Here is a 68,562-nt window from a genome sequence, read left to right on the forward strand (position 1 = left end):
TTGATCGGGGGTGACACACGCATCCGAGCCTGCCAGGGACTTGCTTGAACTTCACCCCAGCGTCCGGGGTCCTCAGGGACTCCTGGGTCTCAAAGCCCCCAGCACTGAGGGGTGGGAGATTGCCGTGCCTCGGACTCTCAGGCTTCAGAACGACAGCGAGAGGATGTTAGGAGCAACTTCGGGCAGCAAATTTGAAAACTGACGTATAATGGACAAGTTCTTAGAAAAACACCACGACTCAAAATGTAACACAAAAAGAAAGAATCTGAACCTTCCTGAAACTTCTGACGGAACTGGGTCTAGAATCACAGCTCTTCCTGCCCAGGGCTCCTCTGCCCGTCGGCCAGCTTTGTCCACCTGCTCTGGTCCAGACCCTCAGAGAGTCCAGCTCTGAGTGTGGGTGAGTGGCTGGAAGGGGCTCAGGGAGAAGCTGGAAGTGGGCAGCGGCTCTGGTGGCAGCGAGCGGGGTGTCCGGGGCTCTGGGGCAGGGGGGCACCTTCAGGCCTCTTCCCATGTGAGTCCCGTCCCGAAGTGGCGCCTCGCCCGGGCCCCTCAGTTTCTGTTTGCAGCTGGAGGGCTGGAGGAGCCATCTCTCCTGCCATCTGTCTGGACGGCCTATCTGGGCACCTTTGGCGCCCGCCCGTCTGCTCGCCCAGGAGTAATTGCCTTGAGATCCCAATCACCGCCGTGCAGATGACAGGTGCTGGTGGGTGGGCTGTGCACACCTGCGAGGGCTCCCCATGGCTTTCAGATGACAGTGTCCTGTGGGCAACGGGAGCTGGGGGCAGCCTCGTGCGCCACACACCGCTGCCCGCTGCTGGATGTGGGCACCATCCTGTGTTTCTCCCTCAAACCAGCCTGTAGCCACAGCGGCTGCAACTCTCAAGTTCTGCTTTCCTGGACTCCCAAGGGGTGATAGGTTCCCCCTCCCAGTGAGGTGCTGCCTGCCTGGGGAATGGGGTGTGAGCTGCCCTCCCTCCCCTGGCCCCGCCCCTGCCTGGCCGCCGGCGCTCAGCACGTTGAGCGCTGGCCTCCCGGGAGCCGGGCAGACGGTCCCACCCAGGGCCGCTGTGTTTGCCTTGTGTGCCACCTGATCCAAACATCCTGCCGTTGCCCCTGCCCGTCCCGGGTGTGCACACATGACCCCACCGTGCGATCTAATCACCGGCGCAGCTCTGGGCAGTGACTTTCCTGGGGACCCGTCTGCTTGCCTGGGGCCGTGCCACCCACTACAGCATAGTTCTGAGCTTCTAGTCACTGGGTTAATAAACGGCTGAGTCAGCTGGTTCCCAGGGGTTCACTGGGATCCCCGGGGGTGAGGCAGGGTGGGGACGGGCTGGCTGTGGCGGCTGGAGCCAGGTGACGACGGGGGTCAGGGTGCGGGGCTCTTAAGGGGCTGCGATGACAGGGCTGGGCACCAGGCTGCAAGTCTGGAGTGAAGGGGGGGGCATCGGGGGTGACGCCCAGATGCTGTGGTTTTTGTCACCCAGGTGGGGGCCATAAAGGAAGACAGAACCAGGACTTCTGGGCCTCACAGAATAGACCCTGGGGCGGACCACACCCACAGCTGGGCCCACAGCTCTCCAGGAAGGCCCGCTGACTCCCACACTTTGCCACCAAGGCAGCAGTGAGCCAGACTGTTGGGGTGGGAGGTTCCTCCATCTCCCCCACCCCCAGTGTGCAGGCAGCAGGCCCAGGGCGCAGAGAGGAGGGCTGGCTGCCCGAGTTCACACAGCACAGATTGGGGGGCTGGGCCTAGGCTCAGGTCCCCAGCCTCCAGTTCAGACTCTCCCCAGGCTCTGTCCTATTGGAGTCTGCACGTGTGTGCACCTGTGTGTGTGGTCGTGTGTGTGCACCTGTGTGTGTGGTCGTGTGTGTGTGCACCTATGTGTGCTTGTGTGTCTGTGTGTGCACCTGTGTGTGGTCATGTGTGTCTGCACCTGTGTGTGTGCTCATGTGTGTGTGTGCACCTGTATGTGCTCGTGTGTGTGCACCTGTGTGTGCTCGTGTGTGTACCTGTGTGTGCTTGTGTGTGTGTGCACCGTGTGGTCGTGTGTGCACCTGTGTGTGTGGTTGTGTGTGTGTGCACCTGTGTGTGGTCATGTGTGTCTGCACCTGTGTGTGCTCGTGTGTGTGTGCACCTGTGTGTGTGCGCTCGTGTATGTATGCACCTGTGTGTGTGCTTGTGTGTCTGTGTGTGCACCTGTGTGTGGTTGTGTGTGTACCTGTGTGTGGTTGTGTGTGTGTGTGCACCTGTGTGTGCTTGTGTCTGTGTGTGCACTTGTGTGTGGTCATCTGTGTCTGCACCTGTGTGTGCTCCTGTGTGTGTGCACCTGTGTGTGGTCGTGTGTGTGCACCTGTGTGTGTGCTCGTGTGTGTATGCACCTGTGTGTGTGCTCGTGTGTCTGTGTGTGCACCTGTGTGTGGTTGTGTGTGTGTGCACCTGTGTGTGTGCACCTGTGTGTATGCTCGTGTGTGTGTGCATATGTGTGCATGTGTGCATGTGTGTGTGTATGTGTGCACGCACTTACTCTATGTCCACGCTGACCACGTGAGCATGTGGAAAGTACCCCTTGCAGCCGGGGAGGTGTGGTCCTTCTGTGCAGGGTCCCTTCCCTCCCAAGGGGCCTTCAGCCCCTGTGCCCAGGAGGGTGCTGGAGGGCGGCCACAGCACTGACCTTGATCACCGCGTCCAGCCCCAGCCGGGACTGCTTGGTGGAGTCCCCGTTGCCTGGTTCACTGGAGGCAGAACTCATCATGGGCTGGTGCACAGGACCCAAGAGAAAGCAGGGGCTCTGCGGCCCGAGACTCTCTTCTCAGGACCCTGGCCAGGCTGGGACCTGTGTTTGAGCACCAGCCCTACACCCCGGCAGCACCTGGCTCCTCTGTCCTGGACGCCCAGCTGCCCCTCTGAGTTGGCAGGACAGTGTGGCTGACTGAACCCATAGGCGTTGCTGCAGCAACCACGACGCAGAAGGCTTGGTTTCCCTGGAAACAGGAGGGCGGCTCTGTTGCCGTGGGGACCAAGGAACGCTGTTGTCCGGAAGCCGATTCCCCGGAGACCTGGAGACGCCCTGGGTGACGCTGTCTACCTGAGTGACCACGTGGGGGAGGGGATGGCCTCTCCCCCAGACCCCCACCCATGCAGGGAAGGGCCTTAGCCCTCCTCTGGGCAGTCACCTGGAAGGAGTTATGTGCTTGGGGGCCACAGCAGGTAGGGGAGGCGCACAGACCCCCGGTCCCTCCTGACTGAGGATCATAAACCATGACATTTTCCAAGCCTTTGCAAAGGGACTCGAGTTCAGTGGTGCGATGCCTGTAACGGGTGGGCAGACTGAGTCTGCATGGGGACCGGGGAGCCCTGGGTGAGCCTTCTGGAGGCTGGTCCCCTGGAGCCCGGCAGGGGGACCTGCCCCGGGGTCACGCGTGTCCCACTTGCCACGGGCAGGCCACCGCTCCCTCCCCCGCACCTTCCCGGGGCCACACGAGCACGGGCAGAAGCTGACCCGTCAGGAGTGGTGATGGGTGAGGTCAGGCGCGGGGGGCTCAGGCAGGGGGAGAACGGGGGCTGCAGAGGTGGGTGTGACCGTCTGTGCAGACTACTCGGACGAGTCCAGACCAGACTTCACAGTCAGAAATGAACCCAGCTGGTGAGCCTGGGGGGCTGGGGTGGTTAATGCCCATGCCCCGCCCTGCCCGACACCCACCCCGGCCTGTTCTGCCCCCTTGAAGCCTCGTGGCGGAGCAGAGCACCCAGGGGTCTGCGGTCCTTGCCCCCCTCAGCGTCCTCTCCTCGGAGACGCCTCTCTGGCCCCAGTGGCCATCCCTTCAGGGCTCACACGGGCCTGGTGGGCACCACCCAGGGCTTCCCTGCCCATCGTCCATGCTGTGGCTTCTACCTGGGGCCATCACTAGGCCAGCAGGGCCCTCGGGCGGGGCTTAGCCCAGGGCCTGGGTGCGGCCCCCAGGGAACACTCTGGACCGAGTGGAGGGTGTTGTGGAGGTGCTCAGCACATGGGCCCTGTGGCGGGGAGCATGGGGTCGGGGAGGACTGTGGCTGTCCTAACTCCCACCTGTGGACCGTGTGCCTTCCCCGGGCACTTGGAGGGAGTCCCTGGGCACTGAGGGCTGCGCTGTGGCCTTGGCCACCTCCCCTGGCCCAGCCGTGCCCCGGCCCTGTGCACTGTTCCCCCCCGGAAGCAGGGGCCTCGCTGCGTCCTCCTTGGCCTGCACTGCGTCCTCCTTGGCCCGCACTGCATCTACGGCGACAGGTCGCCCGCAGACTCCCCGGGGACAGTGAAGAGCCCAGGCCATGCTGGGCCCACGAGTGGACGGGGACCACAGGGTGAGGGGGAGGAAGTAGAAGCAGAGCTGGCTGGCCTTGCCTGGCCCCGGGGGCCCCAGCATTTGCCACCCTTGACCTAGACCCGCTCCAAGAAGACGGGACCTCAAACTCTCAGCGAAGCACTGACTTCCCCGTGCTCAGGCCACGGCAGCCCCTGAACGGCCACGGATACGACGCGTGGCCCTGACGTGTCCTCTGAAGGCGAGTCACAGGCAGCCCTGGGGAGGGCAGGCGTCCCTGTCCCACCCTCGCGGCCTCCAGGCTGGCCCCGCTGTGATCGGCCGGGATCTGACTGGCGAGGCTCCTCCGTGACCCCGGGCCCCCGGCCTCCTCACGCCCCTGGCAGGAGCGTACGGGACGGCCGGGGACTGCTCACGACAGGAGTAGCTCCCCTGGCGGCTGGGACTCCGCCGACCCAGGTCTGTGGCCTCCGGGGCTGTGTCCCCTGCAGGTGCTGGACAGAAGCTGGCCTGAGAACCCTGCTGTGGCACCGAAATACAGCCCAGTCCTGGACGCTGGGGCACAGGCTCGAGCACCGGCTGGAACCGCTGACCCTCCTGCTGCCCGCCGGCCCCAGCCACTCTGAGTTGGTGCCTCCAGCCAGCCCGGCCCTCCGTCCATGCTGTGTGTGACTCTCTGCGGGATTGGGGTGCTGGTGGGAGGCGCATGCTCAGGGGCATTGCCTGCCAGCCTCTCAGGGTCCCCCCGAGCAGGCCCCAGGCCTGTGCGCTGTGGGAGATGGGCCTCAACCCCTCCCGTCTCTGTGCAGCGTGGGGGCCTCCTGTGACATCCAGGCCACTGCCCAGAGACCACGGGGGACCACCAGCCCTGGTTTTCCAGGGGGCGTCCAGCCGGGGGGAGGCCCCAGGAGCAAAGCCCAGCTGTCCACTCAGAGGGCTGCCGGAGGGTGCTGCTGTGGGCGCGCTTGGGGGCTGGTCTTGGGGAAGGGGAGTAGGAGTGACTTGTGGCCCCGCCTTCCGACAGCCACACTTGTGAGCAGCTCAAGGACACAGTCAGCTTTCTGCTACCTTTTCGTCACAACAAAAACAACCCGTTCCTGCCTGCAGACCTGGAGGCAAATGCTTCCCTCGCCCCCGCCGCCCGGCACCTTCAGGAGAGAGCTGTTGGACTCTTGGGTCGGGCTGTGCAGTTGACGCCACGTCCTAGGGGAGGGCTTGGAGGAGGAAATGCCCACCCGCTCCAGCACTCTTGCCTGGAGAGTCCCACGGGTGGAGAAGCCTGGCGGGCCACGGTCCATGCGGTTGCAAAGAGTTGGGTGCGAGTGAGCGACTGACACGCAGGGGAGGGCTGCGGGCTGCGGGCTGGCCCTGGGCTGACTGACCGGCCTGGGCGGGAGCTGGGCTGCCCTGGGCTACCCCGATGGCGGTCTTCCGCTCCCTGGGCCTGAGAGGGCATCTGCCGGGGGCCCTGTCTCACCCGCTCCTCCCCGCACCGTGACGGGCCCTCGGAGCCCCTCCTCTTCCCGCAGGCCTTGCCCAGCCCCATCCATCTGTGCCTGCCCGGCTCCCTTCCTGCCTGGGACACCTTCATGGGTCAGCTGTCCACTGCCGCTTGGTGGGGCGGGGGTTACCTTCCTGGGGACCGTTCCTGGTCGCCCGCACGCCTGCTTCCTCTTAAGGGGTCCCAGTGTCCACAAGCACCCGGACAGCTCGCCCCCTCAGGGCTCCGCAGCCCCTGCTGGATGGACGGACAGAGCCTCACACCCCAGCCCCACCCCCGCACCCGCTCGCATGGGCCTCTTGAGGCTGCTTGCGGACATGACGGCCTCCCTGGCTTCTCCGTGAACCTCCAGGTCAATTGGCCCGGCACCCCCTTGCACATCCAGTCCTGCGTGTTCCCTCTTGCTCACACCAGGGCCAGGTAGCCTGGGAGGAGAGGCTTCAGCCAGGCGGCCGGCTGGCTCCTGGGGGCCGTTGGCCTCCCCTCCACCCGCCGTGCCCCTCCCGGCTGCCCGCAGAGCCTCCGAGGCTGACGGGTGGTCAGGGGGACAGTGCCCGGCCTGCGGGCACCAGGGGCAGTGGTAGATCCTGCCACAGTGTTGGGGGTGCATCCAGGAGCCAGGCTCAGCTGCACCCCTGCACGTGTCTACCGTCCAGTCAGGCGGTGGCTGGTGATACGGGCTGTGGCACAAATGGGCTAGCGCCATGGGCAGGCAGAGGAGGCAGGCCACACTGGGTGAGGACTGGGGCCAGAGCCCGGGTCTGACCCCGGCCAGTTGGAGGGTGTCCAGGGTGACTGCTAGCGGTGTCCTTCGGGGGGGCCTGGCCTCCCTTCCCTGCAAGCCCCTGGCCACTTGTGCTGAGCCCGTGTGGGGGCCGCCGTTCAGGAGCCTGTTCGGGTGGACGTCCTAGGGTCTGAGGCCTGCCGAGTGGGCGCCTGCTCCCCTCTGTCTCTCTCATCTCTCCCTGCAGGGAACTCACGTCCAGCTTCCCGGGACGTCCGCCCCACATGCCCACAATCCCTCTTGTTGCCCAAGTGCCTGCTGCATGAGCGCCTCTGGCCGCTGGCAGCCACCCTGGGTGGGGGAGCACACTGAGGATGCCTGGCAGGGGTGTTGTCAGGGACTGTCAGGGGACCAGCCTGCCTGATCCGCTCAAGGGGACACAGGAGTGGTTAGGGGTCGGGCAAGCAGGGGCTGAGGCTTGGCCAGAGATGAAGGAGAAGGTTCTTGGGAGTGTGGACACAGGGATGACACCAGAGAGGCTCCCAGTCAGGTTTGTCTCCTGGAAGGCTAGCCCTGACAGCTCAGGGCCAGGGACCAGAGGCCTGGGGAGAGGTGGGCTGGGGTGGACAGTCTGCGGGGAGTCGGGGGACAGATCCAGGACTCTCTGGGCAGAAGTGGGGCTCCCCTGAGACTGGAGCGGGGCGGGGAGAACCCTCTGCAGTTGGCGATGCACACTGAGTTTGTTGGGTCAGAGGGGTCTGCCAGACCCAGGGGCACATGGGCCTGCGGGGTGCCGGGAGCAGGGGCGCCAGCAAAGGGCAAGGATGGGCACGGGGAGGGTGGGAAGTGTGCACGGCCAGCCTCCAGCCCTTCAGGGTCACAGACCAGGAGCAGCGCTCCAAGGGACGGCAGGGGCTGGTGTCCCAGGTGGGGAGGGCCCCTGCCCCAGGGTCCTCAGAGCGCAGAACCCAAGGCAGCCTGTTGGGCATGGCATGGGCCTTCCCCATGGCTCAAAGCTCTTGGCACTTTGGGTAGACAGGTGTCGCCAGGTCTCCTGGGCGGATTCAGGAGAGCTGTGAGATTCGTGGGAGGGTGACGCTGGAGCGACGTGAAAATCCTTGAGTCACAGACAGTGGCTCCAGACACAGGCAGGGCCCCGTGCCAAGGGTCAGGTCAGGGCGGAAGGGCCCCAGCGCCTCTCCCTGCAGGTCAGCATTCTCCTGGCAGGTGGCGCGGGAAGCAGGCGGGATGAGCAGGGCACCAGAAGGGCTGCTAACAGCGTGGGCTTGAACCCCCAGAGCTGCCCTGAGGAGGGGCAGGCATGCGCTGGGCTAACTGGGCTAACCCTGAGGGCAGGACCAGCCAGGGCCGAGGACGTGAATCTATTTTCTCTTGACTCTCACGAGCTGCCTTGTGAGGTGGTGGGTTCCTCGTCCTGGGAGGTGTGGAAGCAGAGACACCCCCACAGGGGCTGCAGCTTCTTAGCAGGGTCTCCAAGCACCGGGAACAGAGTGCTTGATGCCGGTCCTGCCCACAGCGCTGAAATGGGCACAGCTCCCTGGGTGTCTTGGGTGGGGGCGGGGGCAGGGGCTCCCCTGGAGTGCTGCAGGGACAGCGTCTCCAGACGCCTGGCCAGGGGAGGGCCCCATACTCACTGTCTGCAGGCTGTGCAGTGGCTGAACGCAGATGCACGGCCAGCCGGGCGGGGCCCGGGGTCGGCAAGGCAGTTCCCGAGGCTGGTTGCGATTTGTGAAGTGGCAGGCGGGGCTGGACCATGCTGGAGGGGGTGGCAGGGCGAGGCTTCCCAGGCAGGCCCAGGGAGGCACCCTCTGGAACCAGGCTCGGTCCAGCACCAGGCCCCGGGGGTGAAGACTCCTCTCAGGCCGAAGGGCAGGTGGGTGGGAGGTGGGCCCCTCGGGGGTCCGAGGGCCTGGGGCTGGGTGCCGGGGCTGGACACATGCCCTGCAGGGGGAGGAGGCAGCGGGTTTGGGCTCCCTGCTTTATGCGGGCACAGGCGCCTGAGGGGGGTGGTGTCCGGGTTGCCATGGAAACACAGCCTCGCGGCCTGGCCCTCAGAAAGAGGCTGCTGGGAGGTGGCAGCTGCAGTGGACAGCTCCCACTGAGGGGTCTGGCACGGCTGTCGGCCTGCTCACCTCTCAGTCAAGCAGCGGGGATGGCCCACGTCCCACTCGGATGGCCCATGTCCCACCTGCGGCTACTGTGACGGGCATAAGGGTGGAAAAGGGGCACCCAGGACAGGAGAGCATGGGGTGGGGGGTGCCAGGCCCAGAGGGGCAAAGTCCCGAGCCTGGACGCCCTTGGGCCTGGGCCGTGGAGCTGCGGTGGCGGGAGGGAAGCCAGGCCCCGCCCGCCCGCGACGTTCCTAATCGCTGATGCCTGACTCACCCTCACTTCAAAGCCGGGGCCCCACTCAGCTATTTAGCCGCTGCACCCCGCCTGCCCGCCCGCCAGTCGCTGGTGGGAGCCAGCCCGCTTGCTGCCGGCGCCTTGCCCGTTCGCGCGGCGGTGCCCGCAGCCATGGCCGTGCAGGTGCCCCTGTGGCACCACTACCTGCAGGCCCTGCGCTCGCGGGCGGCGTCCCGGGCGCAGGAACACCAGCGCGCCGAGGACGTGGTGCTCACCCTGCTGGAGCGCGTGCACGCCCTGGACCCCCGCTTCCTTGTGGACTACTCCCGGGACCTGGAGGCCTTCCAGTTTGCCCTGCGCTCCTCGGAGGGCCCGCTGGACGTGGAGGTGCCCCTGTGGGTGGACGCCGAGGCTCTGGTGATGGAGGAGGTGGGGGCCGCCGAAGCAGGGGGCGGCCTGGGGTGCTGCCGCCTGGGCCTCCCCCAGGAAGCAGCCGGCCTGGAGCGCTGGAAGGCGGGCGATGTCTTCGAGGCCTCCCTGGAGGGCAGCGCCAGGAGCTGTGGCCACATCGTGCCCAGCAAGGTCCTGCGGGTCCTCAAGGACCTGCTGGTGGCGGCCGTCGTGTACTGCAAGCACCACCGCCTCATCGCGCCAGGTGCGGGTGATTGTGCTCCATGCGCGTGCGAGGACGTGTGACTGTTCAGGGTGTGTGTGTGTAACGTGGGACTGTGGGATCTGAGGGCACATGTGCGCACATCTGTGGGGGTGTGTGTGAGGGATGGCAGGCCCGCGAATGCATGTGTAAGCACATGTGTGAAAGAGTGGGATGACAGGGTGGTGAGTGCATGTGTGTGTGTAAGTGTGGGACAGCAAGACTGTGAGTGCGTGTGTGAACACGTGTGTGTGCACGCATGTGTGAACATGTGTGCAAGTGTGGGATAGCAGGATGGTGAGTACATGTGTGAACACGTGTGTGTAAGTGTGAAACTCTAGGATCGTGAGTGCATGTGTATGTGTGTGTAAGTGTGCACAAATGTGGGTGTGTAAGTGCATGCATGTGTGATCGTGTGTGTCTGTAAGTGTGGGACTGTGGGATCATAAGTGCATGTGTGTGCACATGTGAGGGGGGGTGTGTGCTGGTGTGCACAGCCCTGTTTCTATGTATGCTGGTGTCCTGGTCCTGGGCATGTTCTGTGGTGAGAAACTTTCCTCTGAGCGGGCTCTGGCCTCAGCATCTCCCTGGTTGCCCCGGTGATGTGATCTGATGGGTGGGGGCCATGGGCAGCACTTCTGACAAGCCCAGAAGTTGTGGGCCTCCTTCCAGCAGGGGCTGCCTGGACCTCAAGGGCGCTGGAAGGACAGATCCGCATGGCGTGGGCCCAGGGTGGTGCAGCGCCTCCTCCAGGGGGCAGGGCCGCGGGGCAGGGCCTGGGACCGTGACAAGGTGCGCGGCTCTCCCGGGAGGGGCAGGCACGGGGTGCCTGTGGCTGTCGCCTGGAGTCCTCTTGGCCCCACATCAGTGAGTGGGATGGCAGCCACCTGAGGGGTGCTGACCTGTCCCGGGCTGCCCAGCGTACGGAGCTCAGGTCTGACTGCATGTCCAGGCTCTGGTCCTGCGGGTTGCGGGGGAGCCAGGCATCTGTCTGCAAGCCGACATGAGGACTCCGAGCCCACAGGGGGAGACTGCCCACCTGGCCCTCACAGGCCTGCTGCAGGCTGATGGCAGACGCGCCCTGCTGGGTGGCCGCAGCCTGTCATGGGCGCTCCTTAGCTCAGCCCTGCCCGCATCTTGTCCGGTCCCCTCTGAGCTTCACAGTGACCGCCGGCAGCTGGGCAGGGCTCGTCCCTTCTTCCTCCATTCCACGGGGCCCTGCCGCCTGCAGGGCTCTCTCTGCCCAGTGGCCAGGCCCCTCCTCCCCACCCGTGCTTCCTGCTGCAGGAAATTCCAGGCGTTGCTTCTGACACTTGCCTTAAAAGGGAAGCGGCAGTCCAGGTGCGGGGGTTCAGGCCGCCCCAACCCTGGGAACCGGTGAGACCAGGCAGGCCGAGGCGGGGAGTGCCAGGGACGGTGGGTGCGGCTGGCTGCCTTCCAAGCCACCTTTCTGTGAACAAAGGCAGATAAGGAAGCGAAACCACCCAGGTGTCTGCATGACAGGGGCCTCCAACCACACTGAATGGGAGGGGCTGGAGGTCCCTGAGCCCTCTCCCCGCTCAGCTGGTGGGGAGACGGGCCCTGCAGGGGATGGAGTGGCCCCAGTGGTAGGGCCGGGACCTGCTCTGGGCAGGGTCACAGAAGGTGGCCCAAGAGCCGCCCTGCGGAGACTGTGGGGGAGGGGTCTTTGTACAGGGGTGGGGGCCACGCTGGCTCTTCCCCGAACCCTGGGGCCATGGGAAGCCCAGGGGCCATGGGAAGCCCAAGGCAGGCAGTGCAGCCCGGGCTCTCCAGCAGCGAGACAGCCCTCCAGAGCATGCGCTGGGGACTCCCTTTGGGACCTGATGACCCGCCCTCCGGGCCCCAGCTGGCCGGCCCCTGGCTCTGGCCTGGCACCCTCTCTGGGCAGCACTGGGAGGGCAGGGAAGACCCCTCCTCACCCAGGCTGCACACAGAGCCCCTCCCGCTGCTCTGAGAGCGCCTGCTCTCTCCAGGGTGTGTGTGTGTCTGGGGAAAGGGACATGGAGCATCCTCTCCTGGTGGTCTGGGGCGCTTTCCAGGGCTAGGCTGGGCCCCTTGAGGTCTGGGGAGGAGGCAGGGAGTGGGAAGCAGGTTGGCTAGAATGCAGCAGGAGCCAGGCTCCGGTGCCAGGCCTGCGTGTCTGGTGGGGTCCAGGGCCTCCTCCTGGACAAGGCTGTGCCCAGCCAGCTCCTCACCACCCAGGCTGCAGGGCCACTGGGCGCTCACCTGGGCCTGGCCCTTCCTGGAGGGGTGTCACAGGTGGAGCCTGGAGGGGGCTCTCGGTCACGTAGGGGCACAGGGGTGGAAAGTGGGGAGCAGGCGGGTCTGATCAGGGGACATCCAGCTACAGCCAGGCCCCCTCGGGCTCTGGAGCTGGAATGCCACAGAGGCTGCCCCCACCCTCTGGAGGACCCGCAGGGGCTACAGGCTGCGGGGAGGGAAGGACCTGACCTCCAGCAGCCCAGAGTGTCCCCAGCAGAGGGGCTGCTGTGACCCACCGGCCCGGGGTTAGGGGCCCACGGGTCCAGGAAAAGGGTGCTGAGGCAACCAGGGACTGAGGGGGCACTGGGTATCCCAGGGCATGGGGCACAGCCTTAAAATCAGCCTCTTCGAGCCAAGGGTTAGGAACCTCCTCCAGACCCCAGGGACCTGGCAGCGCAAACAACAGAAGTGCATTTCCTCCGTGCTCTGGAGGCTGAGGTCCCGGTGCCCAGGTCCCAGGTCCCAGGTCCCGGTGCCCACGGCCTGGCCTCCCTGGGTGCGCCCCTGGACTAGAGATCCCCACCCCCTCACCCCGGGTGCTCCTGTGGGCTTTCCCCTGAGCAGGCCCCGACGTCTGTTCCGTGAGCAGGTCTCACTGGCTCAGGGCCCCCCTCACGGCCTCAGTGTACCTTGTTAGAGGCACCTCCCAAGGCATGGAGGTTGGGGTTCGGAGGCCGGCCTGGGAGAGGGGCTGGCTTAGCGGGTGGCCCATTGCAGGCTCCCTGAGCGTGGACAGCCTGAGGGAGGAGCAGCTCGGCCTGTCCCTGCGGGTGTCCAGCGGCTGGAGGACACTCCACTTCAACGTGGTGCCTGTGGTGCGGAGGAGGCTCAGGGTGCCCGCCCTGGAAGGGGCCCGGCTTGTGCCAGGATTCCCTGAGGGCGCCCTGCGAGGGATCGCCCGCCAGGAGGCAGCCCTGGTGCCGGCCAGCGCTGAGCTCTGGAGGTAGGGCGCACTCCGGGTGTGCGGGGCCCCAGGGAGCCGGCGGGAGGGGTAGCCCATCACCCCTCTGCTCCCCACTGCGGGCAGGCGGGCCTGCAGAGTCCCCTGCCCACCTCTGCCCCAGGCTCCTGAACAGCACTGCTGTTTCTGGGGTCTCAGGGATCCCACCAGACTGCTTGCCCCCTGCTGCCAGCTCCTCGCCTCCCGGCGCTGGGGGATGGGGAGGCGCCCTCTGTCCCCCTGGGGAGAGGGTGCTGTCAGGCACCCAAGGGGGGACTCGGAACTCGGGGGCTGTCCTGGGTGGCCTCCTCTGTCACCCCACCTGGCGCCTTCCCTTCTGGTGGGACAGTGGCGAGGGTCGGGGGACTGACCTGGGGGCACAGGGCAGCGGGGAGGCCCCTAGGGGAGGGCGGTCAGTGTCTGAGGAGAGAGGCATGGACCCTGGACTCTGCCCTTCCCAGACGCGCATCCCCCACTGTGAGGGAGGGGGCAGCCCCCACCCGGCCCTGGAGCCCCCACAGCCCCGCCTCGGGTCCCAGGTCCCCCCCAGGAGCCTGTGCCTAGGAAGGGCAGCCCGTCCTGCAGGGGAGGGGAGCCCCCCTCAGTGTCTGTGAGGGGAGGTGGGGGCACGGGGCTGTGGCTGAGCTCCCCTCAAACCCAGGGCTGGGGACTGGGTCCCATCCTGACCCGACCTGGCCTGGAGTGGAGACGCCAGCCTGCCTGGCGGGGGGGCTTCACCCGGCGCCCCTGCCCGCCCACACAGAGCCACTGCTTCACCCCTGGTGGGTCATGGTGGCATCTTCCTGCCCACACGAAGAGGGCCGGACGTGCCTGGGGGCCCCCAGCCACCCCCCATGTCCTGGGCCTGAGCTTCTACCTGGAAATGGGACATTCCGCCTCTGAGGGCCCATCAGGGGTGGTTCCTGAATAGTGCGAGCGCCAGGCCAGCCCCCATGTGGCCCGGCCATCCTGCGGGGCTCAGAAGGCCGCAGAGGCGGGGGACCATCCTTTCTGAGCAGGCGCCTGGACAGCTGGGCGGCGCCAGTGCTGACCGCCCACGGTGTGTCTATCGGGCTACAGGGTCTCCACTGATTACCTGCTCACCAGGCTGCTGGGGGCGCTGGGCTCCCTTCGGGGCCACCGCCTGGACAGCCTCTCCATCCTCGACCGGGTCAACCATGAGAGCTGGCGGGACGGCGGCCGGAGCCCCGGCCTGACCTTCAGCCACTTGAAGGTTTGTGGTCCTGCACGGTCTCTCCCGGGCCCGTGTGCAGGGGGAGCGGCTGGGCTGAGGCCTGGGGGGTGTGCGGCAGGGCGCCAAGCGACAGGAAGGGCCCCTGGCTGGGGGCTCGGGTTGGGGAGCAGGAGGTGCTGGCGGGCAGATAAGTCTATTCTGGTGGTTTTCAGATGCATTCAGGCATCCTGGACTCACAGATGAGGGCAGGGGCGATGTCACCGGGCAGGGCATTTTGTGTAGGGCTGCGGGGCATCAGTAGGAGTTCGTGCAGGACGGGGCACATGGGAAAGGCCCAGAGGATGGTGGGAGTTTCAGAAGCCCTGAACTTGACCCCAGGGAGAAGACGGGCATCAGGATGGGGGCCTCTGGGACGCCCGGGGAGGTGCAGAGGCTGGGGCAGGCGCGGGCGGGTGGGGCCTCCCCGGGGTGGGCTGACCCGATGCCCTGCAGACGGTGCTGCTGTGGGCCGCCACGCTCTTCCCTGCGCCCGAGGACTGGGCGGAGCTTCAGGGCGCTGTGTACCGCCCCCTGGTGGTGCTGCTCTGCTGCCTGGCCACCAAGAACCTGCCGCACTTCCTACACCCCGAGTGGAACCTGCTGCAGGACGCGGGCCTGGACCTGGGCGCCCTCTACCAGCGTGTCGAGCACTTCGCCAGCCAGCCCGAGGCCGCCCTGCGCATCCACGCCACCCACCTGGGCCACAGCCCCCCGCCGCGTGTGGGCAGCGGGCTCCGGGCACTCCTGCAGCTGCCTGCTGGTGAGCCCGCCTACTGGGCAACTGCCTACTTCGACGTCCTGCTGGACAAGGTGGGCGCAGAGGCTGGGGGACCCGGCAGGTGTGGGTTCACGGTGGGTGGGGAGGGAGCCCTGCTGTGCAACCCCTGGTCAGGAGCTGAGGAAGGTGGAGCAGGTCAGTCCTCGATGGGGCAGTGCAGTGGGAGCGTCAAGCTGTGAATGCCCCCAGCCGCCAGGGACCTCAAGGGCCAAGGGCCCATCTCTGGGAACCAGGCCATCTGAGCCTGCCCCTGGTGCCCCCTGAACCACCCGCAAACCCATATTGGACAAATGTTCAGAGCCCCACCTGCCCCCCGGGCTCCGTTCCTCGTGATGAAGTGCGGCTGCCCCAGGCCTCCTGGGGACAGCTTCCTGCTGCTTCCCTGGACTCGGGGCTCCCTCGGCCATGCCCACATCCGGGTGTGTCTGCCAGCTGCCCCACCTTGAGCCCCCAGGCTCCACCGGCTTTGCTAGGTCTCCCCTGCCCCCCACAGAGCCCCTCCAGCTCCTGTCCAGTTCTCACCCCACCTTGAGAGCCCACACGGGCTCCTTCCAGGGTGCGTGGGGATGGGGGGGCGGCAGTACACCTGGGGGGGGGCCTTCCCTGTGTCAGACCCATCCAGGGAAGAGCCTGGGAGAGAGGACCCCAGGGGGGTCCACCCTCAGGGAGGGTTGCACAAGTGAAGACCCAGAGGGAGAGACCCAGGGAGCGCCCGACAGGCCCCGATGGCCCGTGACCCCGCTGTCCCGCCCTGCCTGCAGTTCCAGGCCTTCAACATCCGGGACGAGCAGCGGGTCTCGGCCATGCAGAGCGTCTTCCTGAAGACCAAAGCCCTGGGTGCTGAGGATCGCTGAGCTGGGCATCCGGCTCACTGCCCTCTGCCAGCGGCACCGCCCACGGAGGCTCTGGGAACGTTTGGAGGAGGGAACGGGCTTCGCCTGGAGTGGATTTGGGGGTGGAGGGCCTTGTCCCCAGGGCCCACCTGCGCCTGTCCAGGGGCAGCCCCGTGGGCATCTGAGTGTGCTGGACAGTGGGTCTCAGAGGTCCCAGGGTGAAGGTGCTGTGTGCTCTGCGTGCTGAGCCCTCCATGTGATGTCGTCAAGGCCGAAAGTTGAGAGCCCTCGGGGGACCAGGAGCTCGTCCGCACCTGCTGCTCCAGGTGGCGGGGCCTCTGAATCTGCCTTGAATCTGCTAGAGCACTGCTTGTGTCCAGGGGGCCGGGACCGCCTGCTTTCTGGACACCTGAAGTGGACAAGCTTGTGTGCAGACACCCTTCCCTGTCCCTGTGAACGACCCCTGCCCATCCCCAGTCCTCACCTGCTTGTTCATGAGGGAGCCACCCGCAGCCCCGGCCAGCGGCACCGTGGCAGAGGCACCCCTGCCGTGTGCAGGGGCTGCTCCCGGCAGGTGGCGCCCCCGTCCCTGCCCTCTCGGCCCTCCGCCGTTTCCGCCTCCGTTCTCCCATCGGCGCGCTGCCGGCGGCCTGTGACCCCCCCCTCCCCCCTCAGGGCTGCCCACCCTCCGGGCGCCTGGCCTGCAGGCATTCTGCAGTCTTCACTCCGCCTCCGAGGGACGTGGCTCCTAAGTTCTGAGCTGCAGCCCGCGCCCCAGGTCCTGAGAAGGAGGCTGCAAACCCCAGTCAGTTCGTGCGGCAGGCACCTCCCTGGACCTCCTCCGGAAAGTGGTCACACGCACGCTGCGGAGGGGACACTTGGGCCTCTCTGAAGGCTGAGGGACCCGGGGCCTGAGCTGGCACTAATGGGAAGGGACATGGAATGCCCCCAGGCCCACCCTGTGCCCTGCCTCGAGGCGGGCAGCTGCAGAAGGGCTTAGCTTGGTCCAACCTGATTCGCGAGGGGTGCAGTGTCCAGGCCCACCCTGTGTCCTTTCTCTGATGTTGGGGTGGACGCGGGGGGCTGTGCTTAGCAGGGGTAAGAGCTACAGCGGCAGGAAAGACCAAGGGGAAGACGTTATAACCACCGACTGCCATAGCCAAGGGTCCGGTAGAATGTCCCGAAGGCCAGTGTCAGGACTCAGCACCGCCGTCAGAGACACTGGCTCACAGGATGACCTCAGCACACAGGTCAAAATGAGGCTCTGAGAATGGGGGCCCCACACACCTGCGGGGCAGGGGTCGTTTGGGAAACCTCTGTACCTTCCTCTCGCTTTTGCTGTGAACCTAAAACTGCTCTAGAAAGAGGTCTAAAGATAAATTAGAAAATAAAAATCTCTGTTGGATCATGAATGGCAGGGTATCACATAAACAGAGCCAGGTCACATGCAGCAACCCAGGCGCTGCCCTGTGGCTCCCTTCAGCGGGGCAGATGGCACGGCCTCGGGGTCGCGGTGCCTGCTGAGCGGGGACTGCCCCCTTTTCAACCCCACAAGGGTGGGAGCTCACAGCAGCTTGCGGTCACGGGAGGCACCAGTGTTTCGTGGCATTGCCCTAGACCAGCGCTCACCCCCGCTTGTGTCCCAGCATAAGCCTGATGGAGCTTCATCGTCCGGACAACCTGTAGAAAGCCTCGAGGCTTCACTGTGTGGCGACGTCCCGCGAATGCCCCTGGGGACGTGGGCTGACAGTTCTGCGCGTGCCTGCTAGTCGGGTTCTCTCCAAAGGGCGGAGAAGTGACACTGAGCAAAATGCAGGCAAGGCCTCTACACTGAACACTGAGCATAATTTTTAGACACCTACACTAACCTTCATGAATGGGAATCTGAAGTTTCTTAATGGTTTCCATTCATCTTGGTACACTTTTTGTTGTTCAGTTGCGCAGTCCTGTCTGACTTTTTGTGACCCCATGGACTGCAGCACGCCAGGCCTCCCTGTCCATCACCAACTCCCAGAGTCCACCCAAACTCATGTCCATTGAGTCAGTGATGCCATCCAACCATCTCATCCTCTGTCATCCCCTTCTCCTCCTGCCCTCAATCTTTCCCTGCATCAGGGTCTTTTCCAATGAGTCAGCTCTTCACATCAGGTGGCCAAAGCATTGCAGCTTCAGCTTCAATAGATACATAGATATACTGCAATTCTTACCAAAATTCCAATAAGCTATTCCGAGGAAACAGACAAGCTGACTAAAATGTATATGATTCCAAGACTTCCGATAAAGCCGACGTACTGAGGACAGTGCAGTGTGGACACAGGAGAGATAAGCTCATTAATACACGGGCACAGAGGCAGACCTTCACCTCTGGCCAGTTGCCAAAGGGGCCACGCCAACCAGACAGGAAGGAAACTGTTCAACAAACATTGGAAGGACTGGGTGTCCTCCGGATAAAAGTGAACCTTGACCCCTTCCCCAATGCATGCACAGGGTCACAGAGGGGCTCACAACCTCAACAGAGAGCTGACACCACAGGGCTGCGGAAGAAAACCTGGGACGAGGTCGTCAGGACCACCAAGTGGACAGGACTTTCCCAGGGAGGAGCCGAGCAGCACAGACTGTGAGAAGCCCGGGAAGAAAGAGGACTTCAGCTCCGGGGTTTCAGGGCCTCTGCCTCTGAGCCCCTGTGCTGACCGCAGCCGCCCTGTGGCAGGGTCTAGATCACCCCGTTGGCGCCAGATCCCCTGGTAGCTGAGAGCGCCGCAGGCTGCAGGCCTCGGGTCAGCTCGGGGCCCTACCCAGGGCCCACAGCTGTGCCCAGCCCCCACCTGGTGAGCCACAGGGGCAGAGCCAAGCCCACACCAGCCCTCTCCAAGACTCAGGGCTGCCGGGGGGGCGGGTGCCCATCTCGACAAGAGTGGGACCCTGGAGCCTGCCTCCTGCAGGCTCTTAGGCCCAGTGAGGACCGGCACACATGGACGTGGCCGTGACCGCAGGCAACACACTCTGCTGGGGCCTGGCCAGACCCTTCTCAGGAAGGAGAGAGGAGGGAGCCGGACCCAGGCAGACTCCCAGGGAGGGGCCGGGGCTAGGGGCAGGGGGTCGGGGCGCCAGGCAGGGCTAGGGGCAGGGGGTCGGGGCGCCAGGCAGGGGCTAGGGGCAGGGGGTCGGGGCTCCAGGCAGGGGGTTGCAGTCCTGGGGGCCCCTCTGTTGCACACGTGAGCGCAGAGCAGCCCAGGGCTGGGCCCTCCCAGGCTCTCAGGGCCTGCGGGGTGCCGCGTGTGTGCCTGGGGCTCCTCAGGGCCTGAGTCCTGCTGTGTGCTCCTGAGCTCTTGGTGCCCTAGCCGTAACCCTGTGGCCGCAGGGCCTCTGTGGAGGTGGGGGGAGAGGAGGTGTTTGCAGGTTCAATATCTAGACTCAGACTGTGCAGTGACAGGAACCCCAGGCCGCTGACTGACTCACAAAACCCATCCTCCAGCCCGGATCCTTCTGGCAAGGTTCTGCTCCCTGAATCCAACCCCCAGCTCAGGTGCAGTCAGGGAGCAGGGATCCACAGTGGGAATGCTGAAGCCACGGCTTTACTGAACCTCCGTAGGAGGCCGGGGACCTATGGGGGCGACAGCTCAAGGGGAGGGGCTGCGGGGCCATGCGGCCGCACCAGGAGGCTCCACCGGGAGGGGACGGGCCGCCTGGGCAGGGCAGCCGCTGTCCGCTGCCCCCTGCAGAGTCTGTTCAACCAGGGGCCACCCGCCTGCTTCCACAGTGGACGAGGGACAGACAGCCCGCTCACAGCTTGCTGCGGGGGCAGCGCTGCAGGGCCTCCTGCAGGGCCCGGGTCACTCGGTCCACGTTCTCCCGCGTGGCGTTGCCGCCCATCAGGCCGATCCGCAGCACCTGGGGGCAGGGCGGGGGGAGGAGGTCACCTCGGGTCGGGGCCTGGCTGCCATGACTGAGGCTGGCGCAGAGCCGGCTGGCATCCCCCAGTGCGGGAGGAGGGGCAGAGGGTGCCCTCGTCTGAGGTCACTCCCGGCTTCAGAGAAAGGTGTCCCCTTCCTGCTGCCCTGGCCCTCCGTTGGCCACTGGCCTAGGCCTGGGCCTGGAGCACTCACGGCCGCAGGGCCCTTACCTTCCCCGCCGAGGGCCCAAGGCCGCCCGCAATCTCGATGTTGTGGTGGTCCATGATGTACTTGACGATGTCCCTCCAGTCATAGCCCGCGGGGACCACCACGCTGGTGATGGTGGGCAGCCGGAGTGCCTGCAGGATGCATGGGGCTCGGGCCCCTCATGACAGATGGCAGGCAGCCCCCCTGGCCGGCCTCCAGAGGGGCGGCGGGGAGAGTCGAGCATGGAGGCGGGAGAAAGGGCCCAGACAGCAGGGTCCCCACCCTCCCAGCAGCCACGGCCTCGGACTGGTGCTCAGGGCGGGGCTTCCAGCCTCCAGGGACCACCCTCCCAACCCTGCCCTGTGTCTGCTGTCTGGCAGGTCACACGCTGAAGCTCGGGGTGCCTGTCTCATCCAGCACACCCCACCCCAACCCCTTCCAGGCTGGTGTCTGGCCGGGGCTCTGCGGGTGAAGGGGCATCTTCCAGCTCACAGATCACCCACGACTCCAGGCAGGAGGCTTTGGGGGGGGGAGTAGGGGCACCCACATAAGTGTCCTGAGATCCAGAGGCCAGAAAACTGTGACCGTGACCGTGACTGCCCCCACCCCAGACCCACATATTCAGACGGGGCTGGAGAGGTGCTCTCCCTCTCCCCACCCCCTCCTGCTGCCCCTGCCCCCGCCCCCTGCCCTCTGACCCCTGCCCTCTGACCCCCTGTTCCCACCCTTGCCCTCTGCCGTCACTCCCTTTCCTTGCCCCCTGCCCCTGCCACCTGCCCCTTGCCCTCTGACCCCGCCCCCCGCCCCCTGCCCTCTGACCCCCTGCCCCTGCCCCCTGCCCCGCCCTCCGCCCTCCTCACCTGGTCCTTCACGAACAGCTGCAGGCCCAGCCCCTGCAGGCACGCGTGCAGGTACTCAGAGGCCTCGCGGTGCTGCCGCCAGCTGTCCTCCAGGCCCTGGAGGGATAGGTTGTAGGCTGAGGGGCGAGTGGGTTCCCTCCTTGGGGGCCAGAGTGGGAGAAGCTGGCTGGCATTCACAGCAGGGGCGCTCTGGCCTGGGGAGGGTCTCCCCTCCTGTCCTGGACACTGAGCCCCTTGGGAGCCCCCTTGAGCCGCAGGTTTAGGACCCTGACTCTGCCCAAGGGCTGGGCCTCGGCCTTTTGGGGGGTGTGGAAATGGTCTGGAGGCGGAATAGCCTGGGCCCCAGCCGGCGGTTGGGTCCTCCAGGCCCCTGGGAGGGGCGCGCACCTAGCCAGAGGTGGGGGGCTGGCCAGGTGTGGAAAGTGCCCTCCCAGCCCCTGACCCCACAGGCCCTGTTCCGGGGGCCCAGCCTCCCCTGCTTCCAGAGCTCACAGCTGGGGCCCTGCTCTGGAGACCACCCCCCAAGTGTGCAGCCCCAGCCTCTCTGGTGGCACAAGCCAGCCCGAGGCTGGGACAGCCCTGCCCGCCCGGCCCAGGGTGGTGATGAGGTGAGTGGACACAGGGCAGATGTGGTCAGCACAGCATGCAGCCTCACTGAGGCTGGCGGAGGCCCAGGCCTCTCCCTGGCCCCTGGGCTGGCCCCGGGCTGGCCCCTGGGGGCTGTCCCGGTGCGTTTCTGGGCCTCTTGGGTCCCGAGAGTGCCGACACTGCCCCGGTCATGGGCGCCGCCCTGGTGGCGTTACAGCCGCTGACCCGTGCGGCTCCTGCCCTCCTTGGGAGCAGCGGGCACGGCGGGGCTCCTGGAGGGGGTCTCACTCCCCAGCCCTCCCTCGGGCCCACCCTCTCTCCTTCCCACCTGGCCTCTCGGTTCACGGGCTGCCTCCCCTCTGGGCCCTTGTGTGCGCTTTATCGGGAGCCAGAGGGCAGAACGTGGTCACACCCGTCCCATCACTGTCTGCCCCCAGCCCTGCCCAGAGCCCCCCTGCCCCGGCCTAGTCTCCTCCAGCAAGGGCCCCCAGCCTGAGGGAACCCTGGGGAGGGGCTCTGGGGGCTCCCCAGCCTCACCCTGCGGGACCCAGCTCCAGGCTCCCTGACTGCCCGCCCCCACCCCACCCAGTACCTGCTCCGCCAGGTGGGCCAGGCTCTCCCTCAGGCTGTACAGGCTGATGACGGGGGTGGTGTGGTGGTACCTGGAGCACAGAGGGGGCCTGGGTCAGTGGGCGCGGTCGGGCAGTGCCTTGATCTCCCCCAGCCCTGGCTGATCGGGGTGGGGGCGGGGCTCTGGGGAGGGGCACCAGCTGGGTCATGGGGGCAGGTGGACGGCAGTGGAGGCCGGGCACTGGGTCCCGCCTGGAGCCCGGGCACTGGGTCCCGCCTGGAGCCCAGTGCCTTGCTGTGACCGCTGGGCAGGGCACAGTTTCTGGGGTCCCTGTCCCCGAGGGTCACGTAAGGGGCTCAGGTTAAGATAAAGTCCCCTCAGAGAGAAGCCTGGGGAGCCCTCCTTTTGAGAAGTGGGTGAAGCGGAGGCCCAGGACTGGGAAGCTGTCAGGCCAGGTGTGAAGTGTCTGCAGGAGTGTGAGGACTTCCTGGAGGAGAGGGCCTCATGGAGGGGGGCGGGGACCACGCCTGGGGCCTCGAGGACTGGGGGGACCCCTGAGGGCATTTCAGGCCTGGCACTGGAGAGCCCGTGGCTCCAGCCGGGGTGCAGGGGAATGAAGGCGGGGGCTCCCCCTCCCTGTCAGCCCCTGTCCCCCCCCGGCTTCCCCCACTCACGTCCTGGGCCTGTCATCACAGCCCCAGAAGTTGGCCAGCCACTGGATGTCCAGGTAGAAAGAGACGGGCTTGGTCTTGCGAGCATAGATCTTGTTTCTGTGGAGAAAGAACCAGCGACCGTGCCCTTGCTTCTCAGAGGTGAGCCGGGTTGAGGTGTTCAGGCCCCCGAGGGCCCAGCCCGCGCCTCTGCCTCGGGGCTGTGAGCCCGTCCCTCGGGGCCTGGGCTGGCGCCCCCCGTCTGCTCCCGCGGAGTCGCCCTGCTCTGTGCTCAGGTCAGAGAGACGGGTGGGAGGTCTGCTGCATGATGCGTTCAAGCGGGAAGGCTGCGGCGGGGGCCCAGTTCGAGGACAGCATCAGGGACACTTGTTTGGGAAACGGGAAATCTGAGGACTGCCCTAGCCATGCTGTCTCCAGACTGCCGTTCTGACCTACAGGCCCAGGACTCGGCGGCCACACTCCAAGCTCCGGGCAGTCCGCCCGTTGCGGGCTCGCCCCGCAGGCCCAGTCCGCAAGAGCCCCTTCATCGACGTCTATCCCTCGCTGCTACTGCTCCTCCTGAATGCAAGCGTCTTCGTGCAGGGATTGATGCTTTCCAGCTGTGGTGCTGGAGAAGACACTGAGAGTCCCTTGGACTGCAGGGAGATCAAACCAGTCCATCCTAAAGGAAATCAGTCCTTAATATTCATTGGAAGGAATGATGCTGAAGCTCCATTACTTTGGCCACCTGACGGGAAGAGCTGACTCACTGGAAAAGACCCTGATGCTGGGAAAGATGGAAGGCAAAAGGAGAAGAGGGCGACAGAGCATGAGATGGCTGGGTGGCATCACCAACTCGATGGACATGGGTTTGGGTGGACTCCGGGAGTTGGTGATGGACAGGGAGGCCTGGCGTGCTGCGGTTCATGGGGTCGCAAAGAGTCGGACAAATCTGAGCGACTGAACAGCACCAATACGTGAGTCAGACTCCTCTGTCTGTCTCAAGCCTGAAGTAAGGGAGACACTCTCTCAGCAGCCAAGGGCCTCTGCTCAGTGCTGAACGGGCTTTCTGCCCAGTTGCCTGGCCTTGTCCCTATGCTAAACGGATGCCAAATGCATAAGACACATAGGTGTACTGGCCCTGAGGTTTTCTCTGTTTGTTCAATACATTCTACAGCGTTTATTGCTCAGTTATCTGTCTGTCCATTTATGTGTTTCAGAAATCTGAACATAGGGTCACCACATGCTCTGTGTTTAATGGTGAAATTTGAATCTAAATCATTTAAAAGTATACCCACAAATAATGGCAGAGGGGAGACTGAGGCTAGAGGCCTGGGAAAGAGCCTCATCTCTCCTGAGGGCAAGTGAAGCTGGGGTTCACTGGAGGGGCCTGGGGACAGCCTGGGAAGAGCCCAGTGCCCCGGGCTGGGAGACCCCGGGCTCCCCAGCAGGCCTTTCCTTCCACTGGGCCTGTCCTCTCCCTCCTTGCCACCCCCAGGGGCGGCAGTCTGACCTTCGATGCCAGTCTGGTCCTGGGTGGGGCGGGCGGGGCTCACTTACTTGGCCTTGTCGCTGAAGGAGATGAGCGAGGTGCCCGGGGGCGCGTTCAGGACCTTCTGGGAGCCCGAGTACAGGACGTCAATGCCTGCGGGAGAGGGGCGCATGCTCAGGGGCCGTCCGGGGGGGCAGTCGTGGGGGCGGTTGTGGGGGCCGCCCAGCCCAGCAGACGTCGGGGGAACCTGGGACCCACCATCCAAGCGTGCTGTAGGACCAGACCCCTCTCCTGCAGGCCCAATACCGTTCCAGGCAGGCTGAGCTAACCAGAGGACCCCGTGAGTGTCTGCTCGGCGTGGCAGACCCACGCGGCTGGGGTCAAAGTGCAGGCAGAGAGGGTGCGGGTGGCCCAGGGGGGAGGAAAGGTGATGCTCTCACACCTTGACCTGCCCGCCCACAGGGCGCCCCCACCGCCAGGGCAGTTTACGATATGGGCAGCAGAAGGGGAGGGTGCTGGGCAAGCAGCCAGGGGAGGACGGAGGGCCAGGGCTGGGACCCGAGCCCCGCCTGCTGCCGCCTCCCAGAAGCTGGGGCCAATGGGAAACCGAGGCCCGGCTGGACGGGGCCCCAGGTCCCTGCCCTGGTTGGCACTGCCCGCACCTGCCCCGTCAGGGCTCTGGTCCTCTCCCACTGCTTGTCCTGCAGCGTCCCTTCCTCCCTCCCTCTCTCCCTGGGCTTGTCCCGGCCCGACGGCCCAGCGGGGACATGGGCTGTGGTCAGTATGGAGAGTGTCCGGCCCTGGGAGGAGCTGGCGCATGCCTGGGGGCCTGTGGAGACCCGGCCCCGTGTGGGGCTGACGGAAGTGCAGGCCCCGGCACAGGGCACGGGACACCAGCGAGGACTTCTGACCCTCAGGACCCAACGACAGGCTGGGGTGGGGGCACACACTCACCCTGCTGGTCCATGTAGATGGGGGCCCCACCCAGGGATGCCACTGAGTCCACCAGGAGCAGGCACTGGTGCCTGGGGGAGGGCAGCAGAGAGAAGCAGGGGCCTCAGACTCGGCAACCTGCCCTGAGCTGGGACCACGGTCAGCCCCCAGCAGAGCGGATGTCACACGGGGGGCTCAGGATGGCCAGGGCCCCCGGGCGCTAGACCCCGGCTTCCCACACAGGTACTTGACAGGGCCAGCCAGGCAGTCTGCATCCTGCGGGTCAGCTAGGTACCCTGAGCTCGCAGACCCCAGGGCCGTGTGGGGTCCAGGGAGCTGGGCAGCAGAAGGCTGGCCCTCCATCTGTCCGGCAGCCCACGGGGCAGACGTTCAGCGCGTGCGGAGGACAGAGTCCAGGAGCAGCCTGAGCTGAGCCTCTGACCCTCCTCCACCCTGCACTTTCCTAGGAGAAGGGCCCAAAGACCGCTCCCTGTGGGCCTCTGGGAATTGTAGCCCAGGTGATGCTGGTGAGCGTGGCCCCCTGGACAGGACTCCAGGGCGCAGGTGGTCCTGGTTGGGGCTGTGCCCAGTGGCCCCATGGCCCCCTTGGGGGACAGCAGGTCTGCCAGGATGATCCAGCCTGGAGGGGGAGTTTCTCTTCTTTCCCCCTGTGGTCAGCTGTCCAGAGCAGGGCTGCCGGTCCTGGAAAGGGACCCCCGTAGAGGGATGGGGGCCCTGAGGAAGCCAGTGGAGGGCGGGGCCTTCTCTGGGGCTCTGGGGTCAGGGCAAGGTGGGAGGCCCTGGGCCCAAGGCTGCAGGGTTGGCATTGAGCCATAACCAGCAGGGAGGGAGGTGGCACTCTGGGGACACCTGATCTTGCTCTCAGATGGGAGGGTACACATAGCCTTTGCCCAGGGCCAGGAGGACCCCAAGAAAACCTGAACCCCACTCCACATGAGAGAGGCGGGGGTGAGCCCAGCGGGAAAGGGAGCTGGAACTGCACTCTTACTTCCTATGGGGAGGGGCCTGCCAGCACCCCAGCACACCCCACCCTATCCCCAGGCTGGCTCTGAGCTGGGCTTGGATCTGCCCCCAGCACTGACACTCAGGGCCAGGCTCACCTGAGGGACAGGCTCACCTGAGGGACAGGCTCACATGAGGAGCAGGCTCACCTGAGGGACAGGCTCACCTGAGGGGCAGGCTCACCTGAGGGACAGGCTCACCTGAGGGACAGGCTCACATGAGGAGCAGGCTCACCTGAGGGACAGGCTCACCTGAGGGGCAGGCTCACCTGAGGGACAGGCTCACCTGAGGGACAGGCTCACATGAGGAGCAGGCTCACCTGAGGGACAGGCTCACATGAGGAGCAGGCTCACCTGAGGGACAGGCTCACCTGAGGGGCAGGCTCACCTGAGGTGTCAGGCTCACCTGAGGGCCAGGTTCACCTGAGGGTTCAGGCTCACCTGAGAGGACAGACTGACCTGAGGAGTCAGGCTCAACTGAGGGGCCAGCCTCACCTGTTGCCCAGGCTCACCTGAGGGGCCAACCTGACCTGAGGGCCAGGCTCACCTGAGGGGCCAACCTCACCTGAGGGGCAGGTTCACCTGAGGGCCAGGTTCACCTGAGATGCTAGGCTCAACTGAAGGACAGGCTCACCTGAGGGACAGACTCACTTGAGGTGCCAGGATCACCTGAGGGCCAGGTTGACCTGAGGGGACAGGCTCACCTGAAGGGTCAGGCTCAACTGAGGACCAGGCTCACCTGAGGGGACAGGCTCACCTGAGGGGTCAGGCTCACCTAGGGCCACGCTCAACTGAGGGCCAGGCTCACCTGAGGGGCAAGCTCCCCTGAGGGCCAGGCTCACCTGAGGGCCAGGCTCACCTGAGGCCCACGCTCACCTGAGGGGCAGGCTCCCCTGAGGAACAGGCTCACCTAAGGAGCCAACCTTACTGGAAAGACAGGCTCACCCGAGGAGCCAGCCTCACCTGAGGGGCAACCTTACCTGACGGCCAGGTTCACCTGAGTGATAAGGCTCACCTGAGGGCCAGGCTCACCTGAGGGCCAGGCTCACCTGAGGGGTCTGGCTTACCTGAGGGCCAGTCTCAACTGAGTGCCAGGTTCACTTGAGGGGACAGACTCACCTGAGGAGTCAGGCTTACCTGAGGCCAGGCTCACCTTAGGGGTCAGCCTCACCTAAGGGCCAGGCTCACCTGAGGGCAGGGTTCACCTGAGGGGTCAGGCTCACTTGAAGGCCAGGCTCACCTGAGGGGCTGGCTCAACTAAGAGGCCAACCTCACCTGAGGGACAGTCTCACCTGAGGGTCAGGCTCACCTGAGGGCCAGGCTCACCTGAGGCCCTAGCTCACCTGACGGACAGGCTCACCTGAGGGGTCAGGCTCACCTGAGGGACAGGCTCATCTGAGGGCCAGGCTCACGTGAGGGCCAGGATCGCCTGAGGGAACAGGCACACCTGAGGAGTCAGGCTCACCTGAGGACGAGGCTCACCTGAGGGGACCGGCTCACCTGAGGAGTCAGTCTTAACCTGAGGGCCAGGCTCAGCAGAGGGCCAGGCTCACCTGAGGGGACAGCCTCACCTGAGGGCCCGGATCACCTGAGGGGCCAGCCTCACCTGAGGGCCAGGCTCACCTGAGGGGTAGGCTAACCTGAGGGACCCACCTCAGCTGAGGGACAGGCTCATCTGAGGGCCAGGCTAACCTGAGGAGCCAACTAGAATGAGGGACAGGCTTACCTGTGGAGATAGTCTCATCTGAGGAGCCACTTGCACCTGAGGGACAGGCTCACCTGAGGGGACAGGCTCACCTGAGGGGCTGGGCACAGTGAGGGGTCCAGCACACCTGAGGGCCAGGCTCACCTGAGGTGCTGGCTCACCTGAGAGGCCAACCTCACCTGAGGGACAGGCTCTCCTGAAGTTCAGGCTCACCTGAGGGCCCAACTTCACCTGAGGGACAGGCTCATCTGAGGAGCCAGCCTCACCAGAGTGGCCAAAATCACCTGAGGGCCAGGCTCACCTGAGGGGAAAGGCTCACCTGAGGGGCCAGGCTCACCTGAGGGACAGGCTCACCTGAGGGCCAGGCTATCTTGAGAGGCCAACTCAAAAGAGGGACAGGTTCACCTGATGAGCCAGCCTCACCTGAGGGGCCAACATTAACTGAGGGCGAGGCTCATCTGAGGGACAGGTTCACCTGAGGGGACAAGCTCACCTGAGGTGTCAGGATCACCTGAGGAGAGCAGGCTCACCTGAGGGGACAGGCTCACCTGAGGGTCAGGCTCACCTGAGGGGACAGGCTCACGTGAGGGGACAGGCTCACCTGAGGGTCAGACTCACCTGAGGAGTCAGGCTCACCTGAGGGCCAGGCTGACCTCAGGGCCAGGATCAAATGAGGGACAGGATCACCTGAGGGGCAAGGCTCACCTGAGGGCCAGGTTCAAATCAGGGGTCAATCTCACCTGAGGTCCCGGGTCACCTGAGGGGTCAGGCTCACCTGAGTGGTCAACCTCACCTGAGGGCCCAGGTCACCTGAGGAGTCAGGCTCACCTGCGAGCTATTGTCACCTGAGGGGCCAGGCTCACGTGAGGGGCCAGGCTCACCTGAGGGGCCAGGCTCACCTGAAGGGCCAGGTTCACCTGAGGGCCAGGCTCACCTGAGGGGTCAACTTCACCTGAGGACCCGGGTCACCTGAAGAGTCAGGCTCACCTGGAGTCAGGCTCACCTGCGACCTGGCTCTCCTGAGGGCCAGCCTTACCTGAGGGCCAGGCTACCTGAGGGCAGGGCTCACCTGAAGGGTCAGGCTCATCTGAGCATCAGGCTCTCCTGATGGGACAGGCTCACCTGAGGGGTCAGGCTCATGTGAAAACCAGGCTCAGGTGAAGGGCAGGCTCACCTGAGGGGACAAGCTCACCTGAGGAGTCAGGCTCACCTGAGGAATCAGGCTCACCTGAGGGACAGGGTCACCTGATTCAAAGGCTCACCTGAGGGCCCAGCCTCACATGAGGGCCAGCCTCACCTGAGGGTTCCGGCTCACCTGAGGGGCCTTCTTCACCTTAGGGACAGGCTTTTCAGAGAGCCAGGCTTACCTGAGGGGCCAACCTCATCTGAGTGACAGGCTCACCTGAGGGCCAGGCTCAACTGAGGGGCCAACATTATGAGGTACAGGCTCACCATAGGAGCCAGCCTCATCTGAGGAGCCAACCTCACCTGAGGGCCAGAGTCACCTGCGCGGTCAGGATCACTTGAGTGCCACGCTAACCTGAGGGCCCTGGCTCACCTGAGGGGGCTTGCTCACCTGAGGAGTAAGGCTTACCTGAGGGGCCAGGCATACCTGTGGGGTCAGGCTCACCTGAGGGGCAGGCTCACCTGAGGGGACAACCTCACCTGAGGGACAGCCTCACCTGAGGGACAGGGTCACCTGATTCAAAGGCTCACCTGAGGGGCCAGCCTCACCTGAGGGTTCAGGCTCACCTGAGTTGCAGGCTCACCTGAGGGGCCAACCTCACCTGAGGGACAGGCTCGCCTGAGGGACAGGGTCACCTGATTCAAAGGCTCACCTGAGGGGCCAGCCTCACCTGAGGGCCAGATTCACCTGATTCAAAGGCTCACCTGAGGGGCCAGCCTCACCTGAGGGTTCAGGCTCACCTGAGTTGCAGGCTCACCTGAGGGGCCAACCTCACCTGAGGTCCAGGCTCACCTGAGGGACAGGGTCACCTGATTCAAAGGCTCACCTGAGGGGCCAGCCTCACCTGAGGGCCAGATTCACCATAGGGTTCAGGGTCACCTGAGTTGCAGGCTCACCTGAGGGACAGGCTCACCTAAGGACCAGGCTCACCTGAGGCGCCAACCTCACCTGAGGGACAGGCTCACCTGAGGAGCAAGCCTCACCTGAGGGGCCAACCTCAACAGAGGGACAGGGTCACCTGAGGGGCAGGGTCACCTGATTCAAAGGCTCACCTGAGGGTCCAGCCTCACCTGAGGGACAGCCTCACCTGAGGGACAGGGTCACCTGATTCAAAGGCTTACCTGAGGGGCCAGCCTCACCTGAGGGCCAGATTCACCAGAGGGTTCAGGCTCACCTGAGTTGCAGGCTCACCTGAGGGACAGGCTCACCTGAGGGACAGGCTCACCTGAGGCGTCAGGCTCACTTGAGGGATAGGCTCACCTTAAGTGTCAGGCTCACCTGAGAGGTCAGCCTCACCTGAGGGGCAGGCTCACCTGAGAAGCAGGCTCACCTGAGGAGCAAGCCTCACCTGAGGGCCAGTTCATCTGGGAGAGAGGCTCACTTGAACAGCCATCCTCACCTGAGGGGCCAGGTTCACCTGACTGGTCAGACTCAAATGAAGGCCAGGCTCACCTGAGAGGTCAAGCTCATCTGAGGACCAAGCTCAACAGAGGGGACAGGCTCACCTGAGGGGTCAGGCTCACGTAAGGGCCATGCTCACCTGAGGGGACAGGCTCACCTGAGGAGTCAGGCTTACCTGAGTGCCAGGCTGAACTGAGAGGCAGGCTCACCTGAGGGGCAAGGTCACCTGAGGACAAGGCTCACCTGAGGGGCTAACATCACCTGAGGGACAGGCTCACATGAGGGCCAGGCTTACCTGAGGGCCAGGCTTACCTGACGGGCCAACCTCTCCTGAAGGACAGACTCAACTGAGGAGGGAGCCTCAGCTGAATGGCCAACCTCACCTGAGGGACAGACTCAACTGAGGAGGCAGCCTCAGCTGAATGGCCAACCTCACCTGAGGGACAGACTCAACTGAGGAGGCAGCCTCAGCTGAATGGCTAACCTCACCTGAGGGACATGCTCATCTGAGGAGCAACCCTCACCTGAGGGGCCAACCTCAACTGAGGGCCAGACTCACCTTAGCGCCTGGCTCACCTGAGGTTTCAGGCTCATCTGAGGGGCAGGCTCACCTGAGGGGTCAACCTCACCTGAGGACCCAGGTCACCTGAAGAGTCCGGCTCACCTGAAGAGTCAGGCTCACCTGCGACCTGGCTCTCCTGAGGGGCCAGCCTTACCTGAGGGCCAGGCTCACCTGAGGGCCAGGCTACCTGAGGGCAGGGCTTACCTGAGGGGCCACGCTTACCTGTGGAGTCAGGCTTACCTCAGGGCCAGGCTCACCTGAAGGGTCAGGCTCATCTGAGCATCAGGCTCACCTGATGGGACAGGCTCACCTGAGGGGTCAGGCTTATCTGAAAACCAGGCTCAGGTGAAGGGCAGGCTCACCTGAGGGGACAAGCTCACCTGAGGAGTCAGGCTTACCTGAGGGCCAGGCTCACCTGAGAGGTCAGGCTCTCCTGAGGGGTCAGGCTCACCTGAAGGCCAGGCTCACCTGAGAGGTCAGGCTCTCCTGAGGGGTCAGGCTCACCTGAGGGCCAGGCACACCTGAAGGGCGAATCTAACCTGAGGGCCCAGGTCACCTGAGGGATCAGGCTCACCTGAGGGTCAAGCTCACTTGAGAGGACAGGCTCACCTGAGGGGTCTTGCTCACCTGAGGGGACAGGCTCACCTGAGGGGACAGGCTCAGCTGAGGGGACAGGCTCAGCTGAGGAGTCAGGCTCACCTGAGGTGTCAGACTCACCTGTGGGCCAGGCTCATCTGAGGGGCCAGCCTCACCTGAGGGGCTGGGCACAGTGAGGGGTCCGGCTCACCTGAGGGCCAGGCTCACCTGAGGGGTCTGGCTTACCTGAGGGCCAGTCTCAACTGAGTGCCAGGTTCACTTGAGGGGACAGGCTCACCTGAGGAGTCAGGCTTACCTGAGGAGTCAGGCTTACCTGAGGCCAGGCTCACCTGAGGGGTCAGGCTCACCTGAGGGCCAGGCTCACATCAGGGCCAGGCTCAAATGAGGGGCAGGCTCACCTGAGGGCCAGGATAAACTGTGGGGTCAGGCTCACCTGAGGGCCAGGCTCACCTGAGGGGACAGGCTCACCTGAGGAGTTAGGCTTACCTGAGGGGACAGGCTCACCTGAGGGCCAGGCTCATCTGAGGGCCAGACTCACCACAAGGCCAGGATCAAATGAGGGCCAGGCTCACCAGAGGGCAGAGCTCACCTGAGGGGTCAAGCTCACTTGAAGGCCAGGCTGACCTGAGCGCCAGGCTCACCTGAGGGCCAGGCTCACCTGAGGGGCCAACCTCATGTGAGGGACAGGTTCACCTGAGGGCCAGGCTCACCTGAGGGGCCAACCTCACCTGAGAGACAGGTTCACCTGAGTTCCAGGCTCACCTGAGCCAATCTCACCGGAGGAACAGGTTCACTTGAGGGGTCAGGCTTACCTGAGGGCCAGGCTCACCTGAGTTTACAGGCTCACCTGAGGAGTCAGGCTTACCTGAGAGCCAGGCTCACCTGAGTGCCAGTTTCACCTAAGGGAACAGGCTCACGTGAGGGGTTAGGCTCACATGAGGGACCAGGCTCATCTGAGGCGCCAGGCTCACCTGAGGAGTCAGGCTCACCTTAGGGCCAGGCTCACCTGAGGGACAGGCTCACTAGAGGGCCAGGCTCACCTGAGGGCCATGCTCACCTGAGGGGACAGGCTCACCTGAGGAGTCAGGCTTACCTGAGTGCCAGGCTGAACTGAGAGGCAGGCTCCCCTGAGGGGCAAGGTCACCTGAGGGCCTGGCTCACCTGAGGGGCTAACATCACCTGAGGGACAGGGTCACCTGAGGGCCAGGCTAACCTGAGGAGTCAGGCTCACCTTAGGGCCAGGCTCACCTGAGGGCCAGGCTCATATGAGGGGCAGCATCACCTGAGGGACAGCTCAACTGAGGGTCAGGCTCACCTGAGGGACAGGATCACCTGCTGGTTCAGGCTCACCTGAGGGCCAGGCTCACCTGGAGGGCCAGGCTCACCTGAGGAGTCAAGCTTACCTGAGGGCCAGGCTCACCTGAGGGCGAGGCTCACCTGAGGGGTCAGGCTCTCCTGAGGGGTCAGGCTCGCCTGAGGGGTCAGGCTCATCTGAAGAGCGAACATCACCTGAGGACCTGGTTCACCTGAGGGATCAGGCTCATCTGAGTTCCAGGCTCACTTGAGAGGACAGGCTCACCTGAGGAGCCAGCCTTACCTGAGGGGCCAACGTCACCTGAGGGCCAGGCTCCCCTGAGGGGCAGGCTCACCTCAGGGCCAGGCTCACCTTAAGTGTCAGGGTCACCTGAGGGGTCAGCCTCACCTGAGGGGCAGGCTCACCTGAGAGGCAGGCTCACCTGAGGGGCCAGGCGCACCTAAGGGGACAGGCTTACCTGAGGGACAGGCTCATCAGAGGGCCAGGCTCACCTGAGGGGCCCACCTCACCTGAGGGACAGGCTTACCTGAGGAGTCAGCCTCACCTGAGGGGCCAACCTCACCTGAGGGACAGGCTCACCTGAGAGATAGGCTCACTTGAGGGCCATGCTCCCCTGAGTGCCAGGCTCACCTGAGGCCCCAGGCTCACCTGAGGGGACTTGCTCACCTGAGGAGTAAGGCTTACCTGAGGGGCAGGCTCACCTGAGGGCCAACCTCACCTGAGGGACAGGCTCACCTGAGGGGCAGGCTCACCTGCGGGGCCAACCTCACCTGAGGGACAGGCTCACGTGAGGAGCCAGCCTCACCTGAGGGGCCAACCTCACCTGAGGTCCAGGCTCACCTGAGGGACAGGGTCACCTGATTCAAAGGCTCACCTGAGGGCCCAGCTTCACCTGAGGGACAGCCTCACCTGAGGGACAGGGTCACCTGATTCAAAGGCTCACCTGAGGGGCCAGCCTCACCTGAGGGTCAGGCTCACCTGAGGACCAGGCTCACGTGAGGCGCGAACCTCACCTGAGGGACAGGCTCACCTGAGGGACAGGTTCACCTGAGGGGCAGGCTCACCTGAGGGCCAGTTCATCTGGGAGAGAGGCTCACTTGAACAGCCATCCTCACCTGAGGGGCCAGGTTCACCTGACTGGTCAGACTCAAATGAAGGCCAGGCTCACCTGAGGGGTCAAGCTCATCTGAGGACCAAGCTCACCAGAGGGAACAGGCTCACCTGTGGGGTCAGGCTCACCTAAGGGCCATGCTCACCTTAGGGCCAGGCTCACCTGAGGAGTCAGGCTCACCTTAGGGCCAGGCTCACCTGAGGGACAGGCTCACCAGAGGGCCAGGCTCACCTGAGGGCCAGGCTCACATGAGGGGCAGCATCACCTGAGGGACAGCTCAACTGAGGGTCAGGCTCACCTGAGGGGACAGGATCACCTGTTGGTCAGGCTCACCTGAGGGCCAGGCTCACCTGGAGAGACAGGCTCACCTGAGGAGTCAAGCTTACCTGACGGCCAGGCTCACCTGAGGGCGAGGCTCACCTGAGGGGTCAGGCTCTGCTGAGGGGTCAGGCTCGCCTGAGAGGTCAGGCTCATCTGAAGAACGAACATCACCTGAGGGCCCGGTTCACCTGAGGGGCCAAGCTCACCTGAGGAGCGAACATCACCTGAGGGCCTGGTTCACCTGAGGGATCAGGCTCACCTGAGTTCCAGGCTCACTTGAGAGGACAGGCTCACCTGAGGAGCCAGCCTTACCTGAGGGGCCAACCTCACCTGAGGGCCAGGCTCCCCTGAGGGGCAGGCTCACCTGAAGGGTCAGGCTCACCTGAGTCCAGGCTCACCTGAGGGGCCTTCTTCACCTTAGGGACAGGCTTATCAGAGGGCCAGGCTTACCTGAGGGGCCAACCTCATCTGAGTGACAGGCTCACCTGAGGGCCAGGCTCACCTGAGGGTTCAGGCTCACCTGAGTTGCAGGCTCAACTGAGGGTCAGGCTCACCTGAAGGGTCAGGCTCACCTGAGTCCAGGCTCACCTGAGGGGCCTTCTTCACCTTAGGGACAGGCTTTTCAGAGGGCCAGGCTTACCTGAGGGGCCGACCTCATCTGAGTGACAGGCTCACCTGAGGGCCAGGCTCACCTGAGGGGCCAACATTATGAGGTACAGGGTCACCAAAGGAGCCAGCCTCATCTGAGGGGCCAACCTCACCTGAGGGCCAGAGTCACCTGCGCGGTCAGGATCACCTGAGTGCCACGCTCACCTGAGGGTCCAGGTATACCTGCGGGGTCAGGCTCACCTGAGGGGCAGGCTCACCTGCGGGGCCAGCCTCACCTGAGGGCCAGCCTCACCTGAGGGTTCAGGCTCACCTGAGTTGCAGGCTCACCTGAGTTGCAGGCTCACATGAGGTGTCAACCTCACCTGAGGGACAGCCTCACCTGAGGGACAGGGTCACCTGATTCAAAGGCTCACCTGAGGGGCCAGCGTCACCCGAGGGCCAGGCTCACCTGAGGGTTCAGGCTCACCTGAGTTGCAGGCTCACCTGAGTTGCAGGCTCAGGTGAGGTGCCAACCTCACCTGAGGGACAGGCTCACCTGAGGAGCAAGCCTCACCTGAGGGGCCCACCTCACCTGAGGGACAGGCTCACCTGAGGAGCCAGCCTCACCTGAGGGGCCAACCTCACCTGAGGGTAGGCTCACCTGAGAGATCGGCTCACTTGAGGGCCACGCTCACCTGAGGGCCAGGCTCACCTGAGGGGCCAGGCTCACCTGAGGGCCAGGCTCACCTGTGGTCCAGGCTCACCTGTGGGTATGAGATTACCTGTGACAGAGCTCCCCATAGCCGTCGAGGGGCTGTAGTACACCGGTGGACGACTCTCCATGGGCCAGGAACAGGAGCACTGGCTTGTGCCGGGCCAGGGCCTGAGGTCGGAAGTGACAGCCTGAGGCAGAGCCAGCAGGGCAGGGGCCTCCCCGGGTCTGAAGCCCTCAAATCAAGACTGTCCTTTCAGGGCAGGACGAGGCCTGCCCCAGACACTGCCGCCCCACAGGCGGCCCCATAGATGGCCAGATCTGGGCAGCGGGTCCAGATACTCCTCCAGCCCCACCTGTGCTGGCAAGGCTGGGCATCTTGGGTCTGGGAGGAGGGCTTGTTCCAGGACGACGTGGACTTTCCTGCTAAGGAGCCAGAGCCTCAGCCCCCAACCGCATCCTCCTGGGGCCAGCGTGAGGTCAGCCCAGTTCTGGGCTGGTTGGGCTGATCCTGCCCGACAGCGGGGGCTAGCACCCCGAGATTCAGGCATGGCCTGCTCCCCGCTCTCACTCCTGCCCCTGCATCCTGCCACGGCCTGGGTCCTGACCTAGCTTCCTTGGGGAGCAGAACCCTCCCGGTCAAATTCCCACCTGCCCCAGGTGTGGGAAATCTTTCAGGGCTGGGAAGCTGGCCTCAGAAGCCCCGGGGACCCGCCATGGCCCCCTCCCCACCCTGAGCCGGCCCAGCTGACTGGCCCCTCCCTGGGCCATTGCGTCCCCCGTACCTCCTCCACCTCCTGTAGAGTGAAGTGGCCTCCAGGCGCCTTGACCATCTGGCACACGTGGGCTCCTGGGGGCAATGTGAGTGGTGAGTGCCCCCGCACACAGGTGGGGACCAGCACTGGGGATATGGTGTGCTGAGCAGGTGGGCCCTGTGGGGGCCATCCACACCAGCCCAGCCGCTGCCCAGGGAGGAGCTTGGGGTGTGCTCGGTGAATCCAGGCGCTGCGGCACGTGGGTGGGAGCAGGTCCCTCAGCTCTCTGCCCCCTGCTCTGGCCTCCTTCCCTGAGCCCAGCCAAGCGGGGGCATCCCTGTCCCTTGCAGCCCTCCCCACAGACAAAGTGCGGATCTGTGCAGGGCTGAGCTTCACAGGGTGACATCAGACGATGACTTTGGAGTGTGACATCAGAGGTGACTTCAGAGCACAACATCAGAGGGTGACATCAGAGGTGACTTTAGAGGATGACATCAGAGGTGACTTCAGAGCATGACATCAGAGGGTGACTTCAGAGGGTCCACAGCGTTCGATGAAGGACTGAATGGATGAGGGAGGCCTGAGCGGGCTTTGCCCTCTTTGTGGCCTGGGGGGTCCAAGAAGGCAGGCCCTTGTCCTGCTCCCCACGCACAGCAGACCCCCAGTCTCATACGCAGGAGGCAGGGAGGCCCAAGACCACCCCAGAGCCCCAGCCTGGGGATGTGGGGTGAGGTGGGGAGCCCCAGGCCAGGAGGGTGCCTTGCCCAACCCAGGGTCCCTTCTTAAAGCCAGTGTGTAGACCGGAGGGGCCCTGGCGAGGGGTCAAGACCCCCTCGGGCTGTCAGGGGTTGTTCATTGACCTGGACCAAATGCAGCCGCGTGTGGAGCTGACCAGCCAGGAGCTCACGACATTTCCAAACCACGGTCAATCATTAAACCCAAAGCACACTCAGGCTCCGACTTTTGTCTGCCTCTCAAGAAAATATTACTCCAGACTGCAAACTCTGTCTCTACCTCAGCGTTTTGCAGCTCCAGAAGCTGCTTCTGAGATTTTACGGGAGATGCGGCTTCTGGAACTTTGTCCTGTGACAGAGGTGGGGCTGGCCCCTAAAGACCTCAGAGAGCTGGGGGGTGGTCCCCTGGGTTTGAGCTAAGATCAGAGGACACCCTGCAGTGCCGACCCCTCCGTGGGCTCCAGAAACTGCTGACCCCAAGTTCCAAGACAGCACGGGATGGGGCCCTGGAGCACCCTGGGAGGAGGCAGCAGGCCGGCAGGAGGTGGAGGCATGAAGCGTGGGGAGGGGGTAGCTTCCACCTGAGGAGGGCTTGAGGTTGGTAGCCGGACCTGGGTGCTTCCAGGCTTCATGCTGGGGCGGGAGGCCTTGGGGAAGGACGCAATGAGGGGGCACACCCCCCAGCCCCGTCTCTTACCGATGCGCTCCGCGATGTCCTGGGCCCGCTGCCCCCAGATGCCACTGACCCCGACCAGGAAGGAGTCACCCGGCTCCAGCAGGTTGAACAGGGCAGCCTCCAGGGCGCAGTGCCCGGAGCCGCTGATGGCCAGGCTGAGGGGGTTCCTGGTCTGGAACACGTACTGGATGCCTTGCTTGATCTCATCCATGATCTGGGGGTGGTGGACACATGGCTCACAGCCTCCCCGCTCCCACTCCCGGGGGGAGGCCGCCCCGGGGCCGGGACCGGTCCCCCGCCCCGGGACAGGGGCCGAGACCCCGGAGACTGACCTGGTGCACCTCCTGATGCATGTGTCCAAGCACCGGGAGCCCCCCGGCCGCCATGACGCGGGGGGGCAGGTTGGAGGGGCCGGGCCCCAGCAGAAGCCGGCTGGGGATGAACAGCGGTTTGCTCAGGGCCGCTGGGGGGGCCACCAGCAACGAGTGGGAGGCCATAGTCCTCACCCAGCCTGCCGTCCTGTGTCCCAGGGCTGCTCTGGCTGCGGCCAGTGCCCAGAGCATTTCCCAGCAGCCGCTGTGCTGGATGACCAGGCACCGCAGGGCACCGGCGTGTCCAGAAGGCGAGCCTGCGGGGGGGGTTTCCACTCCACCCCCTGCCTTTGCTGTTGCCGTTGTTCCCTGACCGTTATCAATGTCCGGCTTGCGTGTAAAGGCCTGGCAGCAGGGGTGTCTGGGGAGGAGCTGGCAAAGTCCAGTCAGCGAGAACAGGACAGAGCTGAGCAAGCTGGCCTCTGCCCTCCAGCCCTCCCCCGCTCTGTCCCCAGGGACTCCCAGCCCCGTGAGGCTGGCTGGCGCAGAGCACCCACCCCCATGTTTCACGGATAGGACCAGAGACCCAGCATTTCCGATTTGCTGGGCCTACTGGTTGTGTTAAAAGTTCTCAGCCCCGCTGTGGTGGTGAGGAACCTGTCCCAGGGTGTGGGCCTGTGCCAGTGACGCTTGAGCGACAGAAGGAGCCGTGGGCCAGACTCAGCCCAGGGCCAGAGCTCGCTGACTCTCACTCAGCTCTTGGAAAAACCCACTTCAGAAATACAGATGTCCTTTTGTGTGGTTTCTTTTTGATTCCGCACATAAGGGATGCCATACAACATTTCTCCTTCTGTCTCTTACGCCGCTCACTATGACAGTCTCCAGGTCCACCCACGGGGCTGCACACGGCACTCTTGCACGCTTTTCGACGGCTGCGTGATACCCACTGCGTGACCACCGTGTCTTCTGTGCCCACTCACCTGTTGGTGGGCGTTTAGGTTGCTTCTGTGTCCTGACTTCTGAGGACAAACTGCGATGAACATCGGGTGCGTGTATCCTTTCAGACCACGCTTTCCTTCGGGTGTAAGCCCAGGAGTGGGATTGCCGGGTCGCATCGTAGCTCTGTTTCTAGATTTTTAAGGCACCTCCATACTGTTTTCCATAGGGGTGCACCAATCAATACTCTGACCACAGACAGACTCACAGACTTAGAGAACAAAGTCACGGTTTCCGGAAAGGAAGGATGGGGGAGGGGTAGTTAGGGAGTTTGGGATTTACCTCTGTGTGCGCTCTCAGTCACTCAGTCGTGTCCAACTATTTGAGACCCCAGGGACTGTAGCCCGCCTGGCTCCTCTGTCCATGGGATTCTCTGGGCAAGAAAACGGGAGCGGGTGGTCATTCTCTTCTCCAGGGGATCTTCCATCGAATCCAGGTCTCCTACATTGCAGGCAGATTCTTTACCATCTGAGCCACCAGAGAAGCCTGGGATTTACACGCACACACTGCTGTAACCAACTAGGACCTCCGGCACAGCGCAGGGAACTCTGCTCAATGTTCCGAGGCAGCCTGGATGGGAGGGAAGTTGGGGAGAATGGGTACGTGTATACGTGTGGCTGAGTCCTTCGCTGGCCACCTGGAACTGTCACAACACTGTTAGTGGGCTAAACTCCAAGATAAATAAGAAGCTTTCTGAAAAGCAGCTAAGAAGGAAGTGTGTGTGCTCACGTGCACACGTGCACACGCGGGCTCTTGTCCTTCCCGACCCTCTGGAATAAGCATTTCCTCTGCGAGTCAGCACCAAGGGTCCTGTTGTGCAGTCTCCATGCGCATAAGCAAGGGGTGCTTGCTGAGGGTCTCCTCAGCCCCTGAGTCGGCAGGCGGGCAGAATAAGTGCAACCACAAGCGCTGCCGCAGGGGCCAGGCCCAGGTGAGGGCTGCCTGCCCAGCAGAGCCACCGCTGGGCCGTCGGAGGAGCCCTGCACTGTGGGTGCACAGGCCACGGAGGCACTGACCGGGCGTCCTGAGAGTAGACCATGCTCCGTCCAGACCTCAGGGGCCCGGGTTGGAGCCCGCTGGGGGCTTCCTGTTCTGGGTTCCGGGATCTGACGCCGGGGCCACAGCAACCAGGGAAGCAGTCCAGCTTCCGCGGAGGCTCCGCGGGGGACACGGAGGCAGCCACGTTCCCCGGGGCCTGCGCACGACCTTGCTCCACAGGGCCTCGCCTCCCAGCTCTGCGGAGCCCCTGCATTCAGCACTTCTGAACGTTTGTCTGGTGCCCTGGGGCAGAGGGACTCCACGAGCTTTAGCCAGGCTGGACAGTCAAGGCCTGAGCCCCTGGGGGACTTCACAGCCCTGCTGGGTGGGGGTACTCTGTCACTCTGATGGATGGACAGACCCAGGGGACAGGCCCTGAGTGGTGGGCAGACAGCAAATCGGGGCAGCTTCAAGGAAGGGGCCGGGCACCACTGCTTAGCCTGGTCCTGTCCTGCATAGGGGGGTCCAGTGGGCACGCCCTCCCTCTCCCGCTCACTCTCCTGATGCCTTCCCCCCTTCCTTACCTGCCCTCGCTCTGGACCGGGACCCAGTCTGGTTGCTCCAACCGAGGCGGCATCACAGAAAGAGAAGCAGGAGGCTCTGCTGGTGCCAGCGGCGCGTGAGGGGTGGGCAGAGGGCCCAGGCAGCCTCCTGGGAGCCGAGAGCAGAGGCCAAACAGGGCCGAGAGCCCGGAGGAGGTCGTGGGGGTTTCTGGGCTGGGTCTTGGCGGAGGGAAAGGCGGGCCCACCCCAGGGCCCGCCAGGAGGGGCGGGCCAGTCTGGGACCTGGTGCCAGTCTGGGCCTGCGGGGTCTCAGCTGGTCAGCCCTGCCCGGCTTGGTGCTGACCTGACCTGCCACAGGGGAGGAGGCTTCTGCCTTAGGGGGTCCCGGGTCACAGCTTGTCCACCCTGGGGGTCTCCGGCCTGCTGGAACCAGGGGGCCCCGGCCCACAGGGGAGGCCCCCGTGGCTGGGCTTATGCCCTGGCCTACTAGCCTGCAGCCCCTCAGGGCTCTGGACTCCCACTTGGCCACCGTCTGCCCACCGAGATCCAATCACTGGGCCTCCCCCACCGCTGCCACCTGAACCTGCCGCCCTCAATCCAGTCTAACAGGGCCATCTGTGCCTTGGCATGTACCGTCCCCTCCCTGACGCCTGTCCTGTGTTCACATGTTCCGTCCCCTCCCTGACGCCTGTCCTGTGTTCACATGTTCCGTCCCCTCCCTGACGCCTGTCCTGTGTTCACAGGTACCGCTCCCTCCCTGGGGGCCTGTCCCGTGTTCACATGTACCGCTCCCTCCCTGGGGGCCTGTCCTGTGTTCACATATACCGTTCCCTCCCTGGACGCCTGTTCTGTGTTCACATGTACTGTCCCCTCCCTGACGCCTGTCCTGTGTTCACATGTTCCGTTCCCTCCCTGACGCCTGTCCCGTGTTCACATGTACCGTCCCCTCCCTGACGCCTGTCCCGTGTTCACATGTGCCGCTCCCTCCCTGGGGGCCTGTCCCGTGTTCACATGTGCCGCTCCCTCCCTGGACGCCTGTCCCGTGTTCACATGTTCCGCTCCCTCCCTGACGCCTGTCCTGTGTTCACATGTACCGCTCCCTCCCTGGGGGCCTGTCCCGTGTTCACATGTGCCGCTCCCTCCCTGACGCCTGTCCTGTGTTCACATGTGCCGCTCCCTCCCTGACGCCTGTCCTGTGTTCACATGTTCCGCTCCCTCCCTGACGCCTGTCCTGTGTTCACATGTACCGCTCCCTCCCTGGGGGCCTGTCCTGTGTTCACATGTGCCGCTCCCTCCCTGGACGCCTGTCCCGTGTTCACATGTACCGTTCCCTCCCTGGGGGCCTGTCCCGTGTTCACATGTACCATTTCCTCCCTGGGGGCCTGTCCTGTGTTTGCATGTACTTGCCGGGGTCCAGCCCTGGTGGATCCAGGGTAATTCGAAGGGGAGACAGAGTAGGCGTCCTAGGAAAAAACTTATTTAATTACAGATATAGAGAGAGATTAGAAACGGATAGTGTAGTAGGAAAAATAGTGAGAAAAGGAGGCTGAATAACTTGGTTTACGTGGAATACCAATCACCACCTATGTAGGCCACAAGCGTCTTTCCATTCTCCCAAAGGAGAGGAGGCACTGAGGCCTCCCTGGTCCGATCTTAGAAGCCCAGGCAGAATTAGCAGGCTTGGTGAGTACCCACGTACCAGATGGGAATTCAGCCAGAAGGGGAGAGAAAGACATGGGGGAATCAGTCTTTCCAGAAACTGATCCGATTTCTTTATTTTTCAGGTTTGCTTATATACTTTTTGTTATACATAGGGATGAATACAGAGTCACCCAGGGGTCAGCAGACCTGACCCTTGTCACAATCAGGTGCTTCATATAAAATTATACAAAGGTCTTAGGGGTTTTACATCATCTTCTGGCCATGAGGCCTGCTGACATTTTATGGCCCTTTCTGATAACTGTCAGTCAACCAGAAAACTTATTTTTTTCCAGGGGTGATTTTTTCTTAAACCAAGTGCCACCTTCCAAATAAAGTTGCATTCCTATAGGGTGAGGGTGTAGTGGGTTACAATCAAGAAAGGAATTTACTTAGCCTAAGGTTTAACATGATTAATCTTAAAGGTTAATACTTATTTTTCCTATATGTTAGTTATATTCATTATAAGGGCAGGGAATATGGAGATTTAGCAGCAAATATTAGCTCAACAAATGAAAACCCTTCACCAATGTTCCCCTTAAGATCTATTTACTCTTAAGATAGTGATAAAGTTACATTTTTGCATAGCAAGGACACGGTGATTTATAACAAAGTACAGTGATCTATAACAGAAGAGAAAATTCATTAACTCAAAAAGTCTAGTATTGCTAACATCAAAAACTACTATATTTCCTTTTCTATATTCCAAATACATTGATTGATATATTCCCAAGTGCCTAAGGATATGGAGGCCTGGTGGCAATCATTGACTCAACAATGAGAAAAGTCCTATGCTAATTAAGACTTTCAAAATACTCCAAACTCTCTGTGCTGTTTATGGTTGAGAGGTAGTAAACAATCATGTTTTTGGCAGGAGTATGGATAATCCTGTCACACAAGCTAGTTTGCCAGCAGAGAGGTTTGACCTGAGACACCCTTGTCACACCTAGGGCAGGGAATTAGCAGTAATTATTGGCACAATAAATGAAAAACTCTTCAACAATATAATTCCTAATCAACCCACTATACTATACTAATAATTTTCTAACTTTTCAAAAGAGTCTGTATACAGAAAGTTTAAAGCATCTCGTGCCTCTCATGGTTGGGAGGCTGTAAACAATCACAGTGGCCGGACGAACCCGCTCAAGCAGGCTAGAAAACCTTCAGAGGAGTTTGTAAGTTGAAACACTCTTGTCACACCCAGGAATTTTTATTAACTGGAGCTGCAAGTTAACTCCTTCTCCGAGAGAAATGGTGATGGGGGAGTTTAGTTCAGTTCAGTTCAGTCGCTCAGTCATGCCCGACTCTTTGCGACCCCATGAATCACAGCACGCCAGGCCTCCCTGTCCATCACCATCTTCTGGAGTTCACTCAGATTCACGTCCATCGAGTCCGTGATGCCATCCAGCCATCTCATCCTCGGTCGTCCCCTTCTCCTCCTGCCCCCAATCCCTCCCAGCATCAGAGTCTTTTCCAATGAGCCAACTCTTCACATGAGGTGGCCAAAGTACTGGAGCTCAGCTTTAGCATCATTCCTTCCAAAGAAATCCCAGGGCTGATCTCCTTCAGAATGGACTGGTTGGATCTCCTTGCAGTCCGAGGGACCCTCAAGAGTCTTCTCCAACACCACAGTTCAAAAGCATCAATTCTTCGGTGCTCAGCCTTCTTCACAGTCCAACTCTCACATCCATGCATGACCACAGGACAAACCATAGCCTTGACTAGACGGACCTTTGGTGGCAAAGTAATGTCTCTGCTTTTGAATATGCTATCTAGGTTGGTCACAACTTTTCTTCCAAGGAGTAAGCGTCTTTTAATTTCATGACTGCAGTCACCATCTGCAGTGATTTTGGAGCCCAAAAAAATAAAGTCTGACACTGTTTCCACTGTTTCCTCATCTATTTCCCATGAAGTGATGGGACCGGATGCCATGATCTTCGTTTTCTGAATGTTGAGCTTTAGGCCAACTTTTCCACTCTCCTCTTTCACTTTCATCAAGAGGCTTTTTAGCTCCTCTTCACTTTCTGCCATAAGGGTGGTGCCATCTGCATATCTGAGGTTATTGATATCTCTCCCAGCAATCTTGATTCCAGCTTGCACTTCTTCCAGCCCAGCGTTTCTCATGATGTACTCTGCATATAAGTTAAATAAGCAGGGTGACAATATACAGCCTTGACGTACTCCTTTTCCTATTTGGAACCAGTCTGTTGGTCCATGTCCAGTTCTAACTGTTGCTTCCTGACCTGCATACAGATTTCTCAAGAGGCAGGTTAGGTGGTCTGGTATTCCCATCTCTTTCAGAATTTTCCACAGTTTATTGTGATCCACACAGTCAAAGGCTTGGGCGTAGTCAATAAAGCAGAAATAGATGTTTTTCTGGAACTCTCTTGCTTTTTCCATGATCCAGCGGATGTTGGCAATTTTATCTCTGGTTCCTCTGCCTTTTCTAAAACCAGCCTGAACATCAGGGAGTTCATGGTTCACGTATTGCTGAAGCCTGGCTTGGAGAATTTTGAACATTACTTTACTAGCATGTGAGATGAGTGCAATTGTGCGGTAGTTTGGGGGAGAGCCCCCTGTAAAGTCAGAGGTATAGGTGAGAGCATAAAACAGACTCTGGTTTTGGGGGTAGATGCTCGGGAACAGGGGCTTTCCTGAGGCTCGATCCTGCCTTTGCGTATGCCTAGCTTCCTTCCTCATGACCTTTGCCAAGGGCGGAGTTCCTCACCCTGGCTCTCGACATGTTCTCTTCCCTCCCTGGATTGCTTGTCCATGTGTTTGCTCAGCCCTCCTGCTCTTCTCTCCAAGCTGTGGCCAAGCCTCCCGTCCAGGGAGTCTGGAGTTCCTCAGAGGCCTGTCACCTGTCACAGGCCACGTGGGTCACCCTGTCTGTGTACGGCCTCAGGTGGGACCCCTCCATGCAGTGCTGCGGGTTCCCCTGTGGCACGTGGAAGCCTGGCCTGGAGTCCTGGCTGGCGGGTGGGTGGCATGGTGCAGCCTGGCCAGGTCACCCCCTGCGTGGCAGGGGTGGGTCTCTGCCAGGAGCAGGCCACTTGGAGCCTGTCCCGGGGAGCAGCCCTTTGGAGATGCCGTGTCCGCAGCTGTTTCTTCAGTCGTGCCCTGGGAGGCACCACAAGGCCTGGGCTCCGGACACCATCTGTCACCTGTCCCTGCCCCTCTCCTGGTCCAGCTGTGCAGCTTTCTTGTGGTCAGGGCACCGCGGGCGAGGATGCCAGGCCTCGAAGGGCCAGGAGCCCAGCGGAGGGCAGCCTTGGAAAGCCGGGCTGAGGGGCCCCGGGTGCTCCATGCCTACCGTGATGAAGGTGGCCAGGACCCCCGGGACCCCTGGTCTCGCCTGTCCTCCCTGCTCTCTGGGCGCCGGTAGGCAGCACGACAGCAGCCTCTGCCACAAGGTGACGGGGACACATCAGTCACAGTAGCAGGTGGGCTCACAGAAAAGCCCTGCGTCCCGGGGGCTCCCAGGGTGCCTGCTCTGTGGGCGTGAGTCTCGGCGCCTCAGAGGGGCTCAGCCCCTTCCCCTCTGGGTCCCCGGCACGCTGTGTCATTCGCAAGGTGACGGTGGTGATGGGCAGAGAGGACGTGGGCTGGGGCTCCTGCGCTGGGAGCCTCCACCTGCCCCGTGAGGCGGGGGCTTGGCCAGGCTGCATCCTGAGTGCCCGCTGCCTCCCAGCCTGCACCCCGGGGGCACAGCTGGGTGCTCACGGGCCGAGTTTACCAGGAAGTAAAGAGATACTTTGAGTAGCTCTCGTCATTCCATGTTTGGGGCTATTTCCTGCTAACATTTGGACTGAAAATGCTGCTTTTGAAGGTGGGTGTATGAATTCCATGGACAGAGGAGGCTGGCAGGCTACAGTCCTCAGCGTTGCAGAGTTGGACACGACTGGAGCCCCTTAGCGTGCACACGTATATGGATGGCTGAGAACGGACGCACGTGTACGGATGGCCGAGTCTCTGTGCTGTCCATCTGAAACTATCACGGCATTGTTAATCAGCTATACTCCAGTACAAAATAAAAAGCTTTTTTTAAAGCGTTGCTTTAAACACAGCAGAACCTTGATCCAGGATCTCCCAGGCACCCCACCTTCTCACACCCCAGAACCCAGGAAGAGGCTCTTTGTGCGCTGCCCCCGCAGACCTTGGGAGACGACACTTGCTGGCCTCACAATGTCAGACAAGTGGACCCAGGCTTTGTGGTGAGCTGGAGGGTAAATGCAGCACTGGCTCTAACTTCAGTTTAAAGTTCAGCATGAGAGGAGGACGTCAAAACCCAGGACTCAAGGTTTCCTGGAGAAGTGTGGCGAGTCCCCCGCTGACTGGACGTGCACGCCTGGCGCTTCCTCTCTTGAGTCACCATGGCGCTGGCAACAAGCCCTCTCTGACTGTTTCCCTTTTAACTGGAAGGTTCATTTTAGTTGTGAGGGAAGGGGAAAGGGCTTCCCAGGTGGTGCTAGTGGTAAAGAATCCACCTGCCTAACGCGGGAAATGTGAGAGACGAGGGTTCGATCCCTGAGTTGGGAAGATCCCCTGGAGAGGGGCATGGCAACCCACTCCAGCATTCTTGCCTGGAGAATCTCGTGGACAGAGGAGCCTGGCGGGCTACAGTCCATGGGGTTGCAAAGAGTCGGAGATAACTGAGCGACTCAGCACACACACACAAGGTGAAAGGTCACCCTGCCCCTCGTGCCAGGGAGTCCAGGGGCTCATGTGTCGTCAGGGACTGCACATCCTGTTCAGCGGGTCCTCTGGGGGCCGTGATCGAAGGTCCCCGATGGGGAGGGAGCTGCCCCAGGGCTGGTTTCCCTTGGCCCAGGCCTGCCGCCCCCTGGCCGTGGGCCCTGTGCCCTTCTGTGATCCTCCAGGCTGTGCACGGGCTGAGGGCATCTGCCCACTGAGGCTCGAGATGTGGAGGGGCGTCCAGGGCCCCAGGCTCTCCTGTCCAGGCTCCAATCCCGCCGAACACTGCCCACGCCCCTGCCCACCCCCTACGAAGCTGAGGAGGCGGGTGCTTGGAGATACCTCAGAGGGCAGCCTCCCCCAGAGTCTGGGGATGACCCTGCCCTCTGGAGGGCCTCAGAGGGCAGACTCTCTGGGACCTCCGGGGATGGGCACGGGTGCCCACCCCTGGCAGCAGGCCTGCAGCTGGTTGACGCGAGCTTTCCTCAGTGCTGGGGGAGGGGTAGCACCCAGCACTATCCTCCTGGAGTCCAGTCTGGGTTCCCAGAAGAGACAAGACCCCTGATCCCATCCTCGGGAACCTGGGGACCCTGGGGACCCTGGGGATCCCACACAGGGACTGTGAGCAGACTGAGAGGGCCCTGGAGAGGAGAGGCCTGGCCTCCTTGGGGCTTGGGGCAGGGCGCCTAGAGTCGCCTCCTCTGGGTGCCCTGAGCAGCTGCTGACCCTGCTTGGACCACGAATCAAGGATGCACTGGCATCAGGGGCCACGGTGAGCAGGGAGACCAGAGCTGCCCAGCACACAGGTGCCAAGTACCCCAAGGCCTCTGGGCCAAGTGAATCTCAGGGAGTCTTGAGGTCCCCACCAAGCCCTGGACCAGGACAGCCTCACGCTCCTCGCTGAGGCAACCGTGGGATCCAAGTGGGAAGGCTGTCCGCGAGGACCTGCTTCTCAGGGCAGGACCACATGTGGCTCTGGGGGCTGGTCCCACTCCCCCACCGTGTCTCCTCGGCAGCTGGCATCCGCAGTCCTGGGAACTCCGCCCTGGTGCCGGGAAACAGGCCTGGCCCACGCAGCTCCGTGCTCTCAGATGCTCTGGTTGGGTGGCACTCCTCCCCCAGAGACGTGTTTGGGTCCTAACACCGATGTCTGTGCCTCCAGCCTCCGACAGGTCACTGCAGAGGTGCCAGGTAAGACAGGGAGGCACTGAGATGGGCCCCCTCCAGGGAAGGGTGTCCTTACAAGGAGGGAGGTTCGGACACTCAGAGCTGGGGCCGTGTGACGACGGAGGCAGAGGCGCAATGAGGCGGCTGCAAGCTAGAGGGGTGGGGAGGCCTCAGAGGAGCGGCCTCGGCACAGGACACTCCAGGTTGTGGGGTCTGCCCCAGACGCTCAGGCGTCAGGAGCCCCCCTGTGCCTGGGGATTGCTTTCGGGATTTGCCGTCAACAGCTGCAGGGGCCACTTGCCAGGGCACCGCCGGCCGCGAAGCTCAGAGCCGGGCATCCCCGCTCCCCGCCACGGGCCGTCAGTGCAGCCACACCCCGGTCGCCCCTGGCCCTGGGCACAGCCCCTCCAAGGCTCACCGCGTCTCCTTCACGAACCCTCACCCAGCTGTACCGCCTCGCACCCTGGCTTAGCACACGCAGAAGTGGAGGCTGTTCTCTGGCCCCGGTGGGGTCTTAGCGGGCTGGCGAGACCCTCCCGTCAGGCCGCCAGTCTGAGCCAGCCCCGATCACGCCCCAGCTCTTACAGAAAGAGGTTGAGAAATGGCCCACGTGCCCTGGGACTCATGCCCACAGCTCCCCCCAAATCTGACCTCACCTAGAGCTCCCTAAAGTCAGCTATTTCTGGGGCCGGTTAACGTTGTGAGGGCAGCTGGGAGACCTCCACAAACTCCTGTCCTCCCAGGATCTAGCCTCATCAGTCACTTAACCTCCCCGACCTGGACTGTCTCTGTGGCAGGGCGTCCGAGCGCCTACGTCTTGGAGGTTAGTGAGGCTCAAAAGACGTCATACGTGGAAGTCACTTTACCAACTGTTGCCGCGAGTCAGCTTAGCCTGATGCGATGGAGAGCCTGGGGGACTTGTGCTCAGGAATTTTCCCGAGAAGGTGACTCCGCGCCCACCGGGCTCGCTTCTGTTTTAGATCGCTGGGTCTCCTTGCTTTGCGGAGGCGCCCCCTAGCTGCGGAGAGCGGGCCTGCTCTCCAGCCGCAGGGTTCAGGCTTCGCACGGAGGCGTCTCTTGCTGTTGAGCACGGGCTCTAGGCACGCAGGCTCTGTGGTGGCAGCCCGTGGGTCCCGCAGCATGGGGGATCTTCCCCGACCAGGGATCGAACCCGTGTCCCTGCATTGGCAGGCAGATTCTTTAACACTGAGCCAGCAAGCAAGCCCCCAGTCACCTTTTAAATTGAATTTTAAAACACAAAAGCATTATGTGCTCACTGTAAATAATTTTTTAAAAGGGTAAAATAAATTTAAAGCAAATGAAGCTCCCCTTTAAATGAAGGGAAGCCTGGCGTGCTGCAGTCCATGGGGTCGCTGAGTCAGACACGATGGAGGAGCGACTTAGCTGAACTGAAAGCAAATGAAATGCCATGGAAACGCTCCATTGACACTAGACCACTTTTATCCTCTCATGTTCATCTTGCCAGGCTTTTTTCTACATCACTGAGGTAATTTACTATACGTGGATATGTGAGTGGAGTTAACACGGACAGCTCGTGGGTCCCTGATGGAAGAGTACAGAGCAGGCCAAAACCGCCGCTGCCTCTCACTCCCGAAACCGTCTGGACGTTCAGAGTGTGTCAGTCTCTCTGGTCCCAAGTTTTTTCTTAATGAACAGGAGAAGAAACTTTCTTAAGTCATTTCATAGACATTGCAGGGGCAGACAGTGGATCCTCTAAATGAGTGTGTGTCCAGTGAGCAGGTGCGTGTGATTCGGCAGCTAGAATCACTTACGCGGTGTTTCTAGCGTGAAGTCTTTTCGCTTCTCTCCTTGACGGGAGCTGTTTTCCACCTGCTGTGCAGTAAAAGGTTAACAGGCCTGCCTGCATACCCCTCCACCACCGGGAGAGCCGCTAGCCTGCTCCCGAGGGCCACCTGTGAAGCTGGCCCGGGGCTGGAGTTCCCGAGGGTCCCAAGTGCCCTCGGGGAGGAGAGGGGCTTGCCGGCCTAAATGTCTTTGCCGAGTGAGGCTCCTGCCAGCCAAGCACCTCTTCCTCTGGGGGTCTGGAACATTCCCCAGGCACAGGTGCCCTTGAACCACCCTCCAGTAAAAACCCTGGGTGCTGCGTGTCTACTGGGCTCCCAGGAGACGGCACTGCTGGCTGGTGGCGGGGATGGGGTGTGTGGGTGTGGGGCGGGGCTCTGGAAGCTCACGCCTGGTCCCAGGCCTGTCCCCGCCTGCCTCTTCCTCTCACTGATGCTGCTTTGCATCCTTTCTCTGTCCTGAATCTCTGCTGAGTCCTGGGGGTCCCGAGTCAATGTGGGGGTGGTCTCGGGGGCCCTGACAGAGTCATGTTGGTTTCCTTAAGCTCAGGGAGTTGAGTGTTTATCGCTGACAACTCTGCGATTAGGTCCCCGTTTCTGTCCTCTGTTTGGCAAGCTTCAGCCTCAGTTCTTTCCCGTCCTGGGAGAGGCCCTCAATTCGTGTTTCTGTGTGTTCAACTGAGAGTCTTTTCTGTGTCAGCTGTATGAGAATAAACAACTGTGAATACGGTGGTGAGGAAAGCCCCGGGCTCACGACTGCCGCGTGCTGGCCCAGGGCAGGGGCAGGCTTGGCGATGGGCTGCCCAGGGGGCGGCAGGAAGCAGGTCCAAGGTGCAGACACAGGGGCGGGCAGCTCTCTGAACCTGACAAAGAGAAAAGTTAACCAGGGCGTGAAGATGGAGGCGGAGAGGGCCGCCCCAGGAGCTGGCACGGGCACCTTGGCGGTTTATCCTGAAAGCCCTGTGGACCCTCAGAAGTCACCTGCAGCTCTGGTTCTGCGGCGAAGAAGGTGCTCCGAGAGCCAGCCAGGGGAGAGGCTCTCCCCTGTGACCTGTGTGTAGAGGGCAGCGGGTCCCCGTGCGAGCGAGCTTCAGACCCCCAGACTGTCTGTGGCCGGACACCTGCATTTCTGGCTGGAGACGCTCTGTGGTGAGCCCAAGGGGGCCAGGAGTCCCAGAGGACCCGCAGGACAGGGAGGCTCAGAGCCGGTGGGCCGGGGTCAGAGGTCACCTGGCTGTGAAAGCCGGTGCTTGGGCCCACCCTGCGAGCCTCCAGCCGGGGGCTGGGACAGAGGAGGTGAGGTGGCAGGACTGGCCCCGCAGGGAACAGCGACACCAGGACCGAGGGGAGGGGACTGCAGGAAGGTCTAAAGAGGACAGGCCCCTTGCCCAAATCCCTCCCAGGGACGGGTCTGCTGGCGAGGGGGTGAGCCCTGCAGAGGGGCTGGACACCCGCCCTCCTGCACAGCTGCGTTTGTGCGGTCTGCGGGCAGTGCACAGGCTGCGATGGAGACTCGTGTGGGACATTCACAAATTTAAAATATCTCCAACCTGAGTCACGGTGGAAACCCGCCAAACTGACACCGAAATCGGGCTCCTGGAAACTGGCTCCCACGAGAGCCCTGGACACACTGCCGTCCACAGCTTCTCAGCCTCATTTATCTGATCTGGCCCCCCCGCCCCCACATTCTCTTGTCTAATTTTCCCTGTTTCAAAGGAAATCCCAGACCTTATGTGATTTCCCCCAAATCTTCCAATGTGCACTTAAAAAATGGACATTTTCCTACAGAGCTCGATGCCATGATTATATTTAATGTCACCTGCCTGGAGACAGATTTAACCTACTGTCCAAAAGACGACTTTTCAAAGGCGGTTTGTCTGAGCTGGGATTGAGACTGGGTCCCGGCGTCTCATGCTGCTGGTTCACGTCTGTTTTGATGGGTGAGCGTCTCTCAAGCCTCTGTGGAAAAGGCCTCAGTGGGAAGCTTGTCGACAAGCGGATCCTGACTCGGCGGGCCCGGGTGGGGCCCGAGACTCTGCATGTATGAGAACTTCCTGTGTGGGGAAGAGTTCTGCACCTCCAGGCCTTGGCTGGTTGCCCCCTGCCCCCTGGTGAGAGCTGGCCGGCCTCCTCTGCCTGAATCTCTCACTCACAGCCACCCCAGACCCCCAGGGCACAGACTTCTTGCCCCAGGAGCCTCTGGGCAGAGCGGAGGGACCAAGGGGGCCGAGCAGGAGGGTCACCTTTCCCCAGGGTCTGAGGTTTGACCCCATGAGGTGTGGAGTCACCTGGTTTCCTGGTGGGGAAGGTGACTGCCCTGTGCTCCAGGTCAGGAGTGGTCCCTTCCTTGGGTTCCTTCCCCGGGACCCCAGCTCAGACCTTTGTCCAGTCTTGGGGAAACACTGGGGTCCAGCTCCCAACCTGGACGCCCCCTTCCTCTGCCCAGCCCTGGGGCTTCTGGGAAGGTCAGCAATTCCCTTTGTGCTACCCAGCCCCAGACCGGGAGGGTGGGAGGAGGGAAGACTGGGGTACCGGCTTTCTGCTGACCTCCCCCTGTGCTCCTGCCTACCAGGAAGTGGGAGCGGGGTGGCCAAGCTCCCGGGACTCCCGCCCTGGCCCGAGAGGCTGCAGATCAGGCTGGGAGAGGGGTTGGGCGGCACTGGGACCCCGAGAGGCTGCCACACTCACGGTCCCTCCAGGAGCACCGTTGGGGGGTCCTGGGGTGATGGGGCCCCTCCTCTGCCAGGTCCATCCAAGAAGGGTTGAAACCTGAAGCCCAGGCATGGGGGGTGGGCTCTGGGGTGAGCTCTGGGGTTGCCTGTCCTCACTTTTCAGCACTTCACTCAGCCGAGCCTGGCACCCCTTGAGGAAAGCAGGCTCTCTATGGACTAGGATCCTGAGGTTCAGAGCAGGGACCTGACTCCCCAGGGCAGCTCCATTATAGTGGGGAGCGCGCAGGGACAGGGAGGCCGCCGGCCCGGAGGAGAAGCGTCCTCCCAGACGCCGGCCAGGTGGGCCTGCAGAGGCAAAAGCTGGGGCATTCTAGGCGGGGCTTGCCATCAGGGCCGCGGCCTGGATCTCCCCTGGAGGTGGGCAGGCCCTCTGGCACCCCCAGCTCTGCCAAGGCCCTGGTCCTCGTGTAGCGGGTGTGCTGGGCCCGGCCGGGGCAGCTCCCCCGCCGGCAGGTGGGACTGGTACAGGTGGCTCACGTGGACGGCTACCCCGGGGCGCTCTGCTGGCCTCCCTCTCGTTTCTAGGCGCGCTCTGCTTCTTCTCTCCCTGCCCCATGCCCAGAATGTGGCTCAGACCAGGAGGCCGCTGGCATCTCTCTCCTGTCTCCCTGTCCCAGGAAACACGCTGTCCTCCAGGGCTGCCAGGCTGCCTCCACTCACTGCTGCCCGAGACCCCTGCACAGGGCCCCCTCCAGGTCACCCACTTCCCTAGAGAGTGCCTCTCAGGTGAGGGGCGGCGGGGAGCCCACAGCCCTCCACGAGCAGACTCAGGGTGGAGGGACCCCAGCCGCAGGCTGCTCCTGGTGGGCGCTCAGCAAGCAGCAGCCTCACGGGGTGCGGGCTGGCCTCCGGCTCCCTCCCTTCTGCTCCTGAAAAACAGATGAGCAAGGGACTGATCCCCAAACTCCTTCCTCCAAGGTCAGCCTCTCCCCTGCCAAGATCTAAGAAAAGATCTCATTTCAGCCACTTTGCTGCCAATTTTGTTTCTGCGATGTCATCTTCTGACCTTCGGGCGGCGGGCGGGCGGAAACTCTCTGTGAGCCGCTTTCTCCGGCTGAAGCCCCTCTGCTGGAAACACCCACGCCCCGTCGACCATCCACAGGGTCATCTGCACCGAAGGGGTCCCGGATGATTGATGGATTCTCTAGAAAAATAACAAGCACATCTTCATACGGAGAGAAACACAAGGGAAAAAACAGACAGGAGGGTGCCGAGACCCAAAAGCGCGGGGATGAAGAGCCTCTGAGTGCAGAAAGTCTGGGCGCTTAACTGAAGGGGCCGGTAGAAGCGCCTGATTAGAGCAGGGCTCCCGGGAGCCCGTGGAGCGCGGACGGGCCACTGGACGCCACTGGCAGAAGGTCGTCTGCACAGGCTCGGGGACGTGCTGGCGGTGACCGCTGCGGCCACGGAGCCGACAGAGGAAGTGCTGTAGGATGGTATAAACCACACTTCAGCGGGACAGAAGCCGCTGCAGACGCAGCCGCCCAAAGCGGGGCTCTCAGCCTGGCTGCGCCTGGGAGTTGGCTGGGCGAGCCTGTCAACTGGCCTGGGGTGGACGCCTTCACAGCCACCCTGATTCAGTTGGCTCTGCTCCGAGTCTCGGGCCAGCTCCTGGGGGCTCTAAAAGCAGGCATGGGTGAGGTCCTCGATTACAGAGTGTTGCAACAAAGTGTCAGATGTCACCGGAGCCACACCCTGTGGGTCACACCAGCCGGGGCTCAGTGAGAACTCACTGCGGCTGGCTTGAGCAGAAAGGGGTGTATCGTGGGGTGCTGGTCACCATTCCTGACCATCAGGGCCTTCTCAAATTTCCAGGAATGACCCAAAGCCATGTTGCTGACCTGGGCCACCAGGAAAGGGTACCAACCATGTCAGTCTCTGCTTTCAAAGCCCTCGGGAGCTCACAGGGTTGGCAGAACTTATATCACAGCAAGGGTTACACTGCTGGGCTCCCTGGGTGCCTCAAACGGTAAAGAATCTGCCTGCAACGCAGGAGATGAGGGTTCGATCCCTGAGTCAGGAAGATCCCCTGGAGAAGAAAACGGCAACCCATTCCTGTATTCTTGCCTGGAAAATTCCATGAACAGAGGGGTCCGGTGGGCTACAGTCCTTGGGGTCGCAGAGTCGGACACGATTTAGCGACTGAACAGCAACATTATGGATACAGATACACAATCTTTGGTGTGTTATAAGCATTTTCTCCTGGTTGAATCTTTTTTTTTTTTTTTTAATTTAACTCTGACCATGGCTAACTTTGTGACCTTCAAGCTCTGGATTTTGAGCTGGCCCATCTGTCAGGTCTGCCTTCTATGGGCTGTGGACTGCTTATGTTCTGGAAAGGTCTTCCATGGCCCACGGAAATGAAAAATAGCATTTGTATTTTTCTGTGGGACAAAAATAACCAGAAGTTGTCGTTCTCATTTTAGGATTTGAGTCCATCTGGGATTTTGTGTGTATGTAAAGGGAGGAAGACACCCTATTTTTTTCTCCCCCAAATAGATCCTTTTACTCAACAAACATGGTTCAGAAAATAGACTGACTTTTCCCTACTTGTTTGAAGTGTGACCTTATCACAAACTAAATTCATTTATATCTGTTTTGCTTCATTTATCTGTTTGTCAGTTGTTTGATTTATCTTTTGCCAGTATTGAATTATTATCATTATTATAGCTTTGAAGTTGAGTTCCTATAAGGTAGATCAATTTCCCTTAGCATTTTTTTTTTTTTGCTCCTTTCAATTTTTTCTTGCTATTCACTCTTATTGACTTTGCCTAGATTAACTTGAGGATGAATTTACCTTCCTAAAATACTCATATGATTTTTATAAAAATTACATTAAATTTACAATACTCAGTCTTTCCTTTCGGGAAAGTATTCTTTCTTTCAATCACATATAAATTCAACATCTTCAATAACCTTTTTTTTTTTAATAAAGAACTTGTCCATTTATTTTATTCTTAGGAACTGATAAGCTTTTGTTGCTGTTGTGACTGGAACCTGTCTTCCACTACATGTTTATGTTTTTAAATGTTTTGAGAGGCTTCAAAACCCTTGTGCCCACCACTAGATTTAACAAATGTTAACATTTCCCTCCTTTTGCTTCAGATCCTGTTTTTTTAAAACAATAAAGTATACCGATGCCTTCAGTAATCGAGAAAGTGTGGTACTGGAAAAAGGAAAAGACCAATTAATCAGTGCGGCACAACAGAGTGTCCAATAACGGGCCCAAAACACACGGCCAGCGGCTTCTGTCGAGGGCCAGTGTGGCTGGCCAGGGGGAGGAAGGCTCAGTGAGTGCTGCTTGGACCACTGGATACCATTTCAAGCTGCATCACGAGCCTGAAGATAAAGGCAGAGACAGCAAATAGGTAAAAGCTAGAAGCGAGCACAGGAGCACAGGAGGAAACGCTCACAGACTTCGCAGACTGAAGGCAGAGGGAGCTCCATAGAGGCGAAATGCTTCTCCGCATCAACACACCATCGAGAAAAGAAGCAGGCCAATCACAAACCGGCAGAGAGCGGTCGAGGCGCACACGGCTTTCCAGCGAGTTGCATCCGTGTTACGTAAAGAATCCTGCAACTTAATAATAGAGAAATATCCAACTGTTTTTTAATGGGTAAAGACTTGAACCAACTTCTCACATACACACACGAACATACACAAGTGGCCAATAAACACATGAAAAGTGCTTATCATTCGTCATCAAAGAACTATCAAGGAAGATAGGATGGCTAAAATTAAAAAGGCTGACACTACCAAATGTTGGCAAGGCTGTGAGGTAAGTGGAACCTCCTACACTACCGGTGAAAGTGAAAAAGTTTACTGCAGTTTCTTGGAGAGCACACACACACACACACACACACACACACACATTTTTTCCTATGACTCAGCATTTCCCCTTTAGTTTCAAGAGAAACTAAAAATATATGTCCTCTCCAAAGCCTTGTATAAGAATGTTCAAGCTTTATTAATATTAGTCAGAGTCTAGAAACCCAGATGTTCGTCAGCAGGAGTCAGGCAAACAAACTTCCGCATAGCTACAGAAGGGATCCCTACTCAACAGTGACAAGAGAGAGCCTGCTGATACCTCAACAGCGTGGGCGAAGCTCAGAAATACTGTGCTGGAACCATCCAGACATGGAAGAGCATGATTCCATTTACTGAGATTCTCGAATCAGCAAAGGAACCTCTGACACTAGATATCAGCTCCGAGGTCGCGTCTGGGGCGGGAATGGGCTGGGGAGGGACACGTGAGAACCTTTGGGAGCGGCGGGAAGGGGCCTGGCTTGCTGAGTATTTGTGAAAACCGACTGGCACACATCTGAGCATTTGCTGTGCGTAAAATTCACAGCTCATTAATGACCAAAGCCATGACTATCTCACAGACAGCCGAAGCTTCCCCTTCCCTGATCCCATTCTCCTTCCTCCCTCCCCCAGAGAAACTCGGCTCCAAGGTCAGTAGAACTGAACGCGTGCCTCCATCATTTGACTCTGCCCGTGTGGACGGTAAACCATGGGTAAGCGTCTCGTGTAGACGCATGCGCTTGGTGAACACTGGCCGTTTGCCTCTTTGACGCAGCATGTTTGGGGGTTGATCCGTGCAACTGTGCGCAGGTCTGGCCCATTCACCCTGCCTGGGAGCACTTCCTGCGGGAGCACAGCACACGTCATTTACCCACTCGTCTGCGGGTGCACTCAGGGGCTTCTCATTCCGGGGTGTCGAGCAGTCCCGTGATGACTGTCCTTGTGGTGTCCTCTCGGTGACACCCCGAGTGTCATCACTCACCTTCTGAACCACAGCCCCTGAGCAGGGCAGCGGGCGGCCGCCCCTGGGGCTGCGCAGACTGGGTGCTCGTAGTCTGAAGGCCGTGCGTGCTGTCATTACTGTCGTAACTGTGACTTCTGGTTGAGCACCTTTTCTAGCGCTTGCTGTGTCTGCTGGTCATCTGCCTTTCTCCCAGAGAATCCTTCTCACCACTGCGTTCGCTCACATTTACAGCGGGAGCTTTTTCTGGTTGACTTGCCACTTGGCCACCTTACTAAATTCCTTGTTTGTTTTCTTAAATTTTCTAAGTCGTGAAAATATCTCATCTGAACAGCGTGACTGTCTTGTTTTCCACACACAGATCTGGCATTTGCTTTCTCTCGACTTCACGTGGAATAGAAGAATCGTAATCATACTGAACTTGAGCAGCAATACCATCCATCCTTGTTTGATTTTTAACCTTCCTGGAAATATGTGGAGTTGTTCCTCCCAATATTTATTTATTCATTTATTCAGCCATTCATCAAATACTTTTCGGCCTGTGCTTCATGCCAGGCACTGTTCTTGATTCTGGGTGCACAACCACGAACAAGGCAAACGAAATCCTCAACCACGGAAGAGATGAAGTAAACAAGAAAATAAATAAAATGAACAGTTGCGATATAGAGCAGAACGATACGTGACTTTGTTCTGTGTTTTCCAAGTCTCCTGTCAACGTCTTATCATATTTTCATAATTTAAAAGAGAAAAAATAACACAACTAAAACAAGCTCAGGGACACGTAAATATCACATTGAAAACAGAGCAGGGTACCATGTTTGAGGCGCTTCCCAGGCGGCCCATCGGTAGAGAATCCGTCTCCTAATGCTGGAGATGCAAGAGACATGGGTTCAGTCCCTGGGTTGGGGAGACCCCCGGGAGCAGGGAATGGCAGCCCACTCCAGTGTTCTTGCCCGGGACTCCTGTGGACCGAGGAGCCCGGTGGGCTAATAGGCCATGGGGTCACAGAGAGCTGGGCACGGCTGAGTGAGCACGCACGCACCATGTTTGAGAGTTGTGGAGGCAGTGTTTGATGTTAAGATTTGATTGATTTATTTCTGAGGTTAGGAAGATTCATGCTATTCTGAGTTTAAGAATGCACATCAGGAGTAACTTGAATTTTATCAAATGTATTTTTAGCATTGATCAATATACCATGATTTTTCCTATTTTATACTATTAATGCAGTGAATTTCACTGTAAGATTTCCGAATATTGAACCGTCCTTTCATTCTTGGAACAAATTCCACATGGTCAAGACAGCGGTACTATTCAGCGCCACCTGGGATCTCGGCATTTCCGTTAGAAAGCAATGTTCGTCCTTAGTCTTCCTTTCGTGCTGCTGTTCAGGCCTGTGTTACCTTCAGAGAACAAACCAGGGATGGGCCCTGTTTGTTTCTGCTTTAGATCGTTATAAATAACACGCCTGACATTCCTGGAGGAGCTGGGAGGACTTGCCCCCGAGCCTGTGTGAGGGAAGTCGGGTCGTCTGCCGCGTCTGCCCTCCCCCCGCGTGCCTGGACCGTTCAGGGCTTCTCTCCCTGCGTCTCAGGCCGCTCCGGCTGCGGTGATGGGGCACCGCAGGCCGCAGGCTTGTAAACAGCAGGCACTTACTTCTCATGGTTCTGGAGGCTCGAAGTCCACGGCCAAAGTGCCAGCAGATCTGGTGTCTGGCGAGGTCTGTCTGCAGCTCACAGACGCCCGACGGCTCTGCGTCCTCACGTGCTGGGAGGTGGGGGGCCCCCGGGGGTCTCTCTTCTAGGCACTAACCCCCTTCGTGAGGGCTCCACCCTCTGGCCACAGTCACCTGCCCAAGGCCCCACCTCCTAACACCACTTTATGCCATGGTTATAGTTTCAGCATATAAATTTGTTGGGGCATAAGCATCCAGTCTATAATGCCTTATGAGAAAGTCTTGGTGGGGTAATATTTTCTTACTAAGCTATGGATTTCATTTAGATTTTCACTTTTTATATAAATGGTGCATTTTAAATATTTTTTCCGTAGTTATATTTTCTTCTCATTTTCAAAGAACCAATCATCTTTTTTCTTTCTAAAAATTGTGTACTTTCTGTTTCGTAATATCAGGTTTCACCTTAACCTCTTTCTTGTACTCTCCGTTGCATCTTGTTATTGTTACTCATTATCTGGGCTTCCCCAGCGACTCAGTGGTAAGCAAATTCACCTGCAATGCAGGAGACGCAGCTTTGATCCCTGGGTTGGGATGATCTCCTGGAGAAGGAAACGGTAACCCATGTAGTATTCTTGCCTGGAGAACTCCATGAACAGAGGGCCCTGGCGGGCTACAGTCCGTGGGGCACAGAGTCGGCACAGCTGAGCCACTAAGCACACCACAGCCTGGGTTGGTGAGGGTTCCAGCAGGAAACTCTCTGAGGCAGCCGTAGCGGACAGTTCATGAAGAGATGTTTATTCTGGTGGGGGACAGGGCTAAGCACCCCCTGAGGGAGGGAGTCCCAGGAGGCAGTGGCGTTGGGCGTCTTTGCCAGTCCTGGGGGGCACAGGGAGGTTCCACACCAGAACCTGGCGAGGGAATCAGAGTCCTCGGCACGGGTGGCAGCCCATGTCCCACGTGGGCATTCTGAAAAGGAGACGCTAGGGAAACCTGCCGCCGTTCAGCCCACCCTCTCCTCCTGCCCTTTCACCTCCTGCAGGACCCTCCCACTGGCTGGAACTAAAGCAGAGCCCAGAGCCGTCAGCCTCCAGGGACAGAGTGGAGAAGCAGGGGTTCAGGGTGCCCTGTACACCCCTGGACACTGCCGCGGCAGCCCTTCCCACTTGGCAGAAAGTTCCTGAGGACGGCCCTGTCTTCTCTAAGGCTGCAAAGTTGCCCTGGGCAGGACAGTGTCTCCCCACCCCCGCCAGCAACTAGCAGCAGGCAGGACACCCTCACCTGAGGCCCAGAGCACCTGCTCTAGCCCCTGCCCCTGGCAGAATCCCTGCTGCTCCATTGGGGAGTCCCAGCCTTCTCACCCCGACCTGCGGTGGGCAGCAGGAGGCACTGATGAGCAGCCCTCCCAAGGAGTTAACATGCTCAGGACACAGAGAGGGATCCCCTTCCTGTGCCCTTGCCCCCAAAGCCCAGACATAGCTCAGAGCCTGTGGGGTCTTTGCAGGTGCACAGAGGAGGGGAAACAGTGGAGGGGCCGGAGTGGGGTGCTGGGGGTTTTGATCGACCTTTAAAAGGTCAGCATTTCCTCCTACTCTGGGTCACGGAGGGAGCGGCCAGCAGCAGCTGGCCTGTGGACGTGGTCCCCCACAATGGGCTCTGGCCTGGCCCAGCCCAGCCTCCTGGCTGCCAGCTGCTGCAGGCCAGACACTGAGTCAGCAGCTTGCCGCCAGCGCCCCACACACAGCGCCCACAGAGCTGTCCACACGCAGGGCAGGTCCCCCCAGGCCTCTCAAGCCTGAAGCCCGGGGGCCTCGCCTGCCTCCTCTCCCACGGGCTGTGGGTCCCCCAGCTCTGCTCTAGTTTCAAGGTCTGGGACTCAGCACTGCCTCTATATTGCAGGTCGGTTCCCTTCTTCATAAAGTCTGACGACACTGAGCCTTCCTCCCCGTCATCTGTAGCAACATGGAGTTGAGGATGCGGGGTGCAGGTGCGTTCCTGCAGATTCAGACTCCTGGGCTGCACCCTAGCCCTGCCCCAGTTCCCGGGGAGGCGCTCGTGGGTCCAGCTGAGCAGAGCCTCCATTAACAATGCCAGGCGTAGGCGGTCACCCTATGAGCCTGCTTCCTCCCACCCCCTCAGGGGCTGCCTGGCCCCGGAGAAGCTACTGGAGTCGTGGAAAGAGTGCTCAGTCAGGGGTCTGGCTCAGGCTGACCACAGGCACCTGGAACCCCCAGGGCCTTTCCAAGTCTCTCAACCTCAGTTTCTTCATCTGCAAAGTGGGGTTGACAATTGTGCCTCCCTGTGCAAAGGGGCCTGTGTGTAAGGAGCTCAGACATTCACAGATATTCACAAAGACGCACTTTGCAAGTTCTGCATCGTGACACAAAGGTTGGCTGGGCCCAGGTCACTTGTGCCTGGAGTGGTGTCGGAACATGGGCCCGAGACTCTGCCTGGCTGCCACTCTGTGTCCGCGCATGCTCAGCCTCGGGCCGCCCTGGGCTCAGCCTGCTGCAGAGTCCAGCCCTGGGACTGCAGTCTCCTGCCAGTTCTGGACTCCAGCCCCTGCCTGTGCTGAGTGTGTGACGGGTCTCTGCCGGGCCTCTCCCGGCACTCAGGCCAGTGGCCGGTGTCTGGTCTCTGCCCCATCCCAGCAGCCCCGCGGGTCAGGCAGGAGTCCTGTCTGCACCATCGCTGAGGTCCCTGGGTGCTGGCACGGGTGTTGCCACCAGCCTGGGGGGTCCGTCGTGTTCTCCTGCGTGGGATGCACCAGACAGCCTGGTTCTCAGACAGTTTACACACCTGAGTGTGGACACACTGGCTTTGCTCTTCCCTGAACCCCAAGGAGGGCAATGGGTCCACTTTAAACACAACCACACGAGACCCTCTGAGGATGAAGCAAGTGAGAGCTCGGAGCAGGGAGAGGTTTCATCCCAGGGTGGGGTGGGGGAAGGCAGAAGGCTGCATGGAGGGGCTTCCGGATAGGACTCCGGAGGATGGGAAGGCTGCAGAAACTGGAGAGAGAGCGTGACTTCGGGTGGGGTGTGGTGGAGCGGGGCAGAGGCTTCCAGCGGATCAACAGGGGCCAGGTGGGCTTCCACCAGACAGGAGCGCTCTGTGGACACAGGATGCGCTAGATCGGGGAAACGGACGCACAGGTCACCTTGGGGCCTGGACACGCTGCAGCCAGTGTTGGAAAGAAAACGGTCCTGGCTGGACTGGCAGGATCCTGCCTGGACACCAGCATTTTGACTTGGAGCAAGTCTTTCCCTTTCTGGCCTCAGTTTCCACTCACTGACTCCATGGACATGAGTTTGAGCAAGCTCTGGGAGTTGGTGATGGACAGGGAGGCCTGGAGTGCTGCAGTCCGTGGAGTCACAAAGGTTCGACACGACTGAGCGACTGAACTGAACTGAAAGTGCCGCCAAGGGCCTTGAGGTGTTGGATCTGGAACCCCACCGCGAGGCAGCTGGAGCCCACAGAGCCCCCCCGAGAACTGGCCTCACTTCCGCGTCTGGCTCGGTGCCTCAAGGGCCCTCTCGTCTCAGGAGCAACAGCATCCGCGTCTGCGGGATGAACGCTCCGCTCCGGGTGCCTGGCCGGACACGCCCCACCGTTGCTGTGGCAACCGCGTTCCCCTGCGGCACGCCAAGCCCGGAACACGGCCGCGGGGGGGTTGCCAAGGCAACCAGACTGCACCTCCAATGGGCAGGCCTCCAATGAGCAGGGCCTCCAGTGGGGCGGGGTCTCGAGGGCCTGGACCGTAAGAAAAGCAGATGCTCTGTGGTCCTCGCGCCGCAGAGGGCTTGGGTGGACGAGGCCCGGATTAAGACAGTGCAGCAGTTCAAATTCCACGTGTCCCCTCAAACGCCTCCAGGGCTCCCACCTAGCTCCGCAGCCGCGCATCTGCCCTCTCCCAACCCCTGACTGTGGCTTCTTTCCAGGTAACTTGTCTTTTGACTCCATCATTCATTCAGTCATTGTCTCTGGTTTCTGCAGATTTGGTCTTTTTCCTACTTGGGATCATACTGATTCCTCACTAAGCACTTCTGTCTACAATTCTGGAAAATTCTAAGCTAGTACTTCTGCAAATATTGTTTCAATACTCTGTTCCTCCTTCTGAAATTTCAGGGATCCTTCTTAAGCACAGGTCACAGGCTCCACCTGTGTACCGACCAACCCAAGTACCGACCCATGGCTTTTCTGATGAGCCATGACCTCGCCTAGATTTTGGTTGCCGGCCAGGCAGGAGACCCAGCCCAACCCTTTTCTTCCCAACTTGGCTCAGAGGACTCAAGTAGGTTCAGGCCTCAAGGATGACCCGTGTCGGACAGTTGTTTTCCTGGCCTTCCATCCTGCCCACAGAGCTCCTTCAGCTGGACCCCTTAGCCACCTGACTCCTCTGGTCCCCTCTGCGCCCGCCTGGCTGCTGTCCAGACATTGCCATCCCCACCCACTGTAGCAGCTCACCTTGGTGCAGCCACCACCAAAGTTTGTAGTTCCCTTTTGGTTTGTGACACCTGGGTTGTTTCTTTCCTCTTTGCAAGGACTTGGTTTGTGTCTTTTGAATTTTGTGATATATTTTTTTCTACAACATTCTTATAAGGCTAAACCATTTTAAATTACTATTTTTCATGGTCAAAACTAGTTGAGCACCAGCAATTTTATATAACTTAATGAGTTATATAAAACTTGTTACATATAACAAGATGAGCTGGAAGTCTTTCTATGTTTCTCAGCCTTATGGAAGTCTACAGCTTTGATAAGATTTTTAAAACCTAAACAATTTAATGTAATATTCATTAGTATTGCGAATGGTATCCCAAAAAGTGAAAAATGAAAATGAGTCTTAATGTCTACTCTTAGGTAGTGCCATTGACCTACAAAAATATACTTAAATATGATGAGAGCATTCAATCTACATCTATGAGAATACACATATGAATGTATCCTTGGCTTCCCTCCCCAACAGCAGCCTCCACCACGGCAAACACTGCTAACAGTTTCTTATGATTGGTGGGGTATATTATGCCCACTCTCCTGTGCTCCTTTTAAATAATTTAACAAACATCTTGCTGATCTTTCCACATCCATCAGCGCATAACTTCTAAGACATTCTTTTCCGTAGCATCAGAGAAATCTCTCCTGTTCACCCTGATGCATTTAGCCAGTGCCCATGGGTGAACCCCTTGCTTATCTTGTTTCTTGGGGGAAATTTTCATATGTAGATACTGTAGGCAAATTTCTAGCCATGGGATTACTGAATCAAGGAAAAGGGAGCCTTAAATGCAGACACATTCAAGGAAATCACACAGCTGATGCCAACCACAGCCACAGTGCAGAGAGCTCATCTCCCCACTCCCTCACCACACACATGTCACCCAACATTTACGTTTTGGACAGTGCGCTAGGTCAGGAAAAATATTGCACTGTTTCGACCTGCATTTCACTAAGTAGGACTCTCTTCACTTATTGAGCAGCTTTCTTTCTGTAGTGTCCCCTCATCCCCTCATAGTTCCTGGCCATTTCTCTGGTGCTTACTTACAATTTTTGCTATTAGTTTACATAAGCTCTTTACTCCTTTAGGAAGTTCCTTTCATCATCATATGTTTTGAAATATTTTTCCAGGATGGGGTTGGTCTCTTGGCTTTGTTTATGATGTTTGGGCCATGTAGATATTTGTTTTTTAAAATTATTGTTTTTATTAGTTGATGCTTAATTTTCATGTAGTCCTTCTGTCTTCTTTGGAGCAATCAGCGTATGTATCCTGATTTCTCCACACCGAGATGATGAGTGCATCCATCCACACTGCATTCTAGTCTCCTAAAATGTCATTGTTACAGATAAATGTTTACCTCATTGGAATTTATCATGATGTTGTGTCAAGGGGGATCCAACTTTATATATTTCCTATACTATCCTGCACCAGTTATAAAAATCATCTATTTTCTTCAGATTTTTTGAAATGATGCCTTTATCATAAACTTTCGATCTATTTCCTTTAATACTGGCATCTTTTTAATTATTAGAATTTCATGACATGTTTTAATACCTAATGGGGCAAATCCTCTTCACTCTTTTTCTTTCTAACAAAACTACCTCACTAGCCTTTCACATTTGCGTTTTCTTTAACTTGAGATTGCAACAAATGTGTAGGTTTAATTTAGAAAAACTGACCTGCCCTCTTAGCGCAGTAGGCAGCACAGCAGTCTCATAATTTAGGCAAAACTGGACCTTAAACTGGAGAAGGAAATGGCAACCCACTCCAGTGTTCTTGCCTGGAGAATCCCAGGGACTGGGGAGCCTTGTGGGCTATGGGGTCTATGGGGTCCCACAGAGTCGGACATGACTGAAGCGACTTAGCAGCAGCAACAGCAGGACCTTAAACAATATAATTCTTCCTTTCCAAGAGTAGATAATGCTTTTCCATTAATTGATCTCTTTTCATGGATTTTCAAAGTGTTCCTGTATACTTTCTTTATAAACAAGAAGCCTGCACATTTCCTGCTATTTCCAGGCATTTTGCCTTCCTTAGTACTGTTGTGGGTGGGTTCTTCCATTATAAGCTCTAACCGGTTCTGGTCTGTGTTTATGGAAACTGCTGTCTTCTTGGTGATAATTTTTCTTACCTTCCCATTAACATGCTGCTTCCCATAGCTTCCCACTCGTCTCTGAAATGTTCTTAGTAGAGAATCACATCATCTGCGAATATTGGTAATTTTGTTTCTTTTTGCTTCAATGTTTTAACCTTTTTTCCCCCTTCATAATTGCATTGGCTGATACTTCTAAATAAACCAGAGACAAGAGTGCATGTCCCTCTTTAAATGGGACTTCTTTTGCTGCTTCAGTATCACAGCTGCTGTTTGTACTGGGCTTGCTGTGTGCCCAGCCCCGGACCCAGCACTGCACACACGAATCCTCACCACTGCCTTTTGAGGTGGGCATTGTTCTTATCCCTCCTGCAGGAGAGGTGACAGACACAGGTGCTGGTGGCCTTGCCCGGAGTCACACAGCTGATGAAGAATGAAGCCAGACACTAATTCTGGCTAGACTCTTATCCTCCAAGACCCTGAAGGGCTGCTTTTCCTCGAGGGAAAGAAGAAGGCATCTTTTCCCCAAAGGGTGTAATTACTTGCTTTTTAACCAAAAAGTGGGTGGCCCTTCGGTCAAAAGCCTTTCAACATCTAAAATAACCCTATTTCTTTTTATCCTTTGACTTACTAGAATGGTAGATTATACTGGTGGAGTCCTTAATACTGAACCATCCTTGCGTTCCAGAAAATTCATTCAAGGTGTGGGATCACTTTACCATTATTTAGATCGCAAGCTCTGTGTGGCGCCCAGTCTCTGAGAGTGGCCTCCTTTCCACAATGCAATGAGGTGAAAGCAAGGAAGTTTGTTATGCTGTGGACATTTCTGTTACACGGGTCTGATCATTTCAAAACCTGTCTGCAGGAAGGAAGAAGAGCAGCAACCTCCAGCCAGAAGGAAGACTCCTTTGCCATGGGCGGAGTTCCTCACGCTGCTCCTTGACCTTCATTCTAAACCTGTCAAATTTACCTGGTGCAGCCAAATAAATAAATATTTTAAAAGAAATATTCAGATCTGAAGAAAATGAAAACACTGCTCATCCAGATTTCATGAGGCCCAGCTAAGGCAGTGATGGAGGAGGAACTCTGTGGCTTTAAAAAGGTCAGAAATTTAGAAGGGTTACAAAGCTATGGTTTAAAGGTTCAAAGCAGTAGATATAAGAATATTCTAAAATCGCAGTGAAATGGATTAATTAATTAATTCCTAGAAACATGCCAGATTTAGCTCAAGAAATAGAGCACTTGACCAGAGGGATAAGTATGTAACAAAGGGAGCATAAAAGATTCACCTCCTCGGGGCCACAGAGTTCTGCTGTTTCCACCAAAAATTTGGAAGAACAGTAATTCCTCTTTTAGGCAGGTAGTTCCAGGAAACAGAGGCTCTCTGGGGCTTTGGAGGGTAGGATGGTTGTGTGTGCCTGCGCCCTTGCCTCTTTCAAGGCTCAGGCCCCCACGGACGCTGCACGTGGAGGCGAAGCATCTCCCTTACGCGCCAGGTGAGGATTAAATGGGTAACCGAGCAAACCCTTGGGGTAGCGCCTGGCACCTGCTGGACGCCGCAGAGGCTTGGCCCTGGGGATGAAGGGTGCAGGCGCCAGGGGCTGCGTGGGAAGGGGCGGCATGACGTCACCGCAGTTCCGGTGGGTGAGCTGGCCCGAGGCTTTGTCAAAACTGCCCAGCGGTGGGGCTGCGGATGGAGGCCGGTGGCAGGCAGAGATGCCAGTCCGTCCCTGGTGACCTGCTTTCCGGCTGGGGGGCTGACGAAGGCTGGGGTTTGCGGGTGTGGACCGAGGGCCGCCAGTGACTTGCTCTCAACGAGCTGAGCTGGAGAAACAGGGTGTGGGGGACGGGGGCGTGGGGGCCAGAGGATGGTGGGGGTCTCCCCCCGAGGCATGCCGGGAGGAGAGGCTGCAGGCCCGCTGGCCAGCCGGTTGCATCATCCCCGCGCTGAGAGCTGCCTGCGATGCTCTGGCCAAACGCCAGGCGCGATCGAAAACCCACCTGTTACACCTCGGAGTCCTTGTCCCCACACCCCCTACACCCCCACTCCCCTCCCCGAGCGAGGAGCCCACCCGAGTTTGTCTCTTATCGTCGACGCGTTTGTGCTGCCAGCATCGCGGGTGGGGCAGGTATGGATTTAGTGGTTTCACGCGAAACGGCGCCGAGCTGGGAAGGACCAGGCGCGCGGGCACGCTGGCAAATGCAGGTGGATGGTCGCGGGGCCTCGGGGTTGCCCGGTGAGCTGGGGTAGCGCTAGAGGAGGGGGCGGAGCGTCCCGGCCGCGCTGCCGGGCCCCCACCTCCCCACCAGGGCGCCGCCCGTCAGCGGTGATGTCACACCCAGGCCCCAGCCCCCTCCGGCCCCAGCCCCCTCCGGCCCCGCGGCGGCCGCGACGCCCGTCCCTCTCCCCGCGCGACAAACCAGCTGGCGGCTGGGGCTCGGGCGCCGCGCGCAGCCAACCAGCGCGGCGGGAGGGGCGCGGGGCGGGCCGGGCCGGGGGCCCGCAGCCGTCACGCGGTGCCGCCGTCAGAGCGCCCAGTGCAGCCCGGGAGCAGCAGCCGCTCTGCGCTCGCTTGGGACCCGCGCCCCTGCCGGTGCTAATGCCGCGCGGCCGCCGCCAGTGACGCCGGAGAGGTAGGGCCGCGGCTCGCCGGGCCTCCAGGGCCGCATCCCGCACCTGCGTCCAACGCTCCCCGAGCGGGGAGCTTGCGCCCGGAGCCCTCGGCGCGGCCCCTTCCCTTCCCCCGACCCTCCCCCGTCCCTGCGGAGAACAATGGGGCAAATTCAGGGGTGTCCGCCCTTCTTGCGCAGAGAGGCACGGCCCTCTGGAGAGGCCGTTTGGTTGCGGCCCTGGCTGCAGGGGGACGCTGGTCTGGCGCGGACGGGGTCGCTGCGGGGAGGGCGCAGGCAGCATCTCGATAAACCCTCTCAGCTTCCCCGATCTTCCACTCGCCCGGGCTGGAGCCGACACCCGGGATGCGGCCCGGGCTGGGACTGCACCAGCGGGGGAGGGGAGGGATGGAGCAAAAGGGAGAAAGGCGGAAGGGGCACCCGAGAGGGGCGCGGCTGGCGCGGCCCGGC

At 60.5% G+C, this 68,562-nt stretch overlaps 3 protein-coding genes and 1 pseudogene across 3 annotated transcripts in view; 3 read left to right on the forward strand and 1 right to left on the reverse strand.

The window, feature by feature from the left end:
• Positions 8,977–11,238, forward strand: LOC108633853 (annotated as a pseudogene).
• Positions 12,309–16,995, forward strand: LOC102187452 (uncharacterized protein C2orf54). Its single transcript, XM_018039954.1, has 4 exons — positions 12,309–12,775; positions 13,853–14,006; positions 14,460–14,816; positions 15,546–16,995. The coding sequence occupies exons 1-4, from the start codon at positions 12,486–12,488 to the stop codon at positions 15,636–15,638; spliced, it is 894 nt and encodes a 297-aa protein (XP_017895443.1). The 5' UTR covers positions 12,309–12,485; the 3' UTR covers positions 15,639–16,995.
• Positions 19,174–38,261, reverse strand: AGXT (alanine-glyoxylate aminotransferase). Its single transcript, XM_018039978.1, has 11 exons — positions 37,829–38,261; positions 37,518–37,710; positions 36,117–36,181; positions 35,402–35,502; positions 24,833–24,903; positions 23,947–24,031; positions 22,411–22,506; positions 21,758–21,827; positions 20,578–20,673; positions 19,741–19,869; positions 19,174–19,508 (listed from the first exon to the last, which is right to left on the reverse strand). The coding sequence occupies exons 1-11, from the start codon at positions 38,057–38,059 to the stop codon at positions 19,401–19,403; spliced, it is 1,245 nt and encodes a 414-aa protein (XP_017895467.1). The 5' UTR covers positions 38,060–38,261; the 3' UTR covers positions 19,174–19,400.
• The window catches only part of KIF1A (kinesin family member 1A), a 55,491-nt gene continuing 54,907 nt past the window's right edge, over positions 67,979–68,562 (forward strand). Inside the window, exon 1 of the mRNA XM_018046471.1 lies at positions 67,979–68,115. The gene's annotated coding sequence lies outside the window, so the exon portion shown is untranslated. The remainder of the gene's footprint in view (positions 68,116–68,562) is intronic.

Source organism: Capra hircus, chromosome 3 (genome assembly GCF_001704415.2).
Source record: "Capra hircus breed San Clemente chromosome 3, ASM170441v1, whole genome shotgun sequence".
Taxonomy (NCBI): Eukaryota; Metazoa; Chordata; class Mammalia; order Artiodactyla; family Bovidae; genus Capra; species Capra hircus.

Coding starts and splice junctions, on each gene's coding strand:
- LOC102187452 (XM_018039954.1), top strand. CDS start 12,486: ATGGAGGTTGGGGTTCGGAGGCCGGCCTGGGAGAGGGGCTGGCTTAGC. Junction 12,776..13,852: donor GCCAGCGCTGAGCTCTGGAG/GTAGGGCGCACT, acceptor ATCGGGCTACAG/GGTCTCCACTGATTACCTGC. Junction 14,007..14,459: donor TGACCTTCAGCCACTTGAAG/GTTTGTGGTCCT, acceptor GATGCCCTGCAG/ACGGTGCTGCTGTGGGCCGC.
- AGXT (XM_018039978.1), bottom strand. CDS start 38,059: ATGCTCTGGGCACTGGCCGCAGCCAGAGCAGCCCTGGGACACAGGACG. Junction 35,503..36,116: donor CTCTACAGGAGGTGGAGGAG/GTACGGGGGACG, acceptor TTCCGACCTCAG/GCCCTGGCCCGGCACAAGCC. Junction 22,507..23,946: donor TCCTTCAGCGACAAGGCCAA/GTAAGTGAGCCC, acceptor CTTTCTCCACAG/AAACAAGATCTATGCTCGCA.